The 72,089-nt window shown below is 43.5% G+C and overlaps 2 protein-coding genes across 4 annotated transcripts; one reads left to right on the forward strand and one right to left on the reverse strand.

Annotated features, from left to right (window-relative positions):
- Positions 1 to 1,762: 1,762 nt before the first annotated feature.
- On the forward strand, positions 1,763 to 25,214 carry LOC106572763 (LHFPL tetraspan subfamily member 4 protein). Of its 2 annotated transcripts, none has more exons than XM_014147231.2 (4): positions 1,763 to 2,954; positions 19,745 to 19,984; positions 20,747 to 20,775; positions 21,026 to 25,214. In XM_014147231.2, the coding sequence occupies exons 1-4, from the start codon at positions 2,561 to 2,563 to the stop codon at positions 21,083 to 21,085; spliced, it is 723 nt and encodes a 240-aa protein (XP_014002706.1). In that variant the 5' UTR covers positions 1,763 to 2,560; the 3' UTR covers positions 21,086 to 25,214. The 2 variants fall into 2 exon arrangements, with proteins under 2 accessions (XP_014002706.1, XP_045552349.1); XM_045696393.1 differs by having other exon boundaries at positions 20,747 to 20,763.
- Positions 25,215 to 42,123: 16,909 nt separating this feature from the next.
- On the reverse strand, positions 42,124 to 52,198 carry LOC106572755 (cytochrome P450 2K1). 2 transcript variants are annotated; one of them, XM_014147217.2, is made up of 8 exons: positions 51,892 to 52,198; positions 48,988 to 49,150; positions 47,203 to 47,352; positions 46,949 to 47,109; positions 46,640 to 46,819; positions 46,372 to 46,513; positions 44,054 to 44,380; positions 42,124 to 43,181 (listed from the first exon to the last, which is right to left on the reverse strand). In XM_014147217.2, the coding sequence occupies exons 1-8, from the start codon at positions 52,096 to 52,098 to the stop codon at positions 42,994 to 42,996; spliced, it is 1,518 nt and encodes a 505-aa protein (XP_014002692.2). In that variant the 5' UTR covers positions 52,099 to 52,198; the 3' UTR covers positions 42,124 to 42,993. The 2 variants fall into 2 exon arrangements, with proteins under 2 accessions (XP_014002692.2, XP_045552350.1); XM_045696394.1 differs by lacking the exon at positions 42,124 to 43,181 and adding an exon at positions 43,223 to 43,363.
- Between the last annotated feature and the right edge of the window lie 19,891 nt (positions 52,199 to 72,089).

Consider the following 72,089-nt stretch of genomic DNA (forward strand, 5'->3'; position numbering starts at 1 on the left):
AACACTAACACATACATATTAACACTAACACATACATATTAACACTAACATATATATATAAACACTAACATATACATATTATTTAACACTAACACTAGACAGAAACCTGAGCACAACATAGTGTTAGTACACTCTGTGGCATAGAAACACAAGTGGGTGTTGCAGTTGCATCTCTCGGTGCATGTTGAGTACAGAAATAGTAACAACCTATGTGAAGGCTGAATGTATCCCACCACTGTATGTGTCTGTGAAGGCTGAATGCATCCCACCACTGTATGTGTCTGTGAAGGCTGAAGGCGTCCCACCACTGTATGTGTCTGTGAAGGCTGAAGGCATCCCACCACTGTATGTGTCTGTGAAGGCTGAAGGCATCCCACCTCTGTATGTGTCTGTGAAGGCTGTAGGCATCCCACCACTGAATGTGTCTGTGAAGGCTGACGGCTGAAAGCTGAAGGCATCCCACCACTGTATGCATCTGTGAAGGCTGAAGGTATCCCACAACTGTATGTGTCTGTGAAGGCTGAAGGCATCCCACCACTGAATGTGTCTGTGAAGGCTGGAGGCTGAAGGCATCCCACCACTGTATGTGTCTGTAAAAGCTAGAGGCTGAAGGCATCCCACCACTGTATGTATCTGTGAAGGTTGAAGGCATACCGCCACTGTATGTATCTGTGAAGGCTGAAGGAATCCCACCACTGTATGTATCTGTGAAAGCTGACGGCATCCCACCACTGTATGTGTCTGTGAAGGCTGAAGGCATCCCACCACTGTATGTATCTGTGAAGGCTGAAGACATCCCACCACTGTATGTATCCTGCTCTTATGTCAACTGCTGCAATGCATGCCTCTCTCAAACTGGCTGTGCTGCATCACGCTGGAAACTCCCCTGCTGTTCCCCAGCGTGTGTGTGTGTGTGTGTGTGTGTGTGTGTGTGTGTGTGTGTGTGTGTGTGTGTGTGTGTGTGTGTGTGTGTGTGTGTGTGTGTGTGTGTGTGTGTGTGTGTGTGTATGTCAGACAACATGGTGGGGGTGCAGTGGAACTCCATTGGCTATGTCCTGTTTGTTTGTTAAACCATGTGGATAAAACGTGTGTGCAGCCTCAGGTGGAAGCCTCTGACCGATTTTAGACGTTCTAGGCTTTTCCTAATGCACAGATCATTCTGGTCCTCCTGTGATTCTCTTATCAACATATAGGAAGCATGCCTCCATTCGTAAAACAATGTGTAGGCCTACTGAGGCATGACCTCTTGTCCTAGATATTCATGGGAATGGCAGGGACAGATTAATTTTCCTTAATATCTTTGAGAGGAGAAAACAACCCCAACAACAACTGCTCCCGGGGCACCGATGATGTGGATCTCGATTAAGGCAGCCCCCCCACCCCCACCTCTCTGATTCAGTGGTTGGGTTAAATAACACATTTCAGTTGTACAACTGACTAGGTTATCCCCCTTTCCCTAACAATACTTAACAAGATTCAAACAACATATTAAATCCAACCACTTCCCATTCTACTTGCTGATGGACACCTGACAATAGATCGTCTTGATTACCATCACTAGAAAAATACATATTCTTTCTTCTGTAGTCCGGCCTATGTCTAATCAAAAATGGTCAACCTAAACCTGAAATAAAATACAATTACGTTTATTTCTGCATACTAACAACGTTACAATTATATTAAAATAATAAATAGGAGTGGGGAATGTTTTTCATGCAAATCCATATATTGTGCGGTACAGTGCACGCGCCGTCATCAACAGTGCTCAGCATCTTCTGAGAGCTGCGCGAGGGAGAGAGGAGGAAGATAGGAGGAAGAGAGGAGGAAGAGGGGGAGAGACGGGGAGAGGGCGCAACACAAACAGGGGAAATCACTATAATGGAGTGGCGGCGGAAGAGGTCGGTTTCGCGGGCTCGGACTCTTCATATTTGACATTTTCATTTTCTGTAAATTGGATCTACATTCTGTCTTCACAGGCTGTGCGCCGATATCTCCAGTAGCCTAGCTCACCTCGCTCATCTAGCTCACCTCGCTCAAGAAGCCCTCCACGGATGCAGCAAATGCTACACGCAAACGGGGGATCCACCACTGGCACTAGGCAACAGCTTATCAATTCTGCTGGGCTTGAATTAGAATACTAAAGGACATATTTTGAAGGTAGCATTGGTTGAGTAGATTACAAAACCATTGACCGTTTTACTGTGAAATATTGTATTTTGGACTCCACTTGTTTTTTCCAAAAAGGAAATGTTAGGCATTATAAATGATTAATTAACAGTGTATGTATTCATGTCTCTTTTCAACAATGTGTAGCCATGTAGGTTCGCAGGTTGAATGTACAACGTTTTGGTAAATTAAAATAAAGGCTAGTTAATAATACTAACAACAACAACAATAATAATAATAATAATAAATCAACGTCTTTGAAATGGATTTCTTCTGAATAGCTATATTGCTACCAAATTACAAGCACACCTTTGGCAACTCGTGGAAACAACCAGAGACGAGCAAAAACTGAGTGAGTCACTGAAATAAACTAAAGAAACGTATAGTGGAAAACATGTTGCCTTCACAAGAAGCCGCCAAGATTTACATGCGGAACTCCCGTGCCATCGGAGTACTCTGGGCAATATTCACCATATGCTTTGCCATCATCAACGTTGTTGTCTTCATTCAGCCGTACTGGATCGGGGACAGCGTGAGCACGCCGCAGGTGGGTTACTTCGGTTTGTTTCACCAGTGCATTGGGAGTGGACCGCCCAACCGAGAGCTCGACTGCACGGGCAGCTTTACTGAGTTCAGCTCCATCCCCTCCGGTGCCTTCAAAGCGGCCTCGTTCTTTGTACTGCTGTCCATGATTCTGATTCTGGGCTGCATCGCCTGTATGGCGCTCTTCTTCTTCTGCAACACCGCCAGCGTCTACAAGACCTGTGCCTGGATGCAGCTCCTATGTGGTATGTATAAAACCAATGGAAATTCAGTTACACAACTTGTTCCAGCACATTTAATCACAGACATTCATGCAGGCACTAATTTAATTTAAAGAATTTATGAAATTCTCGTTGCGTTCTAAAGAGGATTATCGGTATCTGCAGATAAGATGTAGGCTGTTTGATTCATTCATCAATTCAATCAGTTAGATAGTGTTGTAGTGCCAAATCTCCAGGTGACCTATTGGATTGTGGGGGATTTGGGTTGATGAGATTACAACACATGGAGAGATGGTTCGGTTAATGTGTTTTTAAATTATATTTGGGGATATGATTATCACTGGTATGTCCACAGATGACTGAAAACATATGGATCTGTAACACTGGTTACATGTTACATGTAAACAACCTTGTGAAAACATGCTGCTTGTACTGTTACTATTGCTAAGGATGTTGGGTTGGATCTAGAGGCAGATTAGATTCACCTCACCACACACAAAAAAAAAATACTTCACATTTCTACACAGATTCCAGGCTCAGCTGGCTTACTGGCAGTGGAAGTTGTGTCTCATCATGTAGAATCCGTCTGTGGTACCATTGTCTCTCAGTCATGAGTCATGGAGCTGTGGGAGGAAGACAGATATCCTATAGGCTGCCACAATCACCCACATTGAGCTCATGAGATTGCAGATGAAGCATTCATTTGCTCAACAAATCGATCTCAAAAACAGGCAACACACAACAAAAGACCTCCTTGTGTTGGTGTGGATGTATTCCTTCAACCAGAACTTAACCACACAGAGAGCTGCCCTTCTGATAAATAGAAGGAAAAAAACAAAATGAGAGATCTCATTTTCCGGGATATGAAAATTGGGCGTGTCTATATGGAACTAAATTCACTCACTCCCACTCAGATCTATATGTCAGGGAGCTTCCAGGGCAGGTATAACTTGATCAATGTGATATACACCAACGTGTGGGAGTAAGATTACCACAACAGTCAGCAAACTGAGAGAAGAAAAATATCAGCAGTTTATTCACTTTCTATTGTTGTTTTCTTTATCTGCCCACTCTCCCTTCTGATCTGCAGAGTCAGTTTTGCAGGTTGGAAGAACGATCAATCAGCAAGATGGAGAAACAGAGTTTTCATGACATACTCTTTCCTCTCAGGATGCTGGAACACTCACTGTATGCACTCTTATGAAATGAGACAAAAAACATGCATGAAGATATCAATGCTGGTATTCACAAAGCAAGTGCACACACCTGGGTCTATTTATCTGACCATCTCTGTGTTTGCGATTGAGTCCCTTTCCCATTCCCAGTTGCTGATGGATCAACTCCATTTCGGTACAGGGTATAGCCTTGTGATGAGGCTGCCTTGTGTACAGGTGAGAGGCCTGATGGTGTTGGCTATGAGAGGCCTGTTACTGTTGGCTAAGGGAGGCCTGATGGTGTTGGCTATGGAGGCCTGATACTGTTGGCTATGGGAGGCCTGATGGTGTTGGGTATGGGAGGCCTGATGGTGTTGGCTATGAAAGGCCTGATACTGTTGGCTATGGGAGGCTTGATGGTGTTGGCTATGAAAGGCCTGATACTGTTGGCTATGGGAGGCCTGATGGTGTTGGCTATGAAAGGCCTGATACTGTTGGCTATGGGAGGCCTGATGGTGTTGGCTATGAAAGGCCTGATACTGTTGGCTATGGGAGGCCTGATGGTGTTGGCTATGAAAGGCCTGATACTGTTGGCTATGGGAGGCCTGATGGTGTTGGCTATGAAAGGCCTGATACTGTTGGCTATGGGAGGCCTGATGGTGTTGGCTATGAAAGGCCTGATACTGTTGGCTATGGGAGGCCTGATGGTGTTGGCTATGAAAGGCCTGATACTGTTGGCTATGAGAGGCTTGATAGTGTTTGCTATGAGAGGCCTGACAGTGTTGGCTATGAGAGGCCTGATGGTGTTGGCTTTGGGAGGCCTGATAGTCTTGACTATGGGAGGCCTGATGGTGTTGGCTATGAGAGCCCTCATAGTGTTGGCTATGAGAGGCCTGATATTGTTTGCTATGAGAGGCCTGATAGTGTTGGCTATGAGAGGTCTGATATTGTTGGCAATGAGAGGCCTGATGGTGTTGGCATTGGGAGGCCTGATAGTGTTGGCTATGAAAGGTCTGATAGTGTTGCTTATGGGAGGCCTGATAGTGTTAGCTATGGGAGGCCTGATAATGTTGGCTATGGGCATAATGCTCTCTCACTACTGAGGAGATGCTAGTTTCATAAGCTGCTGTATCCTGGGCCGTGGCAGAGAGCCGTGGCAGTGTGTGGTGCCAACAGCTGGCTGGAGCTGGGCAGAGGACTAAGAGGACCACCTGCTCCTCCCAGTGCCCATGGGGACTACCATCGTACCCCATGGTTCTCCTCCCAGTGCCCATGGGGACTACCATCATACCCCATGGTTCTCCTCCCAGTGCCCATGGGGACTACCATCATACCCCATGGTTCTCCTCCCAGTGCCCATGGGGACTACCATCATACCCCATGGTTCTCCTCCCAGTGCCCATGGGGACTACCATCATACCCCATGGTTCTCCTCCCAGTGCCCGTGGGGACTACCATCATACCCCATGGTTCTCCTCCCAGTGCCCATGGGGACTACCATCATACCCCATGGTTCTCCTCCCAGTGCCCATGGGGACTACCATCATACCCCATGGTTCTCCTCCCAGTGCCCATGGGGACTACCATCATACCCCATGGTTCTCCTCCCAGTGCCCGTGGGGACTACCATCATACCCCATGGTTCTCCTCCCAGTGCCCATGGGGACTACCATCATACCCCATGGTTCTCCTCCCAGTGCCCATGGGGACTACCATCATACCCCATGGTTCTCCTCCCAGTGCCCATGGGGACAAACATCATACCCCATGGTTCTCCTCCCAGTGCCCATGGGGACAAACATCATACCCCATGGTTCTCCTCCCAGTGCCCATGGGGACTACCATCATACCCCATGGTTCTCCTCCCAGTGCCCATGGGGACTACCATCATACCCCATGGTTCTCCTCCCAGTGCCCATGGGGACTACCATCATACCCCATGGTTCTCCTCCCAGTGCCCATGGGGACAAACATCATACCCCATGGTTCTCCTCCCAGTGCCCATGGGGACAAACATCATACCCCATGGTTCTCCTCCCAGTGCCCATGGGGACTACCATCATACCCCATGGTTCTCCTCCCAGTGCCCATGGGGACTACCATCATACCCCATGGTTCTCCTCCCAGTGCCCATGGGGACAAACATCATACCCCATGGTTCTCCTCCCAGTGCCCATGGGGACAAACATCATACCCCATGGTTCTCCTCCCAGTGCCCATGGGGACAAACATCATACCCCATGGTTCTTCTCCCAGTGCCCATGGGGACAAACATCATACCCCATGGTTCTCCTCCCAGTGCCCATGGGGACAAACATCATACCCCATGGTTCTCCTCCCAGTGCCCATGGGGACTACCATCATACCCCATGGTTCTCCTCTTTAGTCAGGAGAGGTCAATGTTATATGTTGTACTGTTTATACAAAACCATAAACTGTACTGTTCTCCCATTCTCCCTTTGCAGCTACATCATGGACAGAGAAGTTAGATGACAAGACAGAACATAATGACGCGGCTTTTCTTTCTCTCTTTCTCAGTGAGTTGATATGACATGATCTCTGCACTGTCTGTCCTGCTCCACTCTCTCGCTCTCCGAGCTGCGCTTCTAGAACAGCAGAGCCGGCGGCCGCTCCCTTAAGTCTTTTCACTGGTGCCCTGCAACTGTGTTAGACGGCAGCAGGAGAAATCACACATTCCATTCCAAACACATCGAGAGAGGGATGGAGAGCATACTGACAGATATAGAAACAGACAAAGTCATAGGGCCATGAAAGTGTAGTAAAAAATTGTGTAGTAGAAATAACATTTCTACTACAGTACATAATTACAAAAGGATAGCCTGATTTCTATGGGCTGGTGGTTTCCAACTCTATTCCCCATCTCCCACATGTCCTCCATCAACTCATCTCTCCACTGATTTCCTGACCCTGTCTCTAAAAAATTCAACTCTGCTCGGTGTACTACTAGCTATTCATGTAGCAGCATACCCCCGTTTTCAGGATTTTACTACTGTTTCTGGCACTGAACAAGATCCTGAAACTGACATCTAAGGCCATGATACTGTCACGTCCTGACCCTAGTAAGATGTCATTTTCTATAGTAGAGTAGGGCAGGGCGTGACAGGGGGTGTTTTTGGTTGTTCTATGATTTCTATTTCTATGTTATAGTTCTAGTTGTTCTATTTCTATGTTGGGATTGTTTGGGGTTGATCTCTAATTGGAGGCAGCTGATCCTCATTGCCTCTGATTAGAGATCATATGGGGCTAGGGGGCAGTATTGACACGGCTGGATAAAAAACATACCCGATTTAATCTGGTTACCACTCCTACCCAGTAACTAGAATATGCATATACTTATTACATATGGATAGAAAACACCCTACATTTTCTAAAACTGTTTGAATGGTGTCTGTGAGTATAACAGAACTCAAATGGCAGGTCAAAACCTGAGAGATTCCTTTACAGGAAGTGGCCTGTCTGACCATTTCTTGAACTTCTTTTCCATCTCTATCATTTACTAAGGATCTCTGCTCTAACGTGACACTTCCCACGTCGTCCATAGGCGCTCAGAGCCCGGGAAAAAACAGAATGTCGTCATTCCAGCCCCAGGCTGAAACACATTATCGCCTTTCTCAAGTGGCCGATCAAGGGACACTGGGCTTAGGCGCGTGACCCGACCGCCCCCGCCTTTGGGATTTTTTCCTCTGTTTGCCGAAAAGGAGATTCCCTGTCGGAATATTATCGCTTTTCTACGAGAAAAATGGCGTAAAAATTGATTTTAAACAGCGGTTGACATGCTTCGAAGTACGGTAATGGAATATTTAGAATTTTATTGTCACGAATTGCGCCATGCGCGCGACACTTCTTTACTATTTCGGATAGTGTCTGGAACGCACGAACAAAACGCCGCTATTCGGATATATTATTTTGGACCAAACCAACATTTGTTATTGAAGTAGCAGTCCTGGGTGTGCATTCTGACGAAGACAACAAAAGGTAATAAAACTTTTATAATAGTAAATATGATTATGGTGAGTGCTAAACTTGCCGGGTGTCTAAATAGCGAGCCCGTGATGCCTGGGCTATGTACTTAGAATATTGCAAAATGTGCTTTCACCAAAAAGCTATTTTAAAATCGGACATATCGAGTGCATAGAGGAGGTCTGTATCTATAATTCTTAAAATAATTGTTATGCTTTTTGTGAACGTTTATCGTGAGTAATTTAGTAAAATGTTAGCGAATTCCCCGGAAGTTTGCGGGGGGTATGCTAGTTCTGAACGTCACATGCTAATGTAAAAAGCTGGTTTTTGATATAAATATGAACTTGATTGAACAAAACATGCATGTATTGTATAACATAATGTCCTAGGGTTGTCATCTGATGAAGATCATCAAAGGTGAGTGCTGCATTTAGCTGTCTTCTGGGTTTTGGTGACATTATATGCTGGCTTGAAAAATGGGTGTCTGATTATTTCTGGCTTGGTACTCTGCTGACATAATCTAATGTTTTGCTTTCGTTGTAAAGCCTTTTTCAAATCGGACAGTGTGGTTAGATTAACGAGAGTCTTGTCTTTAAATAGCTGTAAAATAGTCATATGTTTGAGAAATTGAAGTAATAGGATTTTTAAGGTTTTGAAAATCGCGCCACAGGCTGCCAGTGGCTGTTACGTAGGTGGGACGCAAGCGTCCCACCTAGCCCATAGAGGTTAAGTAGGGGTTTTTCTCTTCCTGTTTTGTGGGTGATTATATTTTGTGAGAGTGTTTGTTCCTCCTGCGTCACGGTTTGTTGTTTTGTCGGTAAGTTTATCTTTGTAATTGCATTAAGTTTCACTAACTAATAAATATGTGGAACGAAACCGACGCTGCATTTTGGTCCGCCCCTTCGAACAGCCGTGACAGAATCACCCACCACCAAAGGACCAAGTAGTGTGGGATGGAGCAGCAGGAGAAATGGACTTGGGAAGAAATCCTGGATGGGGAAAGGACCCTGGAGGCAGGCTGGGGAGTATCGCCGACCGAAGGAGGAACTTGAGGCAGCGAAGGCAGAGCGGCGATACTATGAGGCGCTATATCCACCCAGAGGCAAGTGCGAGAGGCAGCCCCAAAAATGTTTTTGGGGGGGCACACGGGGAGTTGGGCAGAGTCAGGGTGGAGTCCTGAGCCAACTTCCGTGCTTACTGTGGGGAGCAAGTGACGGGGCAGGCACCGTGTTGTGCGGTGATGCGCACTGTGTCGTCAGGGCGCATTCACAGGCCGGTGCGATCTGTACCCGCACCCTGCAGTTGTCGAGCTGAGGTGAGCATCCAGCCAGGGCGGGTTGTGCAAGCCATACGCTCCAGACCTCCAGTGCGCATCTGTGGCCCAGTACGTCCTGTGCATGCTCCTCGCACTCTCCCTCCAGTGCGCCTCCATAGTCTAGTACGTCCTGTGCCTGCTCCTCGCACTCTCCTTTCAGTGCGCCTCCTTAACCTGGTACAGCCAGTGCCTGCTGTGAGCACTCGGCCCTTAGTGCATCTCCCCAGTCTGGTGAGACCGATTCCTGCTCCTCGCACTCTCCCTCCAGTGCGCCTCCATAGCCCAGTACGTCCTGTGCCTGCTCCTCGCACTCTCCCTCCACTGCACCTCCATAGCCCAGTACGTCCTGTGCCTGCTCCCCGCACTCGCCCTGAGGTGCGTGTTACTAGTCTGGCGCCTCCTATGCTAGCTCCACACATCAGGCCTCCAGTGCGCCTGCCCAGTCCGTGCTGTCCTGTTCCTGCTCCCCGCACTTGACCTGAGGTGCGTGTTACCAGTCTGGCGCCACCTATGCCAGTCCCACTCATCGGACCTCCAGTGCGCATCCCTAGCCCGGAGCCTCCAGCGACGCATCCCTAGCCCGGAGCCTCCAGCGACACTCCTCAGCCCGGAGCCCTCAGCGGCGGTCTGCAAGCCAAGAGCCTTCAGCGGCGGTCTGCAAGCCAGGAGCCTTCAGCGGCGGTCTGCAAGCCAGGAGCCTTCAGCGGCGGTCTGCAACCCAGAGCCTTCAGCGGCGGCCTTTAGCCCAGAGTCTTCAGCGGCGGTTGGTGGTCCGGCGACGATCCATGATCTGGTTCCTCCGGACATACAGAAGCGGGGGGATCAGCGGGCGGTGGGGGTACTACGCCCTGAACCAGAGCCGCCGCCATAGATATTAGTCACCCACCCTACCCTCCCTTTGTGTTTTTGTGGTTATTTTGTTGGGTTTTTGTTTGCATTCGGAGTCTGCACCTTTGGGGGGGGGGTACTGTCACGTCCTGACCCTAGTAAGATGTCATTTTCTATAGTATTGTAGAGTAGGGCAGGGCGTGACAGGGGGTGTTTTTGGTTCTATGTTTTCTATTTCTATGTTTGTTCTAGTTCTATTTCTATGTTGGGATTGTTTGGGGTTGATCTCTAATTGGAGGCAGCTGATCCTCATTGCCTCTGATTAGAGATCATATTTAAGTTGGGGTTTTTCTCTTCCTGTTTTGTGGGTGATTATATTTTGTGAGTGTTTGTTCCTCCTGCGTCACGGTTTGTTTTGTCAGTAAGTTTATCTTTGTTATTGCATTAAGTTTCACTAAATAATAAATATGTGGAACGAAACCGACGCTGCATTTTGGTCCGCTCATTCAAACAGCCGTGACAGATACACTGGCAATTCATCGAGGTAATATTGATGAGCAATGTTGCTGGCAACGGAGTGGGGTGAGACACTGTAGCAATGAGCACATGGACATGAATAATAGATTTCATATGAAGAAGCACATATCACTTTCCCTATTTATTTACTAATCTACTATAGCTTGTTGTTGCCAGTTGACTGACACATCTGTACTGGAATTTATCAGCAAACAAGCAACAAAGAGGTGTTGCCGCTGCCCTGGGCATCCACTCAACCTACTGCCAGTCAATGGCAACGCAGATATAAAGATAAAACGTTCTAAATCTAGTTACCTCACAAATCTAATCAAGGAAGTATAAATGGCATTCATCAAGTTAGCCAGCTAGTTAAACTTACAAAAACAATCTAAAACTAAATGTAAAATCTACATGGCTAGCTAGCTAGCGAATTAGCCTGTTTGTCCCATTGACTTAGCATAGGTTGCGGCTAGCATGCTAATAGATATTTTCGGCAGTAAATAACATTTTACTGCAGTGGGCTAAATCAGGATCACACAGAGGGATTATTGGTAGACTTATACAAGGGATAAGGTGGGAGTAAAGCACACTGTGCTAGCTTAGCCGTCTAGTCCTGAGGAGTTCTCCGGGACACAAAAGGCAGGGGTCGACACCATGTGCTAACTAGCAAGCTAGCACACGGAGTCGCTAACTAACGTTCATATAGGAACCAATGGGGTGCACGAGGGGTCGTTCAAGCAGGAACTAATGGGATTCTCGAGGCGGGGTTGTTCGTGAAGAACCAATGGGATAGTTTAGGGGAGTGTGTTCCTGAAGATGCAGGAATGTCCATATGCAGGAACACCACGAATTGTGGGCTGCAGTTGCACGCTATTGACCATTGCTGGCAACATTGTTCAGCAATATTACCTCTCAAAGTTGCCAATATATCATGGCCTTCAGAGAGAGAAGAGAAAAGGAAGCAGCAGTTTCTACAGGATGTGTATATTGTAGTATTTTATTGATCACACAAGGCCTGACAATAGACAGGGGATTATCAAACTTGAAGGCGAAAGTAGCAGAGCTGTGAAAATAGTTTCATGTTTGGGTTGACCTCTAATCAGATAGAAAACAAGTCCAAGTCGACACAATGGAGAATGGAACAGAATAAAACTAAATGTGGATCAGCTTTCACATACCCTGGATGAGAGGAGAAGCTCTGAACCAACAGAGCTTGTTGTACAATGGGATTCCCTTCACCCGTGGACCCTTCACGGACAAGAGCTGTAGGCTCCCATGGGGTGTGTGTTTGAGAATGACACTGTGTCACTGCGTTAGCAACATAGCCCACGTGTACCTCCCATTCCCCCTGTTCTTCTCTCTCTCTCTTTCTCTCTCTCTTTCTCTCTCTCTCTCTCCCCATCTATCTCTCTTTTTCTTTCCCTCTCTCTTGCTGACTTTCAATTTAAGGGCTCTATTGGCATGGGAAATAAATGTTTACATTGGCAAAGCAAGTGAAGTAGATAATAAGCAAAGTGAAATAAAGAATAAAACAATTAAAAGTAAACATTACACTCACAGAAGTTCCAAAAGAATAAAGACATTTCAAATGTCATATTATGTGCAAATAGTTAGTGCAAAAGGGAAAATAAATACTGGTTGCTCTTTTCTTGTGGCAACAGGTCTTGCTGCTTTGAAGGTATTTCACCCAATAGGTATAGGAGTTTCTCAAAATTTGATTTGTTTTCTAATTCTTTGTGTGTCTGTGTAATCTGAAGAAATATGTGTTTCTAATATGGTCATACATTTGGCAGGAGGTTAGGAAGTGCAACTCAGTTTCCACTGCATTTTGTGGGCAGTGTGCACATAGCCTGTCTTCTCTGTTTGTGTTTGTGAACAGAGCCCCAGCACCAGCTTGCCTAGGGGACTCTTCTCCGGGTTCATCTCTCTTTAGCTGATGGTATTGTTATGGAAGGTTTGCTCTGTATAAGTGCATGTAGGTGAAAGTGTTTTCCATAAGGTTGCAAAGGGAGGTATTGTAAGAGTTAGTTTACATAGAAATAAAGAGGAGAGTTTATTCCGGGGGATTACATTTAAATTTGAGTCATTCAGCAGACGCTCTTATCCAGAGCAACTTACAATGCATTTAGAAATTATTCATAACCCTCTAAACACAATACCCCATAATGACAAAGTGAAAACATGTTTTTAGAAATGTTTGCACATTTTTTGAAAATGAAATTCAGAAATATCTCATATCTCACCCCTGAGTCAATACCTGTTAGAATTACCTTTGGCAGTGATTACAGTTGTGAATCTTTCTGGGTAAGTCTCTAAGAGCTTTGCACACCTGGATTGTTCAATACTTGCACATTATTCTTAAACAAATTATACAAGCCTTTTTAAAGTCTTGCCATTGATTTTCAAGCTGATTTAAGTCAAAACTGTAACTCATTTAATTAACATTCAAATCACTCAACATTTCCCAGGGAGGCTGGGGAGACCAGGGAGGCTGGGGAGGCTCGTGAGGCCAGGGAGGGAGTGATCTAGTACAAACTGCTAAGTGTTACTCACTAGTGAACCAAACCTCAGGAGAAGCTTTACAGGGCTGACCGAGGAGGAGAAAGAAAATTCCTATAGAACAGAGCCCCAAAAACACACCACACCCCCAAAACACACTAGGCTCTAGAAACACACCAAGTCCTAGTAACACACCAAGCCCTAGAAACACACCAAGCCCTAGAAACACACCAAGCCCTAGAAACACACCAAGCCCCAAAAACACACCAAGCCCTAGAAACACACCAAGCCCCAAAAACACACCAAGCTCTAGAAACACACCAAGCACTAGTGACACACCAAGCCCCAAAAACACACCTAGCCCTAGAAACACACCAAGCTCTAGAAACACACCAAGCTCTAGAAACACACCAAGCCCTAGTAACACACCAAGCCCTAGTAACACACCAAGCCCCAAAAACACACCAAGACGCCAAAACACACCAAGCCCTTTTAACACACCAAGCCCTAGTAACACACCAGGTCCTAGTAACACACCAAGCCCCAAAAACACACCAAGACCACAAAACACACCAAGCCCAGGAAAAACACAAAGGCCTAGAAACACACCATCCTAGTAATGCACCAAGCCCTAGAAACACACCAAGCCCCCAAAACACACCAAGCCCTAGAAACACACCAGGCCCCAGAAACACACCGAGCCCAAAAAACACACCAAGTCCTATTAACACACGAAGTCCAGGTAACACACCAAGCCCTAGAAACACACCAAGCCCCAAAACACACCAAGCTCTAGTAACACACCAAGCCCTAGAAACACACCAAGTCCTAGTAACACACCAAGTCCTAGTAACACACCAAGTCCTAGTAACACACCAAGCCCTAGAAACCACCAAGCCCTAGTAACACACCAAGCCCTAGAAACCACCAAGCCCTAGTAACACACCAAGTCCTAGTAACACACCAAGCCATAGAAACACACCAAGCCCCAGAAACACACCAAGCCCCAAAAACCCACCATGTCCTAGAAACACATGAAGTCCTAGTAACACACCAAGCCCTAGTAACACACCAGGTCCTAGTAACACACCAAGCCCCAAAAACACACCAAGCCTTAGAAACACACCAAGTCCTAGTAACACACCAAGCCTTAGAAACACACCAAGCCCTAGTAACACACCAGGTCCTAGTAACACACCAAGCCCCAAAAACACACCAAGCCTTAGAAACACACCAAGTCCTAGTAACACACCAAGCCTTAGAAACACACCAAGTCCTAGTAACACACCAAGTCCCAGTAACACACCAAGTCCTAGTAACACACCAAGCCCCAAAAACACACCAAGCCCTAGTAACACACCTAGCCCTAGTAACACACCAAGCCCTAGAAACACACCAAGCCCTAGAAACACACCAAGTCCTAGTAACACACCAAGCCCTAGTAACACACCAAGCCCTAGTAACACACCAGGTCCTAGTAACACACCAAGCCCCAAAAACACACCAAGCCTTAGAAACACACCAAGCCCTAGCAACACAACGTCCTAGTAACACACCAAGCCCTAGAAACACACCAAGCTCTAGTAACACCCCAAGCCTCAAAACACCCCAAGCCCCAAAAACACCCCAAGCCCCCAAAACACAACAAGCCATAGAAACACACCAAGCCCTAGAAACACACCAAGCCCCAGAAACACACCAAGTCCCAAAAACACACCATGTCCAGGTGACACACCAAGCCCCAGAAACAAACCAGGCCCCAAAAACACACCAAGCTCTACTAACACACCAAGCCCTAGTAACACACCAAGCTCCCAAAACACACCAAGCCCTAGTAACGCACCAAGCCCTGGTAACACACCAAGCCCCCAAAACACACCAAGCCCCCAAAACACACCAAGCCCTAGTAACACACCAAGCCCTAGAAACACACCAAGCCCTAGAAACACACCAAGCCCCAATAACACACCAAGTCCTAGTGTCACACCAAGCCCTAGAAACACTCCAAGCCCCAAAAACACACCAAGCCCCAAAAACACACCAGGTCCTAGAAACACATGAAGTCCCGTTAACACACCAAGCTCTAGAAACACACCAAGCCCTTGTAACACACCAAGCCCTAGTAACACACCAGGTCCTAGTAACACACCAAGCCCCCAAAACACACCAAGCCTTAGAAACACACCAAGCCCTAGTAACACACCAAGCCTTAGAAACACACCAAGGCCTAGAAACACACCGTCCTAGTAACACACCAAGCCCTAGAAACACACCAAGCTCTAGTAACACCCCAAGCCTAAAAAAAAACCCAAGCCCCAAAAACACACCAAGCCCCCAAAACACAACAAGCCATAGAAACACACCAAGCCCCAAAAACACACCAAGTCCCAAAAACACAACAAGCCATAGAAACACACCAAGCCCCAAAAACACACCAAGTCCCAAAAACACACAAAGTCCAGGTCACACACCAAGCCCTAGAAACACACCAGGGCCCAAAAACACACCAAGCTCTACTAACACACCAAGCCCTAGTAACACACCAAGCCCCCAAAACACACCAACACCTAGTAAAACACCAAGCCCTAGAAACACACCAAGTCCTAGTAACACACCAAGTCCTAGTAACACACCAAGTCCTAGTAACACACCAAGTCCTAGTAACACACCAAGCCCTAGAAACACACCAAGTCCTAGTAACACACCAATCCCTAGTAACACACCAAGCCCTAGAAACACACCAAGCCCCAAATAACACACCAAGTCCTAGTAACACACCAAGCCCTAGAAACACTCCAAGCCCCAAAAACACACCAGGTCCTAGAAACACATGAAGTCCTGTTAACACACCAAGCTCTAGAAACACACCAAGCCCTTGTAACACACCAAGCCCTAGTAACACACCAGGTCCTAGTAACACACCATGCCCCCAAAACACACCAAGCCTTAGAAACACACCAAGCCCTAGTAACACACCAAGCCTTAGAAACACATCAAGGCCTAGAAACACACCGTCCTAGTAACACACCAAGCCCTAGAAACACACCAAGCTCTAGTAACACCCCAAGCCTAAAAAAAACCCAAGCCCCAAAAACACACCAAGCCCCCAAAACACAACAAGCCATAGAAACACACCAAGCCCCAAAAACACACCAAGTCCCAAACACACACCAAGTCCAGGTCAAACAACAAGCCCTAGAAACACACCAGGCCCCAAAAACACACCAAGCTCTACTAACACACCAAGCCCTAGTAACACACCAAGCCCCCAAAACACACCAAGCCCTAGTAAAACACCAAGCCCTAGAAACACACCAAGTCCTAGTAACACCAAGCCCCAGAAACACACCAAGCCCTAGAAACACACCAAGCCCTAGTAACACACCAAGCCCTAGTAACACACCAAGCCCTAGAAACACACCAAGCCCTAGTAACACACCAAGCCCTAGAAACACACCAAGCTCTAATAACACACCAAGCCCTAGAAACACACCAAGTCCTAATAACACATCAAGCCCTAATGACACACCAAGCCCTAATAACACACCAAGCCCTAATAACACACCAAGCCCCAATAACACACCAAGCCCTAATAACACACCAAGCCCTAGAAACACACCAAGCCCTAGTAACACACCAAGCCCGAGAAACACACCAAGTCCTAATAACACACCAAGCTCTATAAACACATCAAGCCCTAATAACATACCAAGCCCTAATAACACACCAAGCCCTAATAACACACCAAGCCCTAATAACACACCAAGCCCTAGAAACACACCAAGTCCTAGTAACACACCAAGCCCGAGAAACACACCAAGTCCTAGTAACACACCAAGCCCTAGAAACACACCAAGTCCTAGTAACACACCAGGCCCTAGTAACACACCAAGTCCTAGTAACACACCAAGTCCTAGTAACACACCAAGCCTGAGAAACACACCAAGTCCTAGTAACACACCAAGCCCTAGAAACACACCAAGTCCTAGTAACACACCAAGCCCGAGAAACACACCAAGTCCTAGTAACAACAGCATCAGAGAAAAAGGGTATCGTTTCACCTTAATGGCATCCTCTCTACAGGCAACAAATGACTGTTATCCAAACATGTTGGGGAAGAAGAGCCCTTGAGGATGCACACCAGGAGAGGGGAGGGGGTGTAAATTAGAATATCTATTATAGTCAAAATTTAGTACAGGCTTGTCTACTTTCAGCAAAGTTATTATTGGAGAGTTTCAGGCATGTGTCTTTTCATTTCTCTGTCTTTCTTTGCATTTGTATAATGCCATCTTTATCAACCAGAATTTTCCATTGATGGATGAGCTGTTTGGTAATTTTATTTAACCAGGCAAGTCAGTTAAGAACAAGTTCTTATTCACAATGACAGCCTACCCCAGTCAAACCCAGACAACGCTGGGCCAATTGTGCGCCACCCTATGGGACTCCCAATCACAGCCAGATGTGATGCAGCCTGGATTTGAACCAGGTACTGCAGTGATGCCTCTTGCACTGAGATGTAGTGTCTCAGACCACTGCGACACTCTGGAGCTAATGATGGGAGGCTGTGTATTTGGTAATGACGGTTGGCTGTGTGTTTGGTAATGATGGGAGGCCGTGTGTTTGGTAATGACGGAAGGCCCAGTGTTTGGTAATGATGGGAGGGCCAGTGTTTGGCTCTGCTCACCAGTATTGTGCATATGGGAGGCCCAGTGTTTGGTAATGATGGGAGGCCCAGTGTTTGGTAATGATGGGAGGCCTAGTGTTTGGTAATGATGGGAGGCCCAGTGTTTGGCTCTGCTCACCAGTATTGTGCATATGGGAGGCCCAGTGTTTGGTAATGATGGGAGGCCCAGTGTTTGGTAATGATGGGAGGCCTAGTGTTTGGTAATGATGGGAGGCCCAGTGTTTGGCTCTGCTCAGCAGTATTGTGCATATGGGAGGCCCAGTGTTTGGTAATGATGGGAGGCCTAGTGTTTGGTAATGATGGGAGGCCCAGTGTTTGGCTCTGCTCAGCAGTATTGTGCATATGGGAGGCTGTCTTACAGGCTCACTACTATGACATCAGCAGAGATTGGAGTGAGCTCAGCAGTGGAAGCAGCAGCAGCAGCAAGGCAGGGGTGGGCGATTCAGGGACTGAGGGACAGGAGAATGAGAGAGAGGTGGGGACTCAGAGAGACACAGAGGCCCAGAGCTGAAAGATAAGAAGCAGTAGGAACATCAGCAGAAAATATCCTGTTCCAACTCCCTGAGAGCCAGGAACAGGGATCTTACTTACTCTCTCACCCAAGGAATAGTGACTCATGACTTCATAATGTCAAGGCTTATGTCTTCTTTTCTGACGACTCATCCTGAATTTATCCTGAATCCGCTGCTCTATCGATAGGTGCGTACATTCAGTCTAAATCTGTTTTCTTAGAAGTCATTTGCGTGACATCAAAATTACGGGCGTTGTACAACACAAATAAATCAGCGATTGGATTGTCTCCAACAAATCTAACCAATCAGAGTTTTTAAGTTGATAACGTCATCGGTTTATGGGACCAATCAGAATGGTCAGAATGTGTTCGCATTCTAGAAGTCGTCAGGGAAGGAGGCAAATCCAGAATCATGGTGGAGAAGAAATGTTAGTGGGCTTGGCATTTGGCTGAAGCGATGTGGATGGTTATGTGTCCACTGTCTCCACCATGTCTCCACTATGCCTCCACTATGTCTCCAGCATGTCTCCACCATGTCTCCACCATGTCTCCACTATGTTTCTACCATGTCCCCACTATGTCTCCACCTCCACCATGTCTCCACCATGTCTCCACTATGTCTCCACTATGTCTCCACAGTCCCCACTATGTCTCCACCATGTCCCCACCATATCTCCACCATGTCTCCACTATGTCTCCACAGTCCCCACTATGTCTCCACCATGTCTCCACCATGTCTCCACTACGTCTCCACTATGTCTCCACTATGTCTCCACCATGTCTCCACTATGTCTCCACTATGTCTCCACAGTCCCCACTATGTCTCTACCATGTCCCCACCATGTCCCCACCATGTCTCCACTATGTCTCCACTATGTCTCCACTATGTCTCCACCATGTCTCCACCATGTCTCCACTATGTCTCCGCTATGTCTCCACAGTCCCCACTATGTCTCTACCATGTCCCCACCATGTCTCCACCATATCTCCACTATGTCTCCACCATGTCTCCACTATGTCTCCACTATGTCTCCACCATGTCTCCACTATGTCTCCACTATGTCTCCATCATGTCTCCACCATGTCTCCACCATGTCTATACCATGTCTCCACTATGTCTCCACCATGTCTGTTATAAAACATGATTGCAATTACAGTTACATTTTGTTATCCAACACCCATTGCTTATACTGTATTTGTACTTGCTGTGACTGACCTTTGATTTCAATATAAAATAATGTTGAACTTACCTTCATTTGAATCATGCATCTTTGTTTTCCATAGACTACAGCTTCCAACGTACTCTCTCTCTTCTGTCTCCCCCAGCTGTATGCCTGGTGTTGGGCTGTATAATCTTTCCGAACGGCTGGGATGCGGAGGTGGTGCGGGACCTGTGTGGGGAGGAGACGGGGAAGTATACGCTGGGTAACTGCTCTGTCCGCTGGGCTTACATCCTGGCTATTATGGGCATCCTGGACGCCCTGATCCTGTCCTTCCTGGCCTTCGTTTTGGGGAACAGACAGAATGACATGTTCCTGGAGGAACTCAAGGCTGACAACAATAAAGGTAAGGGATGGTTTAGACCAAGTCTATATCTAAAATGGCACTCTTTTCTCGATACATTGGGTTGGTCAAAAGTAGTGCACTCAGGAATAGGGTGTCATTTCAGACACACACAAGCAATCACCAAAACCCATCAATAACTAATCAACACTAGATGCCCGTTGATTTCCAAAGTCAGATGTGTTTTCCTCTATATAGACGAGAGATAGATTGCACAACCGGCCCTCGTAGTTGACATATTTTCGTAATGATAAAATAGGATCTGGTATTGTAATTCAGTTATTGTAGCCTATTGCACTCACCATGGAACTGCATGAAAGAGGGTAGGAATGTCCACCAAAGTCTGTTCTCACTGTTTGCACAGGATTGCATCAGACTGGTCTGTTCATATTGACTGATCAGAACAGGGAGATGTTCATTCAGGGGACTTTTGAAGACACTGACGTCAGAACATTGTTAGAAGTCTTCTAACTCAATCTTACAGAAATGTAATAGACCCCTCATGATGTTGTCAACTGTCAGATCAGAGGATTACATCGTTTGGTTGGAAAATAGGATTTCTTTGTACCATACTCTCTATAGTGGTTTCCATGGTTACGCACCAGATTCCAGTGGGATATAGCCTACTCTGCCGTGTCTCTCTCACCGCTCATCTGATTAACCTTGTACTAACTCACTGATAGAGATTATACCATGTGTAATATTTTGAGTTCTGCACAATTAATTACATCCTGCGTACAATAATATTTGACTTTGTTCTTGCAGATTTCGCTGTGTCCAGGGTAAGTGACTTTGTAAGTGAACAGTTAACTGTGTCATGACTTTGTGCACCGTGGTCTGTGGTTGTTGTTGAGGCATCCTTGGCAGTGTTTGTCTCTATGGATAAGTGTGTTAGCCCCGTTACCCCATCTTGTACAATATATGTTTGTCAGAATAAGCTCCAAGCACTGTCTTGTTGTTTATTGTAAAAGGCTTATATATAATGTTTATTATTTCAATATCCTTACATAATGTACTGCTGGGATACTTTTTTCTTGCCTTTAGATTGAGGTCCGGGACAGAAGACGCGACCCAAGGTATGTTGCAGTCCAGAGGTTCCACTGAGGAGCTCCTTGCCTTGGATGATCGCACTCTGAGAGCCTCCTTGCTTTGGATGACCCCCCTCTGAGCGGATCTTTGCCTTGGGTGACCCCCCTCTTAGAGGATCGCTGCCTTGGTTGAACCCCTCTGAGGGGATCCTTGCCTTGGATGACCCCCCTCTGAGGGGATCCTTGCCTTGGATGACCCCCCTCTCCTCTACTCCTTCTCATCCAGTCATCAGGCTAATATCCAACCTGGCTCCATGCGAAGAGCACATGTACAGCATTCTGTAATATAAAACTGGAAGAAACTATATTTTATATAGAATGATGTTGTAAAGTGCATTAACACTACTTAAAAAGAAAGAGACAATATTTGTAAATAAAATGTGTCCAAATGGAACTATACTTTGCAGCTTTACAGAAATAGACCTCTCTGGGAATTTAGATACTGTACATACAAGGCAATGTATATATTTGGAACGGTACAATGAGCAGCAAACAATATAACCCTTCAATGGAAATGTTGTTCAGTGTATTTCTACCCTTTGCATAACGATTTGAGTACGAAAAGTAGAGTAAAGCAGAACAAAACAAATATTTTCTAAACATTTAATAGACCCCATAAAACTGAAGCATTTGGAGTCTTTTTAAAGGTATTTACTGTCAAGCAATTCAAAGTTGAGAATATTTTCTGAATTGATTAATCTGAAACATGGTAGACTAAAGAAATTATTAATCTGAAACAGGGTAGGCTAAAGAAATTATTAATCTGAAACAGGGTAGACCGAGAGAAACAGGGTAGACAAAAGAAACAGTGTAGATTAAAGAAATTATTCACCTGAAACAGGGTAGACTAAATAAAGGATTCATCTGAAACAGGGTAGACTAAAGAAACAGGGTAGACTAATAAAGTATTCACCTGAAACAGGGTAGACCTAAGAAACAGGGTAGACTAAAGAAATTATTCACCTGAAACAGGGTAGCGTAATAAATGATTCACCTGAACCAGGGTAGACTAAAATAAATGATTCACCTGAAACAGGGTAGACTAAATAAATGATTCACCTGAAACAGGGTAGACTGAATAAATGATTCACCTGAAACAGGGTAGACTGAATAAATTATTCACCTGAAACAGGGTAGACTGAATAAATGATTCACCTGAAACAGGGTAGACAATAAATGATTCACCTGAAACAGGGTAGACTGAATAAATTATTCACCTGAAACAGGGTATACTAAATAAATGATTCACCTGAAACAGGGTAGACTGAATAAATGATTCACCTGAAACAGGGTAGACTGAATAAATGGTTCACCTGAAACAGGGTAAGCTAAAGAAATGATCTGGTACACTAGATACAGTAGATGTCAGGAAAACATATTTGAGATATTAGTCCTCTCAGAAGGAAGCCCTGTATGCTGCATTCCCCTCAGGTCCCTCAGCACCGAGACACTGGGGCCACAGGTCTCCACATCTCCACCACACTGTCCTAACAGGCTTTCTACTGCACATTGCAGTGACCAACACGCACTGGGCCTGTGTGGATTTAACCTGTTAACCCCACAATGGGGAAAGAATACTTGGAAAAATCATCATCTATGTAGAGGCAGAATTTCTACCAACTTTAAAAAATATATATCAAATGGCATCTAGTGAAGAACTACATGTGTACTTCTTGTCCATAATCCTTGCAACACTGTACAGAGTTGTAAATTGAGAAGCTAAATGCCTATGTTATTAGGTGGCAGCCAATTCTCAGGAAGCTGTACTGTAGGGGAGAGTGGGGTATGTCATGCCACCCCTTGTTTCTAGGAAACCATACACAAAATAAATCATGTTACTAAATATGTAGGAAGTTTGTGAAGGAAGAAACCACATGGAAAAAGTGGTAAGCAAGTTAGGTCCAAAAAAACAGATTTTCACAAAGTCAAATAAATGTATTGTCTTACAGGTTTCATGATGCTTGTATCTAAACCAAAGTAGATCATTTTAAGACTGTTTTATACATCAGTTGGGGTCTATAGAAGCTACAATATGTGGTCCTAAATTTAGCATGAAAGTGCATCCTTGTAGCAATGTGAGCTAATAGAGTAAAAAGGGTTGCTTTGGGGTAAATTGTGCCATTTTACCAGGGGCAAGTTGAGCCAATACAAATGATGATTACATTTTGTAAGTTTTATGCATAATATGCATAGTATTTTGAAGACACTTCATATTCATGTGATTTTCAAACGATGAAAAATGCCTTCATCAGCTGGGTTCGGCCACCTCTAGGCCACAATCGAAGTGTTTTCTTCTCAGGCGTAATGCAAGGCATATGAGGTTACACCAGGGTCTGAGCCTATGTTAAAAGTGCTTTAAAAAGTACCAAGTATGGTACCAAGAAATATGTCCCTATGCTTACCCTGTTCCTATGCTCTATTTACGCCATACCCGGGGTAAGTTGTGCCCGGGTATTTAGGATAAGCTATGTTTTTAAAATTATTATGGTTACGGGAATTCTGATTATGTCACAACATCCGGAAATATATGCATATATCTTTATTAGAAAGAAAACTATATTTAATTTGACGTAGTGATGCTAAATGTAAAAAAATTCTCAACATACCCCGCTCTCCCCTACTGTAAGACACTGTACACTAAATCAAACACTACTCTTACTCCAGATAGAGCCTTGGGTCTGATCGGACAAAGCATTGCTTTTGTAAATATCTGTTTCTCTCCTTTGTGTTGTTATTTTGAGAGCTTGACAACTTGTTATACCTTAACTTAATGAGTACACTACTGTACCTACAGATGGGTTACACAACCATAGATGGTTTACATAACCATAGATGGGTTACATAATCAACAACTCTTTTTTTCATCTGGCTCCAAAGTAAGGTTGAGCTCTGAGTGCCGTCTTTGCCCCATCACTCAACTCAGTGGGAGGTCTCTTTGAATTACAGTCAATTAACAGAGTCAAGGAGAACAGTGGGCTTCAACACAAGCACACATAAAGTAACACTGGAATATACAGTCACTGGACAGTTTATTAGGTACAACCATCTAGTACCGGGTTGGACCCCCCCTTTGGTTCCAGAATGGCCTGAATTCTTTGGGGCATTCTACATGGTGTCAGAAGCATTCCACAGGGATGTTTGTCCATGCTGACGCGATGGCATCACGCAGTTGCTGCGGATTGGACGGCGATACGTTAATTCCATCTCATCCCAAGGATATTCTGTTCTATTGGGTGGAGGTCTGGGGACTGACCAGGCCACTCAAACTGAACTCGCTGTCATGTTCCAGGCCATGTCTTTCCACTCCTCAATTGTCCAGAGTTAGTGATCACGTGCCAAATGGAGCCGCTTCTTCTTGTTTTCAGCTGATAGGAGTGGAACCCGGTGTGGTCGTCTGCAATAGCCTATCCGTGACAAGGATCGACGAGTTGGGCATTTTGAGATGCCGCTGTGCACACCGCTGTTGTACTGCACCGTTATTTGCCTGTTTGTGGCCCACCTGTTAGCTTGCACAATTCTTGCCATTCTCCTTCGACCTCTCAGGACTGCCGCTGACTAGATGTTCTTTTTTTTCTTGCTACTATTCTCGGTAAACCCTAGACACTGTCATGCATGAAAAGCCCAGGAGTGCGGTCATTTCTTATATACTGGATCCGGTGCGCCTGGCACCGATGATCATACCACATTCAAAGTTGCTTAGGTCACTAGTTTTGCCCATTCTAACGTTCAATTGAACAGTACCTGAATGCCTCGATGCCTGTCTACCTGCTTTATATAACAAGCCACGGCAACGTGACTCACTGTCTGTAGGAGCGAACCATTTTCGTGAAAAGGGTGGTGTATCTAATAAACTGGCCGGTGAGTGTATATTACAGATATATCATTTCAACCCCAAAATTATTATGAGATTTTAGATATCAGTTTGTACTTTTTTTAAATATATTTAACAACAAAAATGTTGACAAAACATGTTGCCATCATCTGAAAAATGTATTAATGACAATCTGTGGATTTGTTGTATATTGAACTATAATACTGTATACCAGTGGTTCCCAAACTTTTTATAGTCCCGTACCCCTTCAAACATTCAACCTCCAGCTGCGTACCCCCTCTAGCACCAGGGTCAGCACACTCTCAAATGTTGTTTTTTGCCATCATTGTAAGCCTGCCACACACACACTATACGATACATTTATTAAACATAAGAATGAGTGTGAGTTTTTGTCACAACCCGGCTCGTGGGAAGTGACAAAGAGCTCTTATAGGACCAGGGAACAAATAATAATATAATAATAATTAATAATTGTTCTCTTTATTTAACCATCTTACATATAAAATCTTATTTGTTCATCGAAAATTGTGAATAACTCCCCACAGGTTAATGAGAAGGGTGTGCTTGAAAGGATGCACACAACTCTGCAATGCTGGGTTGTATTGGAGAGAGTCTCAGTCTTAAATCATTTTCCACACGCCTGTATTTAGTTTTCATGCTAGTGAAGGCCGAGAATCCACTCTCACATAGGTACGTGGTTGCAAATGGCATCAGTGTCTTAACAGCGTGATTTAGTAAGGCAAGAAACTCTGAGCGCAGCCCAATCCAGAAATCTGGCAGTGGCTTCTGATTAAATTAAATTTACACAGAACGGCTTGTTGCAATTTCGATGAGGCTCTCTTGTTCAGATATCGGTAAGTGGACTGGAGGCAGGGCATGAAAAGGATAACGAATCCAGTTGTTTGTGTCATCTGTTTCGGGAAAGTACCTGTGTAATTACGTACCCAACGCACTCAGGTGCTTCGCTATATCACATTTGACGTTGCCCGTAAGCTTGAGTTCTCTCTCACCCAGATAGGCCAGTCGTGTGAGAAACTCGTCATCATGCAAGCGGTCAGACAAGTGAAAATTATGGTCAGTAAAGAAAACTTTAAGCTTGTTTCTCAACTCAAAAAAACGTGTCAATACTTTGCCCCTTGATAACCAGCACACTTCTGTATGTTGTAAAACCGTTACATGGTCGCTGCCCATATCATTGCATAATGCAGAAAACAAAGTTAACCATTTTCACTGTAATGTCTAAAACGTCTTTCAAGCTGTCAGGCGTTCCCTTGGCAGCAAGAGCTTTTCGGTGGATGCTGCAGTGTACCCAAGTGCTTGCACGTGCATTACCACTCCACTATGTCTCCCCGTCATGGCTTTTGCGCCATCAGTACAGATACCAACATGAGCAGCAGCTACGTCCCGCGAGAGAGTAACAGTTAATGTGATTGGAAGTTCATTATTTGACTAGGCTACCTGTATTTGATATTGTGTTGTTATTTTGCTGAACACTAGATGGTTTAATTTTATTTTTGGCAGTGAAACAAGGCTACTCAAGTGAGAAAAAAACCACCCAGATGTATAGCCCTGTTGGAAAATAAATGTGAATCACATTTCTATTTGGCGTTCCCCCGACAGCATTGCGTACCCCAGTTTGGGAATACCTAACTGTATACAATATTGTGGAGATTTTCTGCTGACATTTTAGTTGTCTGTGTTATGGAATGAAGCAGTTATGTATTGTGAGATTTTCACTGAAAGTGTAATGATGATCATTCAGTCTCTCACTTTGTAAAATGTCTTAAACCTACAAAGGCTAAATGAATTGGTAAGAGTGCTGGTTCATGAACTACAACAAAACAACAACAACAATAACTATCAACTAATCAAGTAACATGTTACCATTGTTTAATGTGTGTCCAAAGACATAAACGTGCCAATTTTTTTTTACCACGTTTATTGAGGATTCTCTGAAATGTTCAAGTCAAATGTGTGAATATTCAGGTAACTGCCATAATAAAGAAAAGGCCAACATAAAGTGTATTTATAGGAGTTGGGCCACCACGAGCCACCAGAACAGTCCTAGATTTTACGTGTTCTAAGTGTCTGGAACTCTACTGGAAAGATTCCACACCATTCTTTCATGAGAAATTGCATCGTCTATTGTTTGTTGATGGTGGTGGAAAACGCTGTCTCAGGCGCCTCTCTAGAATCTCCCATAAGTGACTGAGACACACACACGCACGTGCGCACACACGGACATGTACACACACGCACACACACACACACACTTCTACACAAACACACCCTTTAAACCCCCTATGCTCCTTTGAGACTCCTCTTAAAAAGTCAGAGAGCTTTTCTTCTAGCCATGGTAGCCCAAATATTGAGCAACTGGGCATTTTTATATAAGACCCTAAGTATGATGAGATGTACACTGAATAAAAATATAAATGCAACATACAACAATTTCAAAGATTTACTGAGTTACAGTTTATAAGGAAATCAGTAAATTGAAATAAATGCATTAGGCCCTAATCTATAGATTTCACATACCTGAGACAGATATGCATCTGTTGGTCACAGATACCTTAAAAAAAAGTAGGGGTGTGGATCAGAAAACCAGTCAGTATCTGGTGTGACCACCATTTGCCTCATGCAGCATGATAAATCTCCTTCGCATAGAGTTGATCAAGCTGTTGTTTCTGGCCTGTGGAATGTTGTACCACTCCTCTTGAATGGCTATGCGAAGTTGCTGGATATTGGCGGGAACTGGAACACGCTGTCATACACATCGATCCAGAGCATCCCAAACATGCTCAATGGGTGACGTCTGTTAAGTATGCAGGCCATGGAAGAACTAGGATATTTTCAGCTTCCAGGAATTATGTACAGATCCTTGCGACATGGGGCCGTGCATTATCATGCTGAAACATGAGGTGATGGCTGTGTGATCAAGACCTTTAAACAGGTCAATATTCACAAGGCCACGGGGCCATACAGATTACCAGGATGTGTACTCAGAGGATGCACGGAACAACTGGCAAGTGTCTTCCCTGACATTTTCAACCTCTCCCTGACTGAGTCTGTAATATCTACATGTTTCAAGCAGACCACAATAGTCCCTGTGCCCAAGGAAGCAAAGGCAACCTGCCTAAATGACTACTGCCCCGTAGCACTCACATCGGTAGCCATGAAGTGTTTTGAAAGGCTGGTCATGACTCACATCAGCACCATCATCCTGGAAGCCCTAGACCCACTCCAATTCGTATACCGCCCCAACAGATCCACAGATGACACAATCTCAATCGCACTCCACACTGCTCTTTCCCACCTGGACAAAAGGAAAACCTATGTGAGAATGCTATTAATTGACTACAGCTCAGCATTCAACACCATAGTGCCCACAAAGCTCATCACTAAGCTAAGGATCCTGGGACTAAACACCTCCCTCTGCAACTGGACTTCCTGACGTGCCGCCCTCAGGTGGTAAGGGTAGGCAACAACACAACACTGGGGCCCCTCAGGGGTGAGTGCTTAGTCCCCTCCTGTCCTCCCTGTTCACCCATGACTGCATGGCCAAGCACGACTCAAACACCATCATTAAGTTTGTTGATGACAAAAGAGTGTTAGGCCTGATCACCGACAACGATGAGACAGCCTATAGGGAGGAGGTCAGAGACCTGGCAGTGTGGTGCCAGGACAACAACCTCTCCCTCAATGTGAGCAAGACAAAGGAACTGATTGTGAAATACAGGAAAAGGAGGGCCGAACAATCCCCCATTAACATCGGTGGGGCTCTAGTGGAGCGGATCAAGAGCTTCAAGTTCCTTGGTGTCCACATCACCAACAAACTATCATGGTCCAAAGACACCAAGACAGTCGTGACAAGGGCACGACAACACCTTTTCCCCCTCAGGAGACTGAAAAGATTTGGCATGTGTTCTATAGCTGCACCATCGAGAGCATCCTGACCGGTTGCCAAGTCTAGGTCCAAAAGGCTCCTTAACAGTTTCTACCCCCAATCCATAAGACTGCTGAACAATTAATCAAATGGCCATTCGGACTATTTACAACATTGACATTAGCAAACCGCTCACCCACACAACGCCATCTGCCCGGTACAGTTGAAATCGGGATTAATCTGTGAAGATCACACTTCTCCAGTGTACCAGTGGCCATCGAAGGGGAACATTTGCCAACTGAAGACGGTTACGACGCGGAACTGCAGTCAGGTCAAGACCTTGGTGAAATTGATGAACACACAGATGAGTTTCCCTTAGACAGTTTCTGACAGTTTGTGCAGAAATCCTTTGGTTGTGCAAACCCACAGTTTCATCAGCTGTCGGGGTGGCTGGTCTCAGACCATCCCGCAGGTGATGAAGATGGATGTGGAGGTCCTGGGCTGCCGTGGTTACAGGTGGTCTGCGGTTGTGAGGCTGGTTGGACATACTGCTAAATTCTCTAAAATGACGTTGGAGGCGGCTTATGGTAGAGAAGTGAACATTCAATTCTCTGGCAACAGCTCAGGTGGAATTCCTGTAGTCAGCATGCCAATTGTATGCTCCCTCAAAACTTTAGACATATGTGGCATGAAAAAACTGCACATTTTAGAGGGGCCTTTTATTGTCCCCATCACAAGATGCACCTGCTTATTTTACTAGGCAAGTCAGTTGAGAACAAATTCTTATTTTCAATGACGGCCTAGGAAGAGTGGGTTAACTGCCTTGTTCAGGGGCAGAACGACAGATTTTTACCTTGTCAGCTCGGGGATTCGATCTTGCAACCTTGTCCAACGCTAAAACATACTTTTTATCCCTCATTTACTCAAGTATTTCCTTTATTTTTGGCAGTTACATGTAGATCAAATTCACCATCTGACTGTTATAAAGTTTTGGAGTATGTAGTGGAGCTGGTAATCCTTATCCTGATGACATGCTTTGGACAGGGACAATGTTGGACAGGGACAGTGTTTGACAGGAACAGTGTATAGAGAAGCCTGTGCCACTCCAACAGGAAGTGAGTCACCATGGAGGAAGTCAAGGCCATGGAGAAGTGCGGCAATAGGAAGAAATGCTCACTCTGTCACATCAGTTTGCGCTTCAATATGTGGTCGTTTCTTTCACCTCCTCCCATCAATATTGGCAATTACACACAAGAAGAGCTATGTTTTAAGGGAATGCAGGTTTAGACCAGATTGACAGTCCATTAGTTTGATAAACAGGTAGATTATCATAACCAAAGCGTAAAATACAAAAAGATGGAAGCAGAGGAATTGTAGTCACAGTTAAAACTCGTTTTTCAACCACTCCACAAATGTCTTGTTAACAAACTATAGTTTTGGCATGTCGGTTAGGACATCTACTTTGTGCATGACACAAGTAATTTTTCCAACAATTGTTTACAGACAGATTATTTCACTGTATCACAATTCCAGTGGGTCAGAAGTTTACATTCACTAAGTTGACTATGCCTCTAAACAGCTTGGAAAATTCCAGAAAATGATGTCATGGCTTTAGAAGCTTCTGATAGGCTAATTGACATCATTTGAGTCAATTGGAGGTGTACCGGTGGATGTATTTCAAGGCCTACCTTCAAACTCTGTGCATCTTTGCTTGACATTATGGGAAAATCAAAAGAAATCCATCAAGACCTCAGAAAAAAATTGTAGACCTCCACAAGTCTGGTTCATCCTTGGGAGCAATTTCCAAACTCCTGAAGGTACCACGTTCATCTGTACAAACAATAGAAGGGACTGGTGCACATTACAAATTATATGGCATCATGAGGCATTAAAATTATGTGGATATATTGAAGCAACATCACAAGACATCAATCAGGATGTTAAAGCTTGGTGGCAAATGGGTCTTCCAAATGGACAATGACCCCAAGCATTCTTCCAAAGTTGTGGCAAAATGGCTTAAGCACAACAAAGTCAAGGTATTGGAGTGGCCATCACAAAGCCCTGTGTGCAGAACTGAAAAAGCGTGTGCCAGCAAGGAGGCCTACAAACCTGACTCAGTTACACCAGCTCTGTTAGGAGGAATGGGCCAAAATTCACCCAACTTATTGTGGGAAGCTTGTGGAAGGCTACCCAAAACGTTTGACCCAAGTTAAACAATTTAAAGGCAATGCTACCAAATACGAATTGAGAGTATGTAAACTTCTGACCCACTGGGAATGTGATGAAAGAAATAAAATCTGAAATAAATCATTCTCTCTAATATTATTCTGACATTTTACATTCTTAAAATAAAGTGGTGATCCTGACTGACCTAAGACAGGGAATTTTCAGTAGGATTAAATGTCAGGAATTGTGAAAAACTGAGTTTAAATGAATTTGGCTAAGGTGTATGTGTCACGACTTCCGCCGAAGTTGGTGCCTCTCCTTGTTCGGCGGTCGTCGTCGCCCGCTTTCTAGTTGCCACCGATCCACGTTTCTTTTTCCATTTGTTATGTTTTGATTGTTCACACCTGGTTCCCATTACGTTATTATTATTTCCCTATTTAACCCTCTGGTTCTCATTATGTTATTATTATTTCCCTATTTAACCCTCTGGTTCTCATTATGTTATTATTATTTCCCTATTTAACCCTCTGGTTCTCATTATGTTATTATTATTTCCCTATTTAACCCTCTGGTTCTCATTATGTTATTATTATTTCCCTATTTAACCCTCTGGTTCTCATGATGTTATTATTATTTCCCTATTTAACCCTCTGGTTCTCATGATGTTATTATTATTTCCCTATTTAACCCTCTGGTTCTCATGATGTTATTATTATTTCCCTATTTAACCCTCTGGTTCTCATTATGTTATTATTATTTCCCTATTTAACCCTCTGGTTCTCATGATGTTATTATTATTTCCCTATTTAACCCTCTGGTTCTCATTATGTTATTATTATTTCCCTATTTAACCCTCTGGTTCTCATTATGTTATTATTATTTCCCTATTTAACCCTCTGGTTCTCATGATGTTATTATTATTTCCCTATTTAACCCTCTGGTTCTCATTATGTTATTATTATTTCCCTATTTAACCCTCTGGTTCTCATGACGTTATTATTATTTCCCTATTTAACCCTCTGGTTCTCATGATGTTATTATTATTTCCCTATTTAACCCTCTGGTTCTCATGATGTTATTATTATTTCCTTATTTAACCCTCTGGTTCTCATTATGTTATTATTATTTCCCTATTTAACCCTCTGGTTCTCATGATGTTATTATTATTTCCCTATTTAACCCTCTGGTTCTCATGATGTTATTATTATTTCCCTATTTAACCCTCTGGTTCTCATGATGTTATTATTATTTCCCTATTTAACCCTCTGGTTCTCATGATGTTATTATTATTTCCCTATTTAACCCTCTGGTTCTCATTATGTTATTATTATTTCCCTATTTAACCCTCTGGTTCTCATTATGTTATTATTATTTCCCTATTTAACCCTCTGGTTCTCATGATGTTATTATTATTTCCCTATTTAACCCTCTGGTTCTCATGATGTTATTATTATTTCCCTATTTAACCCTCTGGTTCTCATTATGTTATTATTATTTCCCTATTTAACCCTCTGGTTCTCATGATGTTATTATTATTTCCCTATTTAACCCTCTGGTTCTCATGATGTTATTATTATTTCCCTATTTAACCCTCTGGTTCTCATTATGTTATTATTATTTCCCTATTTAACCCTCTGGTTCTCATGATGTTATTATTATTTCCCTATTTAACCCTCTGGTTCTCATTATGTTATTATTATTTCCCTATTTAACCCTCTGGTTCTCATTATGTTATTATTATTTCCCTATTTAACCCTCTGGTTCTCATGATGTTATTATTATTTCCCTATTTAACCCTCTGGTTCTCATTATGTTATTATTATTTCCCTATTTAACCCTCTGGTTCTCATTATGTTATTATTATTTCCCTATTTAACCCTCTGGTTCTCATTATGTTATTATTATTTCCCTATTTAACCCTCTGGTTCTCATTATGTTATTATTATTTCCCTATTTAACCCTCTGGTTCTCATGATGTTATTATTATTTCCCTATTTAACCCTCTGGTTCTCATTATGTTATTATTATTTCCCTATTTAACCCTCTGGTTCTCATTATGTTATTATTATTTCCCTATTTAACCCTCTGGTTCTCATTATGTTATTATTATTTCCCTATTTAACCCTCTGGTTCTCATGATGTTATTATTATTTCCCTATTTAACCCTCTGGTTCTCATGATGTTATTATTATTTCCCTATTTAACCCTCTGGTTCTCATTATGTTATTATTATTTCCCTATTTAACCCTCTGGTTCTCATGATGTTATTATTATTTCCCTATTTAACCCTCTGGTTCTCATTATGTTATTATTATTTCCCTATTTAACCCTCTGGTTCTCATTATGTTATTATTATTTCCCTATTTAACCCTCTGGTTCTCATGACGTTATTATTATTTCCCTATTTAACCCTCTGGTTCTCATTATGTTATTATTATTTCCCTATTTAACCCTCTGGTTCTCATGATGTTATTATTATTTCCCTATTTAACCCTCTGGTTCTCATTATGTTATTATTATTTCCCTATTTAACCCTCTGGTTCTCATTATGTTATTATTATTTCCCTATTTAACCCTCTGGTTCTCATTATGTTATTATTATTTCCCTATTTAACCCTCTGGTTCTCATGATGTTATTATTATTTCCCTATTTAACCCTCTGGTTCTCATTATGTTATTATTATTTCCCTATTTAACCCTCTGGTTCTCATGATGTTATTATTATTTCCCTATTTAACCCTCTGGTTCTCATGATGTTATTATTATTTCCCTATTTAACCCTCTGGTTCTCATGATGTTATTATTATTTCCCTATTTAACCCTCTGGTTCTCATTATGTTATTATTATTTCCCTATTTAACCCTCTGGTTCTCATTATGTTATTATTATTTCCCTATTTAACCCTCTGGTTCTCATGATGTTATTATTATTTCCCTATTTAACCCTCTGGTTCTCATTATGTTATTATTATTTCCCTATTTAACCCTCTGGTTCTCATTATGTTATTATTATTTCCCTATTTAACCCTCTGGTTCTCATGATGTTATTATTATTTCCCTATTTAACCCTCTGGTTCTCATGATGTTATTATTATTTCCCTATTTAACCCTCTGGTTCTCATGATGTTATTATTATTTCCCTATTTAACCCTCTGGTTCTCATGATGTTATTATTATTTCCCTATTTAACCCTCTGGTTCTCATGATGTTATTATTATTTCCCTATTTAACCCTCTGGTTCTCATTATGTTATTATTATTTCCCTATTTAACCCTCTGGTTCTCATGATGTTATTATTATTTCCCTATTTAACCCTCTGGTTCTCATGATGTTATTATTATTTCCCTATTTAACCCTCTGGTTCTCATTATGTTATTATTATTTCCCTATTTAACCCTCTGGTTCTCATGACGTTATTATTATTTCCCTATTTAACCCTCTGGTTCTCATTATGTTATTATTATTTCCCTATTTAACCCTCTGGTTCTCATGATGTTATTATTATTTCCCTATTTAACCCTCTGGTTCTCATGATGTTATTATTATTTCCCTATTTAACCCTCTGGTTCTCATTATGTTATTATTATTTCCCTATTTAACCCTCTGGTTCTCATTATGTTATTATTATTTCCCTATTTAACCCTCTGGTTCTCATGATGTTATTATTATTTCCCTATTTAACCCTCTGGTTCTCATTATGTTATTATTATTTCCCTATTTAACCCTCTGGTTCTCATGATGTTATTATTATTTCCCTATTTAACCCTCTGGTTCTCATGATGTTATTATTATTTCCCTATTTAACCCTCTGGTTCTCATGATGTTATTATTATTTCCCTATTTAACCCTCTGGTTCTCATTATGTTATTATTATTTCCCTATTTAACCCTCTGGTTCTCATTATGTTATTATTATTTCCCTATTTAACCCTCTGGTTCTCATGATGTTATTATTATTTCCCTATTTAACCCTCTGGTTCTCATTATGTTATTATTATTTCCTTATTTAACCCTCTGGTTCTCATTATGTTATTATTATTTCCCTATTTAACCCTCTGGTTCTCATGATGTTATTATTATTTCCCTATTTAACCCTCTGGTTCTCATGATGTTATTATTATTTCCCTATTTAACCCTCTGGTTCTCATTATGTTATTATTATTTCCCTATTTAACCCTCTGGTTCTCATGATGTTATTATTATTTCCCTATTTAACCCTCTGGTTCTCATGATGTTATTATTATTTCCCTATTTAACCCTCTGGTTCTCATTATGTTATTATTATTTCCCTATTTAACCCTCTGGTTCTCATGATGTTATTATTATTTCCCTATTTAACCCTCTGGTTCTCATGATGTTATTATTATTTCCCTATTTAACCCTCTGGTTCTCATGATGTTATTATTATTTCCCTATTTAACCCTCTGGTTCTCATGATGTTATTATTATTTCCCTATTTAACCCTCTGGTTCTCATTATGTTATTATTATTTCCCTATTTAACCCTCTGGTTCTCATGATGTTATTATTATTTCCCTATTTAACCCTCTGGTTCTCATGATGTTATTATTATTTCCCTATTTAACCCTCTGGTTCTCATGATGTTATTATTATTTCCCTATTTAACCCTCTGGTTCTCATGATGTTATTATTATTTCCCTATTTAACCCTCTGGTTCTCATTATGTTATTATTATTTCCCTATTTAACCCTCTGGTTCTCATTACGTTATTATTATTTCCCTATTTAACCCTCTGGTTCTCATGATGTTATTATTATTTCCCTATTTAACCCTCTGGTTCTCATTATGTTATTATTATTTCCCTATTTAACCCTCTGGTTCTCATTATGTTATTATTATTTCCCTATTTAACCCTCTGGTTCTCATTATGTTATTATTATTTCCTTATTTAACCCTCTGGTTCTCATTATGTTATTATTATTTCCCTATTTAACCCTCTGGTTCTCATTATGTTTTGTGCGTGATTGTTTCCTGGTTTTTGTGTTAGTCTTTTGTGTTAGGGTTTGTTATCCCTGCGTGGATTTATTGGCTGATTATTTTTCCAAGTAAAGTACGTTATTTTACTCAGTTCTGTGTCCTGCGCTTGACTCCGTCCTCACCTCTGCACAACTGACACTTGACAGTATGTACATTTCCGACTTCAATTGTACATTCATGGGCAAAAACAACACTATGTTTGCCTCACATTCCAGCATGATCTGATGACAAAAAAACACCAGCCTGATGTTGATGTGACCACAACAGTTGTCTTAGCGGTTGTGGGGTGGGTTGGTCTGGGTTAAGGGGTGTCTGGTGGTGAGAGGTGGGTGGGTCTGGGGTAAGGGGTGGGTTTGTCTGGGATGAGGGGTGGGTTGGTTTGGGGTGAGGGGTGCGTTTGTCTGGGATGAGGGGTGTGTTGGTTTGGGGTGAGGGGTGGGTTGGTCAGGGGTGAGGCATGCCAGAGGACCCTGGTCCTGGAGTGCCGTAGAGATAGGCAACCCTGGTCCTGGAATGCCGTAGAGGTAGGCAACCCTGGTCCTGGAGTGCCGTAGAGGTAGGCAACCCTGGTCCTGGAGTGCCGTAGAGATAGGCAACCCTGGTCCTGGAGTGCCGTAGAGATAGGCAACCCTGGTCCTGGAGTGCCGTAGAGGTAGGCAACCCTGGTCCTGGAGTGCCGTAGAGATAGGCAACCCTGGTCCTGGAGTGCCGTAGAGGTAGGCAACCCTGGTCCTGGAGTGCCGTAGAGGTAGGCAACCCTGGTCCTGGAGTGCCGTAGAGGTAGGCAACCCTGGTCCTGGAGTGCCGTAGAGATAGGCAACCCTGGTCCTGGAGTGCCGTAGAGGTAGGCAACCCTGGTCCTGGAGTGCCGTAGAGGTAGGCAACCCTGGTCCTGGAGTGCCGTAGAGGTAGGCAACCCTGGTCCTGGAGTGCCGTAGAGATAGGCAACCCTGGTCCTGGAGTGCCGTAGAGATAGGCAACCCTGGTCCTGGAGTGCCGTAGAGGTAGGCAACCCTGGTCCTGGAGTCCGAGGCACTCCATGTTTTTGATTTAAATCAACCTGGAAGACGAGGTGTGCTGAACTGAACTGATCAGTTAGCTCAGTTGGCCAAGTGTGGTGCCTAGCTGGAACAAAATCCTGCAGTACCTGTGGCACTCCAGGAACAGTACAATTACAGTACAATTACTGTAATAAGTTCAACTCAGCTCTATGACTTCCTGACAGTTAAACTGTTTCACGCAGCTGAGGTAACAAATGGAGTTCAATTCAAACTCACTCACCCATTTCTTAAATGTGACTAGAATCCATGACCATTGTTTAGTTTCCCTCAACAACATAACCCAGTCTCTCCTCAACAAAGTCCTGACTTCATTCCCAGACAGCTTGTCTGTGTAATTAAACATAATGACTCGAGACATTCTCATTGAGAAAGACCTATGCAGGCTGCCTCTGTCACCAAGTCATAATGATTTACCTACAGTGTGGGTGTAATGTGTGTGCGGTGTGTGTGTATTTGTCTATTTGTGTGGTTTGTGTGTGCTGTGTGTGTACATGAAAGAGGGAAAGAGAGAGAAAAAGACAGAGAAAGAGAAAGAAAGGCAGACAGAAAGACAGAGAAAAAGAGAAAGTTTGACAGAAAGAATGAAAGACAGACAGAAAGAGAAAGAAAGACAGAAAGACAGAGCTAAAGAGAAAGACAGACAGAAAGAAAGACAGACAGAAAGAAAGACAGACAGAAAGAGAAAGACAGAGAGAAAGAAAGACAAAGAAAGACAGACAGAAAGACAGAGAAAAAGAGAAAGTTTGACAGAAAGAATGAAAGACAGACAGAAAGAGAAAGAAAGACAGAAAGACAGAGCTAAAGAGAAAGACAGACAGAAAGAAAGACAGACAGAAAGAAAGACAGACAGAAAGAGAAAGACAGAGAGAAAGAAAGACAAAGAAAGACAGACAGAAAGACAGAGAGAAAGAAAGACAGAAAGAAAGAAAGAATGAAAGACAGACAGCGAGAAAAAGAAAGACAGAAATACAGAAAGAAAGACAGATAAAAAGAAAGACAGAGTGAACGAGAAAGACGGAGAGAAAGACAGAGAGAAAGAGAAAGACAGAGAGAAAGAAAGACAGACAGAAAGACAGAGCGAAAGAGAAAGACAGAGAAAGACAGAGGAAGAGAAAGAAAGAAAGACAGAGAGGGGAAAGACAGAAAGACATAGATAATTCCCATAATGGAAATAGTCTCTGTGTTGAACCATAGTATGGCATGAGGAGGACAGCCAAAGGAAACCCAAATGAGTGACATTTGAATGCCTAATAAAGTACATACAGTACATGACAGTACATCTTCTGTTTTTCGTGAGTAAAACTGTGCCAAATCATTAAAATGTAGTCCTAATTGTCCATTTGAAGGGATCAGTCATTTTGAACAATTGTTTATCACACCAGCATGTTATTGTTGCATAAAGACCTCATGTCTCTTGTGTATGGACTGTAATAAGCCCATGTCGTGGCCTAGTAAGTGTCAGCGGCAGGATGGTCTACCAGCACAACCCAGAGCTAGAGTGTCGGCACCTCTTTGCCTCTGTCTGCACAATGTAGCCCTTTCCTGCTGTCGAATGACCAAAGTGGCTTCATGGTTGGAATGTTATTAATATTTGTCATAATTTCATAATTAATAAAAACATTTAAAATATTTTGAAAATCTGGGGTTTCTGTGTCAAACAGTTTTGTTATATTCAGTGTTCTGTGATGTATAAAAAGTGTAATATTGGGATCCTCACACACATGGTTATGACAGTTCTTGCTGTCTATATTAAAAAAAGAAGACACCTGTACCATGTCAGATATAGAGATGTAATGTATTACATTTAGAGTTTGCTGTATACTTTTGTTTCAAAGTAGGTTTGTTTAAGACTACCAAGGAACACTCGGAGTGACCCTGTGACCCTGATTTAACTCACTGCAGTAAAATGATATAGACAGCAAGAACTGTCATTATCACTTTAGAGATGGACAATCTACTGTACAGCTTCGCATTGATATTTTCCTAATTAAATAAGTGTCATATATTTATTTTCTTCCTGAACCTATTTAAATGCTGTACTTGCATTCAGTTCCCGTATATTGTGTTCAATATAGAGTAAGTTTATTCAGATAGTGATCTTATCTGTTCTGATGTTCACACCCAAAGGCTTTGTTCCATTGTTAATGCTCACTCAAGAATGAGATTGCTCATGAATGGTTGTTGCAAATACATAAAGGGAACATAAAGGGAATTTAAATATTTCATATGTATATGCTTGTAAATTCAAAGTTATTATTATTTTTCCATGAAAAGTTCCCTCTGACATAGCCCTGAGGTTCATCTTCCATACCTAATACTATCTTCTAACATAACCTCTAGATCAGGGGTGGGCAAACTTTGTGGCTCGAGGGCCACATCGGGATTTTGAAATTCAACAGAGGGACGCATTTTTTGGGGGACCAATTGTTTGTTAAAATCAATTTTTGGGGTCATCCTGAGTGGTGCAGCGGTCTAAGGCACTGCATTGCATTGCTTGAGGCGTCACTACAGACCTAGGTTCGATCCCAGGCTGTATCACAGCTGGCCGTGACTGGGAGACCCATGAGGCGGCGCACAATTGGCCCAGCATCGTCTGGGTTTGGAGAGGGTTTGGCAGGCAGAGATTTCCTTGTCCCATCACGTACTAGTGACTCCTGTGGCGGGCCGGGCGCATGCACGCTGACACGGTTGCCAGGTGTACGGTGCTTCCTCCAACACATTGGTGTGGCTGGCTTCCGGGTTAAGCGGGCATTGTGTCAAGAAACAGTGGGGCTTGGCTGGGATGTGTTTTGGAGGACGCATGGCTCTCAACCTTCGCCTCTCCTTAGTTCGTACGGGAGTTGCAGCGATGGGACAAGACTGTAACTACCAATTGGATACACAAATTTGGGGAGAACTTTGCCACCCCTGCTCAAGAATGACGTGCAAACCTATTCTGTCTTCCCTTTGAAGAACCCTTTTTGGTTCCAGGTAGAACCCCCATTTTGGGTTCCATGTAAAACTCTTTCCACAAGGGATCTACCTGAAATCGGAAAGGGTTCTCCTATGGGGACAGCCGAAGAACCCTTTTGGCACCCTTTTTTCTAAGAGTGCATAACATTTGAAATAAAGAAGATTGTCATATATTTATTTATTTGATATTTCTATTGCATTTCTTTTCCTCCAGCTAAATATACAGCATCAGCAATGGATTAGGTACTTTAAAAAACATACAGCTATTATGTATATATATATAATACAGTTATCCTTGAATAAGGGGAAAGTGAAGGATGGGGGCACGGGTGTGTAAGTATTTCAACTGGTTAACATATATCTCACGTGAAAATGATGTGTGTAGGATGGCTCATAGTGATGACCGGAATGGGACAACTGGAATGACACCAAACACCTGGTTTCCCATGTTTGGATGTGATTGACACTGTTTCACCCACCCCACCCCAGCCCGTCCTTGATTGAAGTGACAAGTGACACTACTGATACATAAACAATCATCTGCATATACATCTACATAGCTACAGTGGGGGAAAAAATTATTTAGTCAGCCACCAATTGTGCAAGTTCTCCCACTTAAAAAGATGAGAGAGGCCTGTAATTTTCATCATATGTACACGTCAACAATGACAGACAAAATGACGGAAAAAAATCCAGAAAATCACATTGTAGGATTTTTAATGAATTTATTTGCAAAATATGGTGGAAAATAAGTATTTGGTCACCTACAAACAAGCAATATTTCTGGCTCTCACAGACCTGTAACTTCTTCTTTAAGAGGCTCCTCTGTCCTCCACTTGTTACCTGTATTAATGGCACCTGTTTGAACTTGTTATCAGTATAAAAGACACCTGTCCACAACCTCAAACAGTCACACTCCAAACTCCACTATGGCCAAGACCAAAGAGCTGTCAAAGGACACCAGAAACAAAATTGTAGACCTGCACCAAGCTGGGAAGACTGAATCTGCAGTAGGTAAGCAGCTTGGTTTGAAGAAATCAACTGTGGGAGCAATTATTAGGAAATGGAAGACATACAAGACCACTGATAATCTCCCTCGATCTGGGGCTCCACGCAAGATCTCACCCCGTGGGGTCAAAATGATCACAAGAACGGTGAGCAAAAATCCCAGAACCACACGGGGGGACCTAGTGAATGACCTGCAGAAAGCTGGGACCAAAGTAACAAAGCCTACCATCAGTAACACACTACGCCGCCAGGGACTCAAATCCTGCAGTGCCAGACGTGTCCCCCTGCTTAAGCCAGTACATGTCCAGGCCCGTCTGAAGTTTGCTAGAGAGCATTTGGATGATCCAGAAGAGGATTGGGAGAATGTCATATGGTCAGATGAAACCAAAATAGAACTTTTTGGTAAAAACTCAACTCGTCGTGTTTGGAGGACAAAGAATGCTGAGTTGCATCCAAAGAACACCATACCTACTGTGAAGCATGGGGGTGGAAACATCATGCTTTGGGGCTGTTTTTCTGCAAAGGGACCAGGACGACTGGTCCGTGTAAAGGAAAGAATGAATGGGGCCATGTATCGTGAGATTTTGAGTGAAAACCTCCTTCCATCAGCAAGGGCATTGAAGATGAAACGTGGCTGGGTCTTTCAGCATGACAATGATCCCAAACACACCGCCCGGGCAACGAAGGAGTGGCTTCGTAAGAAGCATTTCAAGGTCCTGGAGTTGCCTAGCCAGTCTCCAGATCTCAACCCCATAGAAAATCTTTGGAGGGAGTTGAAAGTCCGTGTTGCCCAGCGACAGCCCCAAAACATCACTGTTCTAGAGGAGATCTGCATTGAGGAATGGGCCAAAATACCAGCAACAGTGTGTGAAAACCTTGTGAAGACTTACAGAAAACATTTGACCTGTGTCATTGCCAACAAAGGGTATATAACAAAGTATTGAGATAAACTTTTGTTATTGACCAAATACTTATTTTCCACCATAATTTGCAAATAAATTCATTAAAAATCCTACAATGTGATTTTCTGGATTTTTCTTTCTCATTTTGTCTGTCATTGTTGACGTGTACCTATGATGAAAATTACAGGCCTCTCTCATCTTTTTAAGTGGGAGAACTTGCACAATTGGTGGCTGACTAAATACTTTTTTCCCCCACTGTACCTATTTTCATATCGTTAGAAAAGCTTTCAGAAAGTGCCAATGTGTCTACCTTTCCTTAACTAGCACTTAATATTTGTCATTCAATAAATTAATGACAGCACTAAAAAGTAAAAGATATTAAACATTTGCATAATTTCCCCCTGATTGGTAAAACAAAATTGAAATGCCTGAGTGTCTTTGGTCAAAAGGACCTGTGGAAAAAAACTGAGCTATAGGTCATACAGTTGTCCTGTAAAAAAGTGCCAAGTATTGACAGTACAACTAGCAGTATAGAGGGCATTAGATTAGAGTTTACACTTTTTATACATTTAGATGACAATTTTAGGCCATATTTTGGGCACTTTCAGATTACAAATGTGACTGTTCTTAGGACTGTATTTTTGAATTACAAACCAAGAATATTATCCCGGGAGTGGTGGGCAAGAATATGACTTCTATGGACCTCAGTGGGGATAAGGGTATTTGCAGTCTAAGAATAGGATCCTAACGTCCAAGTTTGGTCTCTCAATCATAACGTTCCTGCGGACATTGACATTTTACTGAGGACCCCACCTAGGGTATCCCTAAAAGGTTGAGTGTATGTCTCTAGATCAACATTGATGGTTTTAAACAAACGCCCCTCAGACATCATAAAGGTGTCAGCATCTAGGACTGCAAAATCCCTCTGAATGGTTTACAAAAGCTGCTTCAGTTCATTTTGGTCCAATCAACTTTAAACCTCAGATCCCAGTAGCCAGGTATATATTCATATCATTCATGTCCATGGGCAGTGACAAAATAGTTTTTCAGCATATTCCTGCAGTATGTTTGTCTAAAGTTGAGAGTTTAGTGTGTAATATACATTGGACCCAGACTCTCATCTCAGACCCTGCTCACAGCACACAACTGGTGAGGTGAAGGAGTGAGGGTGAACCCCAGGGATGGTGTGAGGTCCAGATCATCCTCTGTTACCCCGGGAGGAGGAGAGAAACGAAAGCGCTGCAGGAGGGAGGTGAAGAAAAGGAAGAGCTCCATCCTGGCCAGACTCTCTCCTAGACACACTCTACGACCTGAAGAGGAAGATGAGGAAGACAGCATGAGGACAATAGAAAAGGAAGAGCTCCATCCTGGCCAGACTCTCTCCTAGACACACTCTACGACCTGAAGAGGAAGATGAGGAAGACAGCATGAGGACAATAGAAAAGGAAGAGCTCCATCCTGGCCAGACTCTCTCCTAGACACACTCTACGACCTGAAGAGGAAGATGAGGAAGACAGCATGAGGACAATAGAAAAGGAAGAGCTCCATCCTGGCCAGACTCTCTCCTAGACACACCCTACGGGGTGAAAGAAGAAGATGAGGAAGACAACATGAAGACAATAGATGTGTAGCTATAGGTTCCAATAATTAACAAATATCAATATTCCCACTGGGCACAGAAGTCAATTCAATTTCTATTCCACATTGCTTCAACGTCATTTCCATCCCCTCCCCAAAGCAATAAGGATATCAGAATTAGTTAATTGACCACCATAGAAGGACATCAGAATTAGTTAATTGACCACCATAGAAGGACATCAGAATTAGTTAATTGACCAACATAGAAGGACATCAGAATTAGTTAATTGACCACCATAGAAGGACATCAGAATTAGTTAATTGACCACCATAGAAGGATATCAGAATTAGTTAATTGACCACCATAGAAGGACATCAGAATTAGTTAATTGACCACCATAGAAGGATATCAGAATTAGTTAATTGACCACCATAGAAGGATATCAGAATTAGTTAATTGACCAACATAGAAGGATATCAAAATGTGTTAATTGACCACCATAGAATGATATCAGATGTAGTTAATTGACCAACATAGAAGGATATCAGATATAGTTAATTGCTGAATGATAGTGTTAATAAGGAAACACACAGTGGGACTCACCTGCAGAGAAGGGCATGAAGGCATCCTTCCTGACGAATCGACCTTCCTCATCCAGAAAGTGGGTGGGGTTAAAGGTGTGAGGGCTCTTCCATTCGCCCTCATCTCGCAGGACAGACGTCAGCAGAGGTAACACATCAGTCCCCTTTTTGATGAAGTATCCCTGGAAGGTGACGTCTTGGCTGGTGGTGTGAGGGATGGACATGGGTACAATGTTGGCCAGTCTTTGGGTCTCATGGATCACTGCATCAGTGTATGGCAGGTTCTTCCTGTCCTCTACCAAGGCCTGACGACATCCTATGACTCTGCTTATCTCTTCTTGGACCCGGTCTGGAAAAAAAAGGAAGAGGGGGATAAAGTTACTATAAAATCTGAATGATCTTCAGCCTGTATCTGTTAATTAACTTGGATCCAATTCAAAGACCTGTGGTTCAGGTGGGAAATTTGCCAATGTTTACAGCGAGTAAAACCGTAATTGTCTTACATAATTGCATTCATATACTGTCTGTACAAAGGTCCTTCAAATAAGAATCACTTTTATTTGACAGATACTCAGAATTTTAATATGATGCTGCTAGTGACAGACAACATTTAGAGACAGAATACAGATAGAGGAGTTTGCACACATTATATAAGTGAGCTATAAGAGATTGAGTTGTGGATATACAGTGCATTCGGAAAGTATTCAGACCCCTTAACTTTTTCCACATTTTGTTACATTACAGCCTTATTCTAAAATTGATTAAATAAAACCATTTCCTCAATGTCCTCAATCTACACACAATACCCCATAATGACAATGTGAAAACAGGTTTAAAGATTTTTTTGTAAATGTATTAAAAATAAAAAACAGAAATACCTTATTTACATAAGTATTCAGACCCTTTACTATGAGACTCACAATTGAGCTCAGGTGCATCCTGTTTTCATCCTTGAGATGTTTTTACAACTTGATTGGAGTCCACCTGTGGTAAATTCAATTAATTGGACATGATTTGTAAAGGCACACACCTGTGTATATAAGGTTCCACAGTTGACAGAGCTTGTCAGAGCAAATAGAGCAAATATCAGAGCAAATATCAAGCCATGAGGTTGAAGGAATTGTCCATAGAGACATGATTGTGTTGAGGCACAGATCTGGGGAAGGGTACCAAAAAATGTCTTCAGCATTGAAGGTCCCCAAGAACACAGTGGCCTCCATCATTCTTAAATGGAAGAAGATAGGATCCACCAAGACTCTTCCTAGAGCAGGCCGCCTGGCCAAACTGAGCAATCGGGGGAGCAGGGCCTTGTTCAGTGAGGTGACCAAGAACTGATGGCCACTCTTACAGAGCTCCAGAGTACCTCTGTGGAGATGGCAGAACATTCCAGAAGGACAACCATCTCTGCAACACTCCACCAATTCGGCCTTTATGGTAGAGTGGCCAGACGGAAGCCACTCCTCAGTAAAAGGCACATGACAGCCTGCTTGGAGTTTGCCAAAAAGCACCTAAAGGACTCTCAGACCATGAGAAACAAGATTCTCTGGTCTGATGAAACCAATAACTCTTTGGCCTGAATGCGAAGTATCACGTCTGGAGGAAAACAGGCACCTCTCATCACCTGGCCAATACCATCCCTACAGTGAAGCATGGTGGTGGCAGCACCATGCTGTGGGGATGTTTTTAAGCGGCAGGGAAATTAGTCAGGATCGAGGAAAAGATGAATGGAGCAACGTACAGAGAGATCCTTGATGAAAACCTGCTCTAGAGTGTTCAGGACCTCAGACTGGGGGCGAAGGTTCACCTTCCAACAGGACAACGGCCCTAAGCAGACAGTCAAGACAATGCAGATGTGGCTTCGCAACAAGTCTCTGAAAGTCCTTGATTAGCCCAGCCAGAGCCCGCACTTGAGCCTGATAGAACATCTCTGGAGAGACCTGAAAATAGCTGTGCACCGACGCTCCCCATCCAACCTGACAGAGCTTGAGAGGATCTGCAGAGAAGAATGGGAGAAACTCTCCAAATACAGGTGTGCCAAGCTTGTAGCGTCATACCCAAGAAGACTCAAGGATGTAGCCACTGCCAAAGGTGCTTCAACAAAGTACGGAGCATAGTCTGTGTTATTTCAGTTTTTTGAAAAAATTTCTAAAAACCAGTTTTTGCTGCTTTGTGATTATGGGGTATTGTGTGTAGATTGATGAGAAATAAAAAGAATTTAATCAATTTTATAATAAGGCTGTAACGTAACAAAATGTGGAAAAAGCGAAGGGGTCTGAATACTTTCCAAATGCACTGTATGAGGTGTGTTTGTCAGGTGAGTGTGTGAGTATCAACCCTTACCCTGAATATCGGGGTACTTAGCCATGAGCAGCAGACCCCATCGCAGGGTTGTCCCGGTGGTGTCGGTACCAGCAGCAAACAGGTTGGCCACAGTCTGTATGAGATTCTCAGTGTGGTAAAGAGAGTTCATGTTGCCTGATTCCTTTTAATACATAAACAAACATGTTTCAGTAAACAAGAGCAGTTATTTCTAACTCATCTCCCCCTGGACCCTCTAGTTATTCACTCCAAGAAATGACATGCTTTTAACTGTAATAACCCTTTATACCTCCAGGGTCTGCTTTCGGACAAGGAACGAGTCCACGAAGCCTCTACACATCTGCGGGTTGAGAGTCTCCTTCAGCCCCCTCACCAGCTCCTTCATCTCCTCCTTGTTGTCGCCAATATTTTTCATGATAAGTGTCTTGTTCTTCACCAATGGGCCCAACCATGGGAACATGTTGTACAACTTTAAATAAAAAGCAAAGCAAAAATGAGCATCTATTTTGTCTGTATATATTATACTTGGACTAATTTAATCTAGTGTGACCAGTCTGTCATTGTTCTCAAAGTAAACATGATAAGCACGGTATCGTACCTGTATTGAAATAGATCCTCCGAGTCGGATGGACTCATTGGCTTGATCCACCGAGCGCCGGAACCGTGGATCAGAGTAGTCAAACCTGCTGCCATACACAATGCTGCAGATGATGTTGGAGACAGCGTAATTCATTGCCTGGGTTGTGTCAAATGCTTTACCTGTGACAAAGAGCAAAAAACAGAACTGAAATGAGAAAAACTGAGAAAAGATTAAGACCTATTTTTGTTGTGTTATTGATATAAGAACTTTACCCTTGTGTTCTTCAAACACTTCAATCAAGTAGCGAACTTCCTCAATGATCTTCTCCTCGCTCGCTTTCTTGCCCATGCCAAAGTCCCTAAGGTTTGTCAGGGCAAAGCGTCTCATCTCTTTCCATGAGTCTCCATTGGCAAATACAATACCTATTAAAAAGTACAGTAGAACAATATTGTTCTGATGTAGTAGTTGAGTGACATTCTTAAAGGAATACAAATCAATTTTAAGAAGAGCAGATTAATGGAAGTAGGAGGTTTCAAACAAAATCAGTTTTTTTCTTCATATTTTTATGAAGTCAGGAGAAAATAAAATATTTGTAAGATATTTGTTGTTAGAGTTGGTTGAACACAGAAGAGCACCATGTACAGTACCAGTCAAAAGTTTGGACACACCTCCTCATTCAACGGTTTTTCTGTATTTGTACTATGTTCTACATTGTAGAATAATAGTGAAGACATCAAAAGTGTGAAATAACACATATGGAATCATGTAGGATCCAAAAAAAGCGTTAAACAAATCAAAATACATTTTATATTTGAGATTCTTCAAAGTAGCCACCCTTTGCCTTGCTGACAGCTTTGCACACTCTTGGCATTCTCTCAACGAGCTTCATGAGGTAGTCACCTGGAATGCAATTCCATTAGTTGTGACAAGGTATGGGTGGTATACAGAAGACAGCCCTATTTGGTAAAAGACCAAGTCCATATTATGGCACGAACAGCTCAAATAATCAAGGAGAAACGACAGTCCATCATTACTTTAAGACATGGTAGGTCAAATACAAAAAAAGTAACAGACACATCTCAACATCAACTGTTCAGAGGAGACTGCCTGAATCAGCCCTTCGTGGTCGAATTGCTGCAAAGAAACCACTACTAAAGGAAACCAATAATAAGAAGAAACTTGCTTTGGCCAAGAAACACGAGCAATGGACCAGTAGAAATCGTTTCTTTGGTCTGATGAGTCCAAATTTGAGATGTTTGGTTCCAACCTCCGTGTCTTTGTGAGACACAGAGTAGGTGAATGGATGATTTTCCGCATGTGTGGTTCCCACCGTGAAGCATGGAGGAGGAGGTGTGATGGTGTGGGGGTGCTTTGCTGGTGACACTGTCAGTGATTTATTTAGAATTCAAGGCACACTTAACCAGCATGGCTACCACAGCATTCTGCAGCGATACGCCATCCCAGCTGGTTTAAGCTTAGTGGGACTATCATTTGTTTTTCAACAGGACAATGACAAAACACACTTCCAGGCTGTGTAAGGGCTATTTGACCAAGAAGGAGAGTGATGGAGTGCCACATCAGATGGCCTCCACAATCACCCAACCTCAACTCAATTGAGATGGTTTGGGATGAGTTGGACCGAAGAGTGAAGGAAAAGCAGCCAACAAGTGCTCAACATATGTGGGAACTCCTTCAAGACTGTTGGAAAAGCATTCCAGGTGAAGCTGGTTGAAAGAATGCAAAGAGAATGCAAAGCTGTCATCAAGGAAAAGGGTGGCTACTTTGAAGAATCTCTTATATAAAATAGATTTTGATTTTTTTTAACACTTGTTTGGTTGCTACATGATTCCATATGTGTTATTTCATAGTTTTGATGTCTTCACTATTATTCTACAATGTAGAACATAGTAAAAAAATGAAGAAAAAACGTTGAATGACTGGTACTGTATATTGTTGTTGGTTTTTACAGTATGGCACCAAGCATGCCTGCTTAACTGTCCATTGTCAAGGTTTGCAGCGTAGTAGGACTGAGAATCAGTTAAGTTATCTGACATTACCGTGTCCTTTGTTTATTTCACTAAACAAATGATTAACGCTCCTGTCCCCAAACTCCTCTGCATGGTTGACCAGTGCTTGCTTGACTGTCTTGTATCCTGCGAGAACAACCACTTTTCTTGGTCCAATGTGAACTGTGAACACCGAGCCATATTTCTTGGACAGCTGTAGAACATAAAATAAGCCAAAAGACCAGGTTTAGACAGATAAAATCCTTTCCATTCAAATAAAAATGCCTCGTAAAATGTGAGCCTATGAACTTCTGAGGTCAGTGTTTGACAAACAATTTTGAATGTGTTACCTTCCAGAAATGAATGACTGATCATGTAAATACCTAGCTAGCACATGTTCTGAGAACCATAGAGCTTGGTGAGAGCGTGGTTATCATATGGTTATTTTTAAAACAACCTTCCACATATTTCTGGCAATGGTGCTGTATAGTTGCTTGGCTTTGGAACACTCTAAGCCCATTTAAGAAATTAGTTACATGTTGGTAGTGTTCTAGGAACATTCTCAAACTGGTTTAACATTGGGAATGTTCTCAAATAGTTCAGAGAACATTAAGGAATAACGTTCTTTGTGGGAATTTCAGTACTTCAGCATAACATTTCCCATAGATATCCTCATGGTTCTATTTAACATCATGTTCTTAAATTGTTCCAAGAGCGTTAAGAAACAACGTTCTTCTGTGGGAATTTCAGTACTTCATCATAATGTTTCATACAGGTTTCCTCGTGGTTTTATTTAAAGTCATGTTCTCAAAATGTTCTGAGAACGTTTAAAAAAAACTTTCCATAAAAACCACAAGAAAACTTTAATAACATTCAGAGAAAGTTCTAAGAATATTATTTAAAAACATGCATTTCATTCTCAGCGTCAACAAAACTCTATCTTTCCTCTGTCTTGCTAAGTGTGTTTGGGTGTGATGGCTGCACCCACTAATTGGCCACACCTGATCTTAATGAGTGCTTGTTTCCTTTGAAATGGGGTTTGTTTGAATACGCTACAATTAACAGATTTGTATGATTTAAAAAAACATGGCATGCTAGCTCCATCCTGGTGATGCTGTGGACTAATTCCATTGATAGAGAACAGAGGGTTAAAGGTTTGAATCTCACTGATGCTGTCACAATAAAAAATAAATGTGTTTCATTATTAATGCCTTATGAAATGGAATTCCATGCGTCCTGTCTGTGCTCAAAAAGTTCAAAAAAGCAAACACAAAATAAGCAAGCAGTGTTATTAAAAGTCTTATTGAAACTTTCAGCTAAATTTATACAGAAGTTATTAAAAAACCTAAAAATAACCAACATTTTCTGCAAAATGTTCACTTCTCTTCTCAGAATGTTTAACCCTGTGTTGTCTTAAGGGTAAAAAATGACCCGCCACTATGTTTAACAGAGAGAACTCCCTGAATTATATTTTTTCAACTTGAAATGTGATTACTTTTTCTAAAGTGACCCCAACATTAGAAAAATGTAAACACTGCCTTTGTTAATATTTCCATGAAAGCTGTATACCACCAGGGTACAAAGATTGTAATTATTGACCCGGCAGTTATAAAATAATTTACACAGCACAAAAACCACAAAGACACACACAATGAGAAATTGAGATTATGTGTGCTACTGATTAAAATCAGCCAGCAGCTCCTGAAGAGGAAGATCACCATGGTTGGCACAGTTAGAAAGAACAAGCCTAAGCTCCACCCTGCACTCCTCGCAACAAGGGGTAGAGAGGCCTTCTCATCAACGTTTGCCTTCACCCCCAACACCACTCTAGTTTCTTACCTCCCAAAGAGGAACAAGAATGTGGTCGTCCTGGGCACAATGCACAAAACGGCTGAGATCAGTGATCGTGAGGACAGGAAGCCAGCCATCATCCTGGACTACAACCACAACAAAGGAGGCGTGGACAACCTGGACAAGGTGATTGGAACTTACAGCTGCAGGAGGATGACTGCCCGCTGACCCCTGGTCATCTTCCATAACATCATTGATGTGTCCGCATACAATGCCTTTGTGATATGGAACAAGATCAACCCTACCTGGATGCCTGATAAGCAGAACAAGAGGCGGGTGTTCCTGGAGCAGTTAGAGTTGATTGATTTATGTTCCTCATGTTTTTGTTTTGTATCTATTATATTATTTTATTATTTTGTATTGTTGTTGTTTATACACCTTGTGGATGGGGGAAATGGTTAAACAAATGGGAGAAGACTAGTATTGTGTAGTTGAATTCCTCATTGTACAGAATATAAGAACATATCACTATGTTTCCAAAAAAGTTCAAGACTGTTATTGTTTCCATTCAATAAAATGCATTCAAAACTACTTTCTGCACATTTCTGCTACTTTCTTAGACTATACAAGTGCTATCTCTTGCAAAACAAAATATGTTTACACCTATGCAGTACCTTTAACAATAATAATAATAATAATAAAGCTCTACTTTAGTAAAGAAAACAATGATGACAGGTGTGATGTAATAAAAACGGATGGTGTCCACTGATCAGTCTTTCTGCATTGTGAAGAGGAAGAACCCAGATATTCACAAAGTTTATGACGAATGACAGCCAGTTTCTTCATGCAAAATAGATTTGGGGTTTAAAATTCAATTGAGCTGCTTTATTTGAGTGGTTTAGTGAAGACGGGTCCATTTTTACCCTTAGGACAAGGGGAGTGTACAGAATGTTAAGACTACACAATGGTTAAAAAAACATTATTTTTACCGGTCAGGAAACGTATGGCTTCATTCACACAAATAATGTGAAACAAAAAACATACTTTCCCACAACTTCCAATAAACCAAATGTGCTAGCTGGGTACTGTGAGTCAATATCTTGAAAGGAGGTACTTGAAATTGAATAGTTCAAGCAAGCAAGCTTTGACTTATTAATATCTCACCTCATAGAGAGTCTGGTATGGCCTATTGAGATCCAGCTGGAGCATGTTACCAAGCAGGGGCAGCGGCCTGGGTCCTGGAGGCTCCTTCCCATGTTCCTCAGAGCTGGAACTAGAGGAGAGGAGGTAGAGGACGAGCAGAAACAGCACAGCCCCCAGCAGTGTCACCGTGCTGGGAGCCTGGAGGAGAAGACCTTCCATAAGAGACATCCTCGATTGGAGCTCTTACACCTTACCCTGGGCTAAAAAGAGAAACCGCTTGTGCTCATATACAACAGTCACTCAACAAAGCTGCCTGCCTATGGAGCTCCTCTTATGTAGAGGACGGACCGCCTTGGGGGAGGAGCTAGGCATCTTGAGAAACAGAAGAATAGTAGTGCCAAGCCTGCACAACACATTCCCTGCAGATCATTGACTCAATTATAGCATGGTCTGATCATAATTTAATTAAGGTCACTATGCCTGTCCTCATCCTGAGAGATGTTCCTCTTTATTACACCCTCGTTAAAACACTGAACAGAACTGCAGACAAGGAGATAAAGAATGAGGAACAACCTGTTGGGGGGTTTAGCTCTGTGTGTTTGCTTCGTCTGTAACAGGGTGCCTCCCACACCACCCTATGTGAATGCCAATAAGTATAGCGAGCTCTGAGTCAAACTACACAAAGTAGAGGCAGACAACAGTTTCCAAACAAATGTTTTATTAAGGCGGGGCTGAGTGTGGTTTTCCATAAATAATTCAGTTTCACCAGTTCAGTTAAATAATTTCCCATTCAATTCATTAATAGTGATCTGTTGATAAGATTTAAAACAAAGACCCAACACAGGAACAGAGAGATAATCTGAATGATCTTAAGCCTGGTATCGGTTCAATGACCTGTGCTTCAGATTGGCCTCTTGCCAATGTTTACAGTTGGCAACACCTGTAACTGTGTTTTGTGTCACTGTACAAAAGGTCTCGGACAGTTTTATGCAGTGTAAAGTTCACTACATAAAGGCTGCGTGTTTCTATTGGTCCTTCCCCACATACTGGCCAATACCCTCTAAAGTTTGAATTCCTGCAAAAAGCAATGAACTGCACATTTTACATTTAATGTTTTAGGAGTTAGTGGTTTGTTCTCTTCAATTGACATAAATTTCCTCTCTTGTGTTGTAATGCAAAATAAAACACTGTAAAAATGTATAGTTCATTGCTATATGCAGGAATTTATACTTATATGAGCACATTATCACAATTGATAGTTGTGTTACATCCGGCGCCGACAGAGATGGCCGCCTCGCTTTGCGTTCTTAGAAAACTATGCAGTATTTCATTTTTTTATGTATTATTTCTTACACTGTTACCCCAGGAAATCTTGGGTCTTATTACATACAGCTGGGAGGAACTATTGGATATAAGTGCAACGTCAACTTACCAACATTATGACCAGGAATACGACTTTCCCAGAGAGATGTTTGTCCTGGGTCCACCACCCAGGACAATGGATCGGATCCTAGCCGGCGACCCAAAACAATGGCGCCGCAGAAGGGGCAGACGGAGCAGTCTTCTGGTTTCCGTAGACGGGCACATCGCCCACCGCTCCCAAGTATACTACTTGCCAATGTCCAGTCTCTTGACAACAAGGTAGACAAAATCCGAGCAAGGTTTGCCTTCCAGAGAAACATCAGAGATTGCAACATTCTCTGCTTCACGGAAACATGGCTCACTCGGGATATGTTATCAGAGTCGGTACAGCCACCTGGTTTCTTCACACATCGCGCCGACAGAAACAAACATCTCTCTGGTAAGAAGAAGGGCGGGGGTGTATGCTTTATGATTAACGAGACGTGGTGTGATCATAACAACATACAGGAACTCAAGTCCTTTTGTTCACCTGACCTAAAATTCCTTACAATCAAATTCCGACCGCATTATATACCAAGAGAATTCTCTTCGATTATAATCACAGTCGTGTATATCCCTCCCAAGCAGACACTTCAACGGCCCTGAAAGAACTTAATTGGACTCTATGTAAACAGGAAACCACACATCCCGAGGCTGCATTTATTGTAGCTGGGTATATTAACAAGGCTAATCTGAAAACAAGGCTCCCTAAATTTTATCAGCATATCGAATGCGCGACCCTGGCTGGCAAAATCCTGGATCATTGTTACTCTAACTTCCGCGACGCATACAAAGCCCTCCCCCGCCCTCCTTTCGGCAAATCTGAACACGACTCCATTTTGTTGCTCCCAGCCTATAGACAGAAACTAAAACAGGAAACGCCCGTGCTCAGGTCTGTTCAACGCTGGTCCGACCAATCTGATTCCACGCTTCAAGATTGCTTCGATCACGTGGACTGGGATATGTTCCGGATAGCATCGAACAACAACATTGATGTATACGCTGATTCGATGAGCGAGTTTATTAGCAAATGCATCGGTGATGTTGTACCCACGGCAAATATTAAAACCTTCCCCAACCAGAAACCGTGGATTGATGGCAGCATTTGCGCAAAACTGAAAGCGCGAACCACTGCTTTTAACCTGTTAGGGCTAGGGGGCAGTATTTGCACGGCTGGATAAAAAAATGTACCCGATTTAATCTGGTTACTAATCCTACCCAGTAACTAGAATATGCATATACTTATTATATATGGATAGAAAACACCCTAAAGTTTCTAAAACTGTTTGAATGGTGTCTGTGAGTATAACAGAACTCATTTGGCAGGCAAAACCCTGAGACATTTTCTGACAGGAAGTGGATACCTGATGTGTTGTATTACCTTTAAACCTATGCCATTGAAAAACACAGGGGCTGAGGAATATTTTGGCACTTCCTATTGCTTCCACTAGATGTCACCAGCCTTTACAAAGGGTTTTGAGTCTTCTGGAGGGAGATTTACATTTTACATTTTAGTCATTTAGCAGACGCTCTTATCCAGAGCGACTTACAGTAGTGAATGCATACATTTCATACATTTTTTTTCTTGTGCTGGCCCCCCGTGGGAATCGAACCCACAACCCTGGCGTTGCAAACACCATGCTCTACCAACTGAGCGTTGCAAACACCATGCTCTACCAACTGAGCTACAGGGAAGCTGACCGAGATCTGACCGAACAAGAGCCATGGAACGATGATGGCCCATTAGACACCTGGAGCGAGAGTTCATGTTGGGTACCCTCGTTCCAATACGTTATAAAAGAGAATGCATTCGTCCACCTTGAATATTATTCATGTTCTGGTTAAAAAAGGCCCTAATGATTTATGCTATACAACGTTTGACATGTTTGAACGAACGTAAATATATTTTTTCCCCTCGTTCATGAAGTGAAGTCCGGCGGGCTTAGATCATGTGCTAACAAGACGGAGATTTTTGGACATAAATGATGAGCTTTTTTGAACAAAACTACATTCGTTATGGACCTGTGATACCTGGAAGTGACATCTGATGAAGAGAATCAAAGGTAATGGATTATTTACATAGTATTTTCGATTTTAGATCTCCCCAACATGGCGGCTAGTCTGTATGGCAACGCGTATTTTTCTGGGCGCAGTGCTCAGATTATTGCAAAGTGTGATTTCCCAGTAAGGTTATTTTTAAATCTGGCAAGTTGATTGCGTTCAAGAGATGTAAATCTATAATTCTTTAAATGACAATATAATATTTTACCAATGTTTTCTAATTTTAATTATTTAATTTGTGGTGCTGACTTGAATGCCGGTTATTGGAGGGAAACGATTTCCTGAACATCAGCGCCACAGTAAAACGCTGTTTTTGGATATAAATATGAACTTGATAGAACTAAAAATGCATGCATTGTCTAACACAATGTCCTAGGAGTGTCATCTGTTGGAGATTGTAAAAGGTTAGTGCATAATTTTAGCTGATTTTATGGTTTTGGTGACGCCTGTCTTTGAATTGGCACAACATTACACACAACTCTTGTAAATGTACTGTCCTAACATACTCTAAATTTATGCTTTCGCCGTAAAACCTTTTTGAAATCGTAAAACGTGGTTAGATTAAGGAGATGTTTATCTTTCAAAGGGTGTAAAATAGTTGTATGTTTGAAAAATTTGAATTTTGACATTTATTTGGATTCAAATTTGCCGCTCTTGAAATGCACCTGCTGTTGATGGAGTGCACCACGGGTGGGACGCTTGCGTCCCACCTAGCCCATAGAGGTTAATCAGCGCAAGGCGACTGGAAACATGACCAGCTGGCTGGTGTGTTTATGGACATATTCAATCAATCTCTATCCCAATCTGCTGTTCCCACATGCTTCAAGAGGGCCACCAATGTTCCTGTTCCCAAGAAACCTAAGGTAACTGAGCTAAACGACTATCGCCCCGTAGCACTCACTTCTGTCATCATGAAGTGCTTTGAGAGACTAGTCAAGGATCATATCACCGCCACCCTACCTGACACCCTAGACCCACTCCAATTTGCTTACCGCCCCAATAAGTCCACAGACGACGCAATCGCAATCGCAATCACACTGCACAATGCCCTCACCCATCTGGACAAGAGGAATACCTATGTAAGAACGCTGTTCATCGACTACAGCTCAGCATTTAACACCATAGTACCCTCCAAACTCGTCAATAAGCTGGTAGTACCCTGGGTCTCAACCACGCCCTATGCAACTGGGTCCTGGACTTTCTGACGGGACGCCCCCAGGTGGTGAGGGTAGGAAATAACATCTCCACCCCGCTGATCCTCAACACTGGGGTCCCACAAGGTTGCGTTCTCAGCCCTCTCCTGTACTCCCTGTTCACTCATGACTGCGTGGCCATGCACGCCTCCAACTCAATCATCAAGTTTGCAGATGACACTACAGTGGTAGGCTTGATTACCAACAACGACGAGACGGCCTACATGGAGGAGATGAGGGCCCTCGGAGTGTGGTGTCAGGAAAATAACCTCACACTCAACATCAGCAGAGGGAGCAGAGGGAGCACCCCCCTATCCACATCGACGGGACAGTAGCGGAGAAGGTGGAAGGTTTTAAGTTCCTCAGCGTACACATCACGGACAAACTGAAATGGTCCACCCACACAGACAGCGTGGTGAAGAAGGCGCAACAGCGCCTCTTCAACCTCAGGAGGCTGAAGAAATTTGGCTTGTCACCAAAAACACTCACAACTTTTTACATGGCACAATGGAGAGCATCCTGTCGGGCTGTATCACTGCCTGGTATGGCAACTGCTCCGCCCACAACCGTAAGGCTCTCCAGAGGGTAATGCGGTCTGCACAACGCATCACTGGGGGCAAACTACCTGCCCTCCAGGACACCTACACCACCCGATGTCACAGGAAGGCCAAAAAGATCATCAAGGGCAACAACCGCCCGAGCCACTGGCTGTTCACCCCACTATCATCCAGAAGGCGAGGTCAGTACAGGTGCATCAAAGCTGGGACCGAGAGACTGAAAAACAGCTTCTATCTCAAGGCCATCAGACTGCTAAACAGCCATCACTAACAATGAGTGGCTTCTGCCAACATACTGACTCATCTCTAGCCACTTTAATAATAAAAAATAGGATGTAAAAAATGTATCACTAGTCACTTTAAACAATGCCACTTTATATAATGTTTACATACCCTATATTACTCATCTCATATGTATATACTGTACTCTATACCATCTACTGCATCTTGCCTATGCCGTTCGGCCATCGCTCATTCATATATTTTTATGTGCATATTCTTATTCATTCCTTTACACTTGTGTGTATAAGGTAGTTGTTGTGAAATTGTTAGATTACTTGATAGATATTACTGCATGGTTGGAACTAGAAGCACAAGCATTTCGCTACACTCGCATTAACATCTGCTAACCATGTGTATTTATTTATTTTATTTTATTTTTTATTTATTTTTATTTCACCTTTATTTAACCAGGTAGGCAAGTTGAGAACAAGTTCTCATTTACAATTGCGACCTGGCCAAGATAAAGCAAAGCAGTTCGACAACATACAAAAACACAGAGTTACACATGGAGTAAAACAACATACAATCAATGATACAGTAGAAAAAAAATTATGACTATATACCATGTGAGCAAATGATGTGAGATAAGGGAGGTAAAGGCAAAAAAGGCCATGGTGGCAAAGTAAATAAAGTATAGCAAGTAAAACACTGGAATGGTAGATTTGTTATTTGAAGAAAGTTCAAAGTTAAAATATAAATAATATGGTACAAAGGAGCAAAATAAATAAAATAAATAAATACAGTAGGAGAAGAGGTAGTAGTTTGGGCTAAATTATAGATGGGCTATTGTCACGTCCTGACCAGCAGAGGGCGTATTGCTTAGTCTAGGTCAGGATGTGGCAGGGGGTTTGTGTTTGTTAAATGTTGGGTTGATGATTGGGACTTCCAATTGAAGGCAGGTGTGTATAGTTGCCTTTGATTGGAAGTCCTATATAGGTGTGTGTGTTTGTCTTTGGGGTTGTGGGGAATTGTTCTGTGTTGAGCCTATGCTTTGCCAGACTGTTGGTTGTTCGTTCATTCTCGTGAGTTCGTTTTGTTGTTTTGATGTTCATTTAGTCTGTAAATAAATACACACGATGAGCATACACACACCTGCTGCGTTTTGGTCCTCTTCTCTCCAGTACGACATTTTCAAGGATGAGTACGACTTATTTTATGACAGAATTCCCCACCAACAAAGGACCAAGCAGCGGAAGAAGGCTGGCGAGGTAAGGGAGACCGAGAGACACCCCCAATAATTTTTTAGGGGGGGGCACAAGGGCTGTTTGACGGGGCAAGAGCTGCCCGCCAGTCAACAGTCGCCAGAGCTGCCCGCCAGTCAACAGTCGTCATCAGAGCTGCCCGCCAGTCAACAGTCGTCATCAGAGCTGCCCGCCAGTCAACAGTCGTCATCAGAGCTGCCCGCCAGTCAACAGTCGTCATCAGAGCTGCCCGCCAGTCAACAGTCGTCATCAGAGCTGCCCGCCAGTCAACAGTCGTCAGAGCTGCCCGCCAGTCAACAGTCGTCAGAGCTGCCCGCCAGTCAACAGTCGCCAGAGCTGTCAGCCACGCTGAACTGCCGGAGTCGCCAGAGCTGCCCGGCTGTGGCCAACGCTCGCCGGAGAGGGCCAGACTGCGCTGAACTGCCGGAGTGGCCAGACTGCGCTGAACTGCCGGAGTGGCCAGACTGCGCTGAACTGCCGGAGTGGCCAGACTGCGCTGAACTGCCGGAGTGGCCAGACTGCGCTGAACTGCCGGAGTGGCCAGACTGCGCTGAACTGCCGGAGTGGCCAGACTGCCCAGACTGTCCCCAGTTGCCAGACTGCCCAGACTGTCCCCAGTTGCCAGACTGCCCAGACTGTCCCCAGTTGCCAGACTGCCCAGACTGTCCCCAGTTGCCAGACTGCCCAGACTGTCCCGAGCTGCCAGACTGCCCAGACTGTCCCGTGCTGCCAGAGTGGCCCGACTGCCTGGAACGGCCTGCACCTGAGCCACCTCCAGGATAGGTGGGTTGGGGAGGGAGGGTGTAGCACAGTGCCGTCGTTGACGGCAGCCACCCTCCCTTCCCTCCCTTATGGTTTAGGGGTTATTGTTTGTTGGGTTTTTGTTGGGGTATTGGGGATTTTCTTGTTTTTCTTTTTTAGGTGCATCCTGGAGTCTGCACCTTGAGGGGGGGGTACTGTCACGTCCTGACCAGCAGAGGGCGTATTGCTTAGTCTAGGTCAGGATGTGGCAGGGGGTTTGTGTTTGTTAAATGTTGGGTTGATGATTGGGACTTCCAATTGAAGGCAGGTGTGTATAGTCGCCTTTGATTCGAAGTCCTATATAGGTGTGTGTGTTTGTCTTTGGGGTTGTGGGGAATTGTTCTGTGTTGAGCCTATGCTTTGCCAGACTGTTGGTTGTTCGTTCATTCTCGTGAGTTCGTTTTGTTGTTTTGATGTTCATTTAGTCTGTAAATAAATACACACGATGAGCATACACACACCTGCTGCGTTTTGGTCCTCTTCTCTCCAGTACGACATTTTCAAGGATGAGTACGACTTATTTTATGACAGCTATGTACAGGTGCAGTGATCTGGGAGCTGCTCTGATAGCTCTGATAGTGTATGTGACCAATACAATTTTATTTTATTTGGTATGCACAACACAAATGTCATAGGCTTCAATTAGAGACACATATTACATTACATTTAAGTCATTTAGCAGACGCTCTTATCCAGAGCGACTTACAAAATGGTGCATTCACCTTATGATATCCAGTGGAACAACCACTTTACAATAGTGCATCTAAATCTTTTAAGGGGGGGGGGTTAGAAGGATTACTTTATCCTATCCTAGGTATTCCTTAAAGAGGTGGGGTTTCAGGTGTCTCCGGAAGGTGGTGATTGACTCCGCTGTCCTGGCGTCGTGAGGGAGCTTGTTCCATCATTGGGTGCCAGAGCAGCGAACAGTTTTGACTGGGCTGAGCGGGAACTGTGCTTCCTCAGAGGTAGGGGGGCCAGCAGGCCAGTGGTGGATGAACGCAGTGCCCTTGTTTGGGTGTAGGGCCTGATCAGAGCCTGAAGGTATGGAGGTGCCGTTCCCTTCACAGCTCCGTAGGCAATCACCATGGTCTTGTAGCGGATGCAAGCTTCAACTGGAAGCCATTGGAGAGAGCGGAGGAGCGGGGTGACGTGAGAGAACTTGGGAAGGTTGAACACCAGACGGGCTGCGGCGTTCTGGATGAGTTGTAGGGGTTTAATGGCACAGGCAGGGGAGCCCAGCCAACAGCGAGTTGCAGTAATCCAGACGGGAGATGACAAGTGCCTGGATTAGGACCTGCGCCGCTTCCTGTGTGAGGCAGGGTCGTACTCTGCGAATGTTGTAGAGCATGAACCTACAGGATCGGGTCACCGCCTTGATGTTAGTGGAGAACGACAGGGTGTTGTCCAGGATCACGCCAAGGTTCTTAGCACTCTGGGAGGAGGACACAAGGGAGTTGTCAACCGTGATGGCGAGATCATGGAACGGGCAGTCCTTCCCCGGGAGGAAGAGCAGCTCCGTCTTGCCGAGGTTCAGCTTGAGCTGGTGATCCGTCATCCACACTGATATGTCTGACAGACATGCAGAGATGCGATTCGCCGCCTGGTTATCAGAAGGGGGAAAGGAGAAGATTAATTGTGTGTCGTCTGCATAGCAATGATAGGAGAGACCATGTGAGGATATGACAGAGCCAAGTGACTTGGTGTATAGCGAGAATAGGAGAGGGCCTAGAACAGAGCCCTGGGGGACACCAGTGGTGAGAGCGCATGGTGCGGAGACAGATTCTCGCCACGCCACCTGGTAGGAGCGACCTGTCAGATAGGACGCAATCCAAGCGTGGGCCGCGCCGGAGATGCCCAACTCGGAGAGGGTGGAGAGGAGGATCTGATGGTTCACAGTATCAAAGGCAGCAGATAGGTCTAGAAGGATGAGAGCAGAGGAGAGAGAGTTAGCTTTAGCAGTGCGGAGAGCCTCCGTGACACAGAGAAGAGCAGTCTCAGTTGAATGCCCAGTCTTGAAACCTGACTGATTAGGATCAAGAAGGTCATTCTGAGAGAGATAGCAGGAGAGCTGGCCAAGGACGGCACGTTCAAGAGTTTTGGAGAGAAAAGAAAGAAGGGATACTGGTCTGTAGTTGTTGACATCGGAGGGATCGAGTGTAGGTTTTTTCAGAAGGGGTGCAACTCTCGCTCTCTTGAAGACGGAAGGGACGTAGCCAGCACATATCTCAAGCGCACTCCACACTGCCCTTTCCCACCTGGACAAAAGCAACAACTACGGTATGTGAGATTGCTGTTCATTGACTTAAGCTCAGCGTTCAACACCATGGTGCCCACAAAGCTCGTCATTAAGTTAAGGACCCTGGGACTAAACACCTCCCAGCTGCCACGCTGATCCTCAACATGGGGGCCTCTCAGGGGTGCGTGCTTAGTCCCCACCTGGACTCCCTGTTCACCCACGACTGCGTGGCCAAGCACGACTCCAACACCGTCATTAAGTTTGCTGACGACACAACGGTGGTAGGCATGATCACGATGAGACGGCCTATAGGGAGGAGGTCAGAGATTTGGAAGTGTAGTGTCAGGACAACAACCTCTCCCTCAACGTAAGCAAGACAAAGGAGATGATTGTGGACTATAGGAAAAGTAAGGCCGAACACACCCCATTCACATCGAAGGGGCTGTAGGGGAGTGGGTCGAGAGTTTCAAGTTCTTTGGTGTCTACATCACCAACAAACTATCATGGTCCAAACACACCAAGAAAGTTGTGAAGAAGGCACGACAACGCCTTTTCCCCCTCAGGAGACTGAAAAGATTTGGCATGGGTCCTCAGATCCTCAAAAAGTTCTACAGCTGCACCATCGAGAGCATCCTGACCGGTTGCATCACTGCCTGGTATAGCAACTGCTCGGCATCCGGCCGTAGTACATCACTTGGGCCAAGCTTCCTGCCATCCAGGACCTATATATTAGGTGGTGTGAGAGGAAGGCCCAAAAAATTGTCAAAGACTTCAGTCACCTAAGTCAGAGACTGTTCTCTCTAATACCACATGGCAAGTCTAGGTCCTAAAAGGCTCCTTAACAGCTTCTACCACCAAGCAATAAGACTGCTGAAGGACCCCCCCCCACACCTTTGTTTTTACACCGCTGCTACTCACTGGTTATTATCTATGCATAGTCACTTACCTTACTCATCCCTTCCTACATGTACAAATTACCTCGACTAACCGGTACCCCTGCACATTGACTCGGTACCGGTACCCCCTTTATATAGTCTCATTCTTGTTATTTTATTGTCTTTCTTTTTTTATTACTTTAGTTTATTTAGTAAATATTTTCTTAAATACATTTTCTTTAAACAGCATTGTTGGTTAAGGGCTTGTAAGAAAGCATTTCACGTTAAGGTCTACACCTCTTACATTCTATGCAAGTGACAAATAAAATTTGATTTGAATTGAAATCAAACAGCATACATATTTACCCCTAATATTTACAACTTGACTGAGGTAATATGTGCCACTTAGCAGATGCTTTTATCCAAAGTGACTTACAGCTCATTCACATATGTTATTCAAAATACATTGTATCAATCTGCAATAACAATAAAAAAACCTGCAAACTCTTATAACATATAACATCAAAAGGGAACTGTTATGGTCAACGATTCAGTATTGCCTTGGAAGATGACGTCTCGGCTGGTGGCATGAGGGATGGACATGGGTACAATGTTAGCAAGTCTATGGGTTTCATTAGATTAGATTAGATTAGATTAGATTCAACTTTACTGTCATTGAATAAGTACAGTACAATGAAATGTAGTTAGCATCTGACCAGAAGTGCAAATAAAAGAGCACAAAAAATGTACAAGTGAAACAAGTAAGTAAAATGTATGTTATTAAGTGGGATGTATAAATGTGCAATGAAGGCAAATGGCAAGTACAAATGGCACGTCTAAATATACAATGAAGGCAAATTGAAATTGCAAGGAGGCATGCAACTGAAATGCAGGGATAGCAGCAATGAGGGCAGGTTCTTCCTGTCCTCTACCAGGCCTGATGACTTCCGGAAGTTAGGGGGTGTCCGATGTTGGGGGAAAATTAGCAATAACCCAGCGTTGCAACATTAATCTGAACGATCTTTACCCTGGTATCTGTTCAGTGACCTGTGTTTCAGGTTGGCCTCTTGCCAATGTTTACTGCTAACAACACCTTAAGTGTCTCTGTGTTTTGTGTCACTATGTAACAGGTCTCGGGAGGGTTTTTATCAGTGCCGGTCAGTGTCATTTAAGAGGAGGGAGGCTGACTTTTTTAAATTAAAGTTTACAACGTAGGTGCACACAGGTTGAGAGACAATTTTGAGGTGACAGACAGTGACACATGGACAGACAGTGACACATTCAATACTGCCTTGCACACTCTGATCTAGGGTGTAATCATTGGTCCAAAAGTTGTAAACCAGAGTTTCTATTGGACAAATTCAGGTATATTTATCACAGTTTCATTCTGTTTGCTTCCGTGATGCGCGTCACTGGGGACCTCGGGCTAATGCGCGACGCTGGGGACCTCGGGCTGATGCGCTTCGCTTGGGAGCTCTGGACTGGAGGGCGACTCTGGGGGCTCCGGACTGGAAGGCGACTCTGGGAGCTCCGGACTGGAGGGCGACTCTGGGAGCTCCGGACTGGAGGGCGACTCTGGCTGCACCGGTTCTGGACTGTGGGCGACTCTGGCTGCGCCGGTTCTGGACTGTGGGCCGTCTCTGCTGGCTCCGGACTGTGGGCTGTCTCTGCTGGCTCCGGACTGTGGGCCGTCTCTGCTGGCTCCGGACTGTGGGCCGTCTCTGCTGGCTCCGGACTGTGCGCCGTCTCTGCTGGCTCCGGACTGTGGGCCGTCTCTGCTGGCTCCGGACTGTGGGCCGTCTCTGCTGGCTCCGGACTGTGGGCCGTCTCTGCTGACTCCGGACTGTGGGCCGTCTCTGCTGACTCCGGACTGTGGGCCGTCTCTGCAGGCTCCGGACTGTGGGCCGTCTCTGCTGACTCCGGACTGTGGGCCGTCTCTGCTGACTCCGGACTGTGGGCCATCTCTAGACGGGGTACTGTCGCCGGAAGCTCTGGATGGGGCACAGTCGCAGGAAGCTCTGGACGGGGAACTGTTGCCAGAAGCTCTGGACGGGGAACTGTCACCGGAAGCTCTGGACGGGGAACTGTCACCGGAAGCTCTGGACGGGGAACTGTCGTCGGAAGCTCTGGACGGGGAACTATCGTCGGAAGCTCTGGACGGGAACTGTCGTCGGAAGCTCTGGACGGGGACTGCGCACTGAAGGCCTGATGCGTGGGGCTGGCTTTGGAGGCGCCAGACTAGGGACACGCACCACAGGGCTAGTGCGAGGAGCCGGAACAGGACGTACTGGACTGGGCTGACGCACTGGAGGCCTGGTGCGTGGTGCTGGCTTTGGAGGCGCCAGACTGGAAACACGCACCTCAAGGCTAGTGCGAGGAGCGGGAACTGGATACACTGGGTCATGAGTAGGCACCGGCTGTCTGGAGCGCACTGCCTGCACAACCCGTCCTGGCTGGATGGTAACAGTAGCCCTGCACGAGCGGAGTGCTGGCACAGGGCGAACTGGGCTGTGCAGAGGCCTGATGGCTGCCGTGCGTAGAGCAGGCGTAGGATAGCCTGGGCCTAGGAGGCGCACTGGTGGCAAGATGTGCTGTGCAGACATACTCCTACCCGGCTGGATGCCCACTCTAGCACGATACTTGTGAGGGGCTGGGATCACTCGCACCGGACTGTGCGTGCGCCATGGGCGAGATCGTGCGCACTTTCGCATACACTGGTGCTCTCATGATCCCTTGCTCCCCATAATAAGCACGGGAAGTTGGCTTAGGTCTATTACCTGACCTAGCCACTCTCCCCGTGTGTCCCCCCCCAAAAAAATTATTATTGGGGCTGTCTCTCGCACTTGCCAATCGGCGCGTATAACGCCTCATAATGCCGCCTTTCCGCCTTGGCTGCCTCCAGCTCCTCCTTAGGGCGTTGGTACTCCCCAGCCTGGTGCCATGGTCCTGCCCCGTCCAGGATCTCCTCCCATGTCCATGACTCCTTATAGTCCACCTGCTGCTCCTTCCTCCGCTGCTTGGTCCGTTTGTGGTGGGTAGTTCTGTCACAGACGTCGTAAAGATTGGACCAAGGCGCAGCGGGAATGTGAATGCTCATCTTCTTTTATTAATGAAGAAGAAAACGAAACAAAAACTTAATACAAAAAAAACAACGACGAGAAACAGTCCAGTAAGGAACAACTACCCACAAATCCCATAGAAAAAACACCCCTCTTAAATAGGACCTTCAATTAGAAGCAACAAGGAGCAGCTGCTTACAATTGAAGGTCAACCCAATTAACTAAACATAGAACTAGACATACTAGATAAACATAGATATATACTAACATAGAACATAGCCCAACAAACCCCGAAACACTCTAAACAATCACCCCCTGCCACGCCCTGACCAAACTACAATAACAAACAACCCCTTTTACTGGTCAGGATGTGACAAGAGTGCTGTTGAGGCTAATGTAACCTTCATTGCAAAAAATAGTGTTTTAATCAATTATTTGGTGACCCGTGAATATATTTAGTATAGTTTTATCTAAAAAGGATAACTTTTTAAATATTTCAACATTTTTATTTTTAGGAAATTCACCGAGGAGTATGGTCCTCCCCTTCCTCCTCCGAGAAGCCTCCACTGGTTTTTATGCAGTGTAAAGTTCCCTACATAAAGGCTACGTGTTTCTATTGATCCTTCCCCTAAATTGGACACTGTTACACTGACGAGGTACCGAGTCAATGTGTGGGGGTAGAGGTTTGTAGAGGTAATTTGCACATGTAGATAAAGCCCCTATCACTATTACACTTTTATGATGATGTTTTAATATTTTTGTCACATCCTGACCATAGTAAGTTGTTATTTTCTATGGTAGAGTAGGTCAGGGCGTGACAGGGGGTGTTTGTCTGTTTTTGTATTTCTATGTTCAGTTTCAAGTTTTGTATTTCTATGTTGGTGTTGTTTGGGTTATCTCAAATTGGAGGTCATATTTATGTTGATGTTTGTCCCACCTGTGTTTGTGGGTGATTATATTTTGAGTAGTGTGTTTTCTCTCTGCGTCACGGTTTGTTGTTTTTTGTTAGTTCATGTATTTAATGTATTGCATTACGTTTCACGAATAAATAAAGATATGGAACTACAAACACGCTGCATTTTGGTCCAATCCTTCAGACAGCTGTGACAATTTTCACATTTTACATTTAATTTATTAGGAGTCAGTGGTTTGTTCCCTTCAATTGGACTCCTCTTACTTTCATGTGTTGTGACGCAAAAAAATATTGTCAACATGTACAGTTCATTGCTTTTTGCAGGAATGAATAGTTTACCACAACTACTTGAAATTATAGGACATTGTGACAATTCATTCAAAATAAAGATTTTAAACACATTTACCTTACCTAGCACTGCGTAGCCTGGTATTTGTTGAATATGCACTAATAATATATACTGCTCAAAAAAATAAAGGGAACACTTAAACAACACAATGTAACTCCAAGTCAATCACACTTCTGTGAAATCAAACTGTCCACTTAGGAAGCAACACTGATTGACAATACATTTCACATGCTGTTGTGCAAATGGAATAGACAACAGGTGGAAATTATAGGCAATTAGCAAGACACCCCCAATAAAGGAGTGGTTCTGCAGGTGGTAACCACAGACCACTTCTCAGTTCCTATGCTTCCTGGCTGATGTTTTGGTCACTTTTGAATGCTGGCGGTGCTTTCACTCTAGTGGTAGCATGAGACGGAGTCTACAACCCACACAAGTGGCTCAGGTAGTGCAGCTCATCCAGGATGGCACATCAATGCGAGCTGTGGCAAGAAGGTTTGCTGTGTCTGTTGTGGCAAGAAGGTTTGCTGTGTCTGTCAGCGTAGTGTCCAGATCATGGAGGCGCAACCAGGAGACAGGCCAGTACATCAGGAGACGTGGAGGAGGCCGTAGGAGGCCAACAACCCAGCAGCAGGACCGCTACCTCCGCCTTTGTGCAAGGAGGAGCAGGAGGAGCACTGCCAGAGCCCTGCAAAACGACCTCCAGCAGGCCACAAATGTGCATGTGTCTGCTCAAACGGTCAGAAACAGACTCCATGAGGGTGGTATGAGGGCCCGACGTCCACAGGTGAGGGTTGTGCTTACAGCCCAACACCGTGCAGGACGTTTGGCATTTGCCAGAGAACACCAAGATTGGCAAATTCGCCACTGGCGCCCTGTGCTCTTCACAGATGAAAGCAGGTTCACACTGAGCACATGTGACAGACGTGACAGTCTGGAGACGCCGTGGAGAACGTTCTGCTGCCTGCAACATCCTCCAGCATGACCGGTTTGGTGGTGGGTCAGTCATGGTGTGGGGTGGCATTTCTTTGGGGGGCCGCACAGCCCTCCATGTGCTCGCCAGAGGTAGCCTGACTGCCATTAGGTACCGAGATGAGATCCTCAGACCCCTTGTGAGACCATATGCTGGTGTGGTTGGCCCTGGGTCCCTCCTAATGCAAGACAATGCTAGACCTCATGTGGCTGGAGTGTGTCAGCAGTTCCTGCAAGAGGAAGGCATTGATGCTATGGACTGGCCCGCCTGTTCCCCAGACCTAAATCCAATTGAGCACATCTGGGACATCATGTCTCGCTCCATCCACCAACGCCACGTTGCACCACAGACTGTCCAGAAGTTGGCGGATGCTTTAGTCCAGGTCTGGGAGGAGATCCCTCAGGAGACCATCCGCCACCTCATCAGGAGCATGCCCAGGCGTTGTAGGGAGGCCATACAGGCACGTGGAGGCCACACACACTCCTGAGCCTCATTTTGACTTGTTTTAAGGACATTACATCAAAGTTGGATCAGCCTGTAGTGTGGTTTTCCACTTTAATTTTGAGTGTGACTCCAAATCCAGACCACCATGGGTTGATCAATTGGATTTCCATTGATTATTTTTGTGTGATTTTGTTGTCAGCACATTCAACTATGTAAAGAAAAAAGTATTTAATAAGATTATTTCATTAATTCAGATCTAGGATGTGTTATTGTAGTGTTCCCTTTATTTTTTTTAGCAGTGTATATATATATATATATATAATACAGTACCAATCAAAGTTTGGACACACCTGCTCATTCATGTTTTTTTCTTTATTTTTACAATTTTCTATAGTGAAGATTGAAGGGAACAATTGAAGGGAACAAACCACTGACTCCTAATAAATTAAATGTAAAATGTGAAAATATTAAAACATCATCAGAAAAGTGTAATAGTGATAGGGGCTTTATCTACATGTGCAAATTATCTCTACAAACCTCTAACCCCACACACCCCCTGTATATACTCGTTAATGTGGTTTAATTGTGTTGCTTTTAAATTTATTTTATTTTTCACTTTAGTTTATTTAGTAAATATTGTTGGTTAAGGGCTTGTAAGTAAGCTTGTAAGTAAGCATTTCACGGTAAGTTCTACACCTGTTGTGTTAGGCCATGTGACAAATACAATTTTGTTTTGATTTGATCGACCAGTACTGACGTCAGTGTTACAGTGTCCAATTTAGGGGAAGGATCAATAGAAACACACAGCCTTTATGTAGGTGTCACGTCCTGACCATAGTAAGATGTTATTTTCTATGGTAGAGTAGGTCAAGGCGTGACAGGGGGTGTTTTGTGTTTTTCTATGTTTTGTATTTCTATGTTTAAGTTCTCGTTTTCTATTTCTATGTTGTTGTTTTTTGGAATGATCTCCAATTAGAGGCAGCTGGTCCTCATTGTCTCTAATTGGAGATCATACTTAAGTAGGGTTTTTTTCCACCTGTGTTTGTGGGTAGTTGTCTTCTGTTTAGTTTTCTGTACCTGACAGAACTGTGCGCTTTCGTTTTCTCTTTGTTATTTTTTCTTTAGTGTTCTGAGTTAAAATAAATATTCATCATGAGCAATCAACACGCTGCTCTTTGGTCCCCTCTCTAACAACAGCCGTTACAGTAGGGAACTTTACGCTGCATAAAAACCAGTGGAGGCTCCTCGGAGGAGGAAGGGGACGACCATATTACGGGAATTTCCTAAAAATAAAAATGTTGAAATATTAAAAAAGTTATCCTTTTTAGATAAAACTATACTAAATATATTCACGTGTCACCAAATAATTGATTAAAACACTCTTTTTTGCAATGAAGGTCTACATTAGCCTCAACAGCACTCTGTAGGGTAGCGCTGTGGTGTAGCCGGAGGACAGCTAGCTTCCATCCTCCTCTGGGTACATTGACTTCCACAGTAATTCTGAAAACTTCTGGAGGACGTCTTTCAACCTGTCTGAGCTCTTGCAACATGAACTGACGTGTTGTCCACCCACTCAAAGGATCAGAGAAAGAATATAGTACTGAAAGCATAAGCTACAGCTAGCTAGCACTGCAGTGCATAAATTGTGGTGAGTAGTTGACTCAAAGAAAGCAAAAGACAATAGTTCAACAGTTTAGAACAAATTCATTTCTTCCAAAACGAAGAAACAAGAGAGAGATAGTGAGATTGTCTTTTTTTAACTTTCAGTTTCACTTAGCTACTTACTGTAGCTAGCAAATGCAGCTAGCTAGTTTAGCCTACTCAAACACGCTGGTCAAACAGAAGGATGCTATGTTAGCTAGCTGGCTATGACTATCCAACACAACACTGGAACTCTTCAAAGTCAAGGTAAGCTTTTGGTTTTACTAATTTATTGCCACCGGGGCCCACTGGTGTAAGTGCTAAACTGCTCACTGACTGTACACTGTAACGTTACTGCATGATTGTAGCAAGTTTACTAACACGTTAGTTCTATTAGCTATTTTGACTATGAAGTTACTTTAGCTAAAATGGTGACAATGATGTAGGCTGTGTATAGTAGTTATGATATGGTTTGGCTTGGAATTCTTTCTTGACCTGGTCACATACAGCTGCTGTGTTGTGCATTGAAGTCCACAAGCGAAGGGAAAATTTCAGACGAGGGGAGCACATAGATGCGATAATGAATACAATGTGACTGCTATGAAAGTGAACTATGTTTAGCGTGATCAGGGATGTATTCATTCCCCCGATTCTGTTAAAAAACGTTTCTTAAACGGAAGCAAACAGAATGAAACTGGGATAAATATACCTGAATTTGTCCAATAGAAACACTGGTTTACAACTTTTGGACTAATGATTACACCCTAGATCAGAGTGTGCAAGGCGGTATTAAATGTGTCACTGTCTGTCCATGTGTCACTGTCTGTCACCTCAAAATTGTCTCTCAACCTGTGTGCACCTACGTTGTAAACTTTAATTTAAAAAAAGTCAGCCTCCCTCCTCTTAAATGACACTGACCGGCACTGATAAAAACCCTCCCGAGACCTGTTACATAGTGACACAAAACACAGAGACACTTAAGGTGTTGTTAGCAGTAAACATTGGCAAGAGGCCAACCTGAAACACAGGTCACTGAACAGATACCAGGGTAAAGATCATTCATATTAATGTTTCAACACTGGGTTATTGCTTATTTTCCCCCAACATCGGACACCCCCTAAATTCGGACACTCTCTAGCAATTTGAGGACTAAATCACCTCGAGCTCAACATTTAAATGAACTGGAAAATAATAGAAAGTTTTGCCACTAAAGACACCCTTCTAGCTAGCTGACCACCGATTTTCATTGCAATTTATGTAAGCTAGTTCGGTTTTGAGAGTTTTCAAAAGAAGGTAAAAGTCCTGGTTGTCCATATTTTGGTCTGATTAGTCACCAATAGGGTACAGTTATCCTGAATCAGCTTAAAGATATAAACACAGAGAACAGAGAACAGTACCCCCTTTATATAGTCTCATTCTTGTTATTTTATTGTCTTTCTTTTTTTTTATTACTTTAGTTAATTTAGTAAATATTTTCTTAAATACATTTTCTTTAAACAGCATTGTTGGTTAAGGGCTTGTAAGAAAGCATTTCACGTTAAGGTCTACACCTCTTGCATCAAACAGCATACATATTTACCCCTAATATTTACAACTTGACTGAGGTAATATGTGCCATTTAGCAGACGCTGTTATCCAAAGGGACTTAGAGCTCATTCACATATGTTATTCAAAATACACTGAATCAATCTGCAATAACAATAACATTTTATGTTGGTCTAAAGCCATGTGTAATATACATTGGACACAGACTCTCATCTCAGACAGCACACAACTGGTGAGGTGAAGGAGTGAGGGTGAACCCCAGGGATGGTGTGAGGTCCAGACCATCCTCTGTTACCCCGGGAGGAGGAGAGAAACGAAAGCGCTGCAGGAGGGAGGTGAAGAAAAGGAAGAGCTCCATCCTGGCCAGACTCTCTCCTAGACACACCCTACGACCTGAAGAGGAAGATGAGGAAGACAGCATGAGGACAATAGAAAAGGAAGAGCTCCATCCTGGCCAGACTCTCTCCTAGACACACCCTACGACCTGAAGAGGAAGATGAGGAAGACAGCATGAGGACAATAGAAAAGGAAGAGCTCCATCCTGGCCAGACTCTCTCCTAGACACACTCTACGACCTGAAGAGGAAGATGAGGAAGACAGCATGAGGACAATAGAAAAGGAAGAGCTCCATCCTGGCCAGACTCTCTCCTAGACACACCCTACGACCTGAAGAGGAAGATGAGGAAGACA

Source organism: Salmo salar, chromosome ssa15 (assembly GCF_905237065.1).
Source record: "Salmo salar chromosome ssa15, Ssal_v3.1, whole genome shotgun sequence".
Classification (NCBI taxonomy): Eukaryota; Metazoa; Chordata; class Actinopteri; order Salmoniformes; family Salmonidae; genus Salmo; species Salmo salar.

What these genes read in the sequence shown, in the direction of transcription:
- LOC106572763 (XM_014147231.2), top strand. Translation starts at nt 2,561, where the DNA reads ATGTTGCCTTCACAAGAAGCCGCCAAGATTTACATGCGGAACTCCCGT. An exon ending in CTGGATGCAGCTCCTATGTG is followed by an intron (nt 2,955 to 19,744) that starts GTATGTATAAAA and finishes TGTCTCCCCCAG; the next exon opens with CTGTATGCCTGGTGTTGGGC. An exon ending in TGTCCAGGGTAAGTGACTTT is followed by an intron (nt 20,776 to 21,025) that starts GTAAGTGAACAG and finishes TCTTGCCTTTAG; the next exon opens with ATTGAGGTCCGGGACAGAAG.
- LOC106572755 (XM_014147217.2), bottom strand. Translation starts at nt 52,098, where the DNA reads ATGTCTCTTATGGAAGGTCTTCTCCTCCAGGCTCCCAGCACGGTGACA. An exon ending in TCCGAAAGCAGACCCTGGAG is followed by an intron (nt 46,514 to 46,639) that starts GTATAAAGGGTT and finishes ATGTATTAAAAG; the next exon opens with GAATCAGGCAACATGAACTC. An exon ending in CTTCATGCCCTTCTCTGCAG is followed by an intron (nt 43,182 to 44,053) that starts GTGAGTCCCACT and finishes CTTCCTCTTCAG; the next exon opens with GTCGTAGAGTGTGTCTAGGA.